Below are 70,361 nucleotides of genomic sequence, written 5' to 3'. Positions count from 1 at the left end.
CAATGGGTGGGGAGGCATCACCATCTCTCATTCCAAGCAGACTTGTCTCAGCTGCATGCCCAGAAATTGAAATTTTGAGATGTTTATAAATAAGTGAAAACCTGCCTGTATTTAATACAATGTGATATTTGCATAATTACATTTCAAGGTAATGAGTAAAACAGAAGCCAAACCACAGAAGGTTGAATATTTTTAGAGCAGCCTGTAGCAGCAAATAAACACAGAACTCATATCAAATTGCAGAGAAGTTTAGAACCAACATAATTTATTTAGGGAACAATAAGTATCTATTTGTGCTGGGCAGGTGGCCCAGGTGAACAAATGAAAGATATATATGCAATTGAATATTAGATGAGCCACTGTTTCATTTCCCACCATTTGTCTCTTGGAATATCTGTAATGAACCCTGCTGAACAAAACATTACAGAATAAAGGTGGCTGTCAGACTACCTCCTCCAAAGCCAAGAAAACAGTTGGGCTGAAGCAAATAATAAAAATTTGAAAGAAAATATTCTGAGATGGTGGTTTCTGTCTTTATTAAGTGATGAAATCAAGACCAACTAGAAGCATTTTATTAAGTCACAGCATTTTAAGAAAATAAAGCAGAGCAATAAATACATAAAACCAGCCTGTTGAAACTGTTCTGTTTTGGAGTGTTCTGGTTTTTAGAATATATTCTAAATATATTTAGAATATATTCTAAAAATTTATTCTAAAAACTAGGAGGTTCTGCAAACATAATTAGAAGAGAGAACAAAAATTAAAAAAGAACTAATAAAGTGTTTTGAAAAATGACAACTTTTAGCCCCCCAATGTGTCTTAAGTCAAAAGCATCTGGATAATGTAGTTTGAAAATACAAGCAGAACTCAAATAAATAGAAAAGGACTAGATATAATCAAATAAACATTTTTTGAAAATACATTAAATGTCCATAAATGTAAGGTTTTGGCTACTTGCTCCTGCCATAGAAAACAGAATCAGAAGGGGAACTGGAACAAAATTCAGAATGGTAAAGTCTAGATAGTAAAAGACAACAAAATTACTGGAGATCAGAGAGCATTAATTTACAAAGAAAAATTAAACATGAACTTCTCTGTTGGGTAATTTAAGACCTCCAGCTCTCACTAACATTTACAGGGAAGTTAATGTATATAAGTGAATGAAGTTCCCAATATCCATCCAAGTGACAGCACAGCAAGGATAAAGTAACAGCCTGCCTGAAAGGTATTAACATCTGAGAGTATGGAGGAAACTTCCCAGGTACCATGACAGAATACTGTTCAGGAATTACTGCTTTCACTTAAGCAGCTGGTGTTATAGACAATTTAAATCAACATTGAATATGTTACATATTGCAAATTCTTTTCATGGGAAAAACTGATTCCAATGTTGTCCAATATTAGCAAGTGCACAGGACAACAATCGCCCATCTCATCCTGTAAAGAACATTTCAGCTTCAGGAAGAGAAGGAGAACTTGATCTTTAAAATAACATTTACTCAGATGTGCATGTCACAGGAAGGTCACCTACCAGCTTGCGAGCTCCAGTGACTCAACAAGAGAAATGACCACAATAGTTTGACCAGCCCAGCTACCACACTGATATAGACCACCTGTAGCTCAAATATTCAGGAAGTCATTTTGCTTCTGTTTCCTGGCACAAGTTCTTGCTTCGTAAAATGGGAATGTTTTGCTTTCTTGGCAGCACAGAATTTGTATTTTAATAATTTCATTATTTTGCTAGATAAAAAGTGCTTCAAAAATTATAGGAAAATTTGGTTCCTTTCCCTGCATTTCTTTTGCCATACATAGGTTAAATAACACTTTAGAGAGAAATCTCAATTGTCAAGAGCTCTTACAGTCATGCATCAATATTTTTAATAGAGTTCATTGCATTTTTTTCCCTCTTCTTCACAATAATAACTAAGACAGACTCTATACATTCTAGAATTTTGTTCTGCAAATAAAAACCTCCTGGACATGCCCTTGCATTTATTAATGTGTTAGTTACTGTGAGATTTTTGCATTACTTCCTTTTAGCAGCTCATGGCAGGAAACAAATCATAGTAAATCTAAGATCAAGCAATTAATTCTACTGTAACTCAATGGCAATACAAACATCTCACAAGACTCATAAGCTGAAGGGGAAAAGGTTGGTTTTTTTTTAATTATTAAAAAAAGACCCTCAAAGCTTGCATTCTCAAAAACATTTAGACACGTCAGTGACTTCCCTAGAATTATCTTACCCCAGCAAATACTCTGAGCAGAAATGGCATTGTATTTTCTGACAATTTCACCTTTTGAAATGCTCAGCTTTTTGTTAGAAAGCATGCACAGAAAGTATTTCTTAATTTTTACATTACTAAATATATACCTGATGTTATAAATAAAAAATGCGAATTAGCCAATTTTAATAAAAATATGAAAAATAAAATTTATTTCGCGACCATAAAAACAGTCTCGACAGCCACCACCGAAACGGCCAGCGTATCACCCCCGGGAAGTGATACGGGTGAACGTGAGGGAAGGACTAACTGGTACCTAGACCTCCCCATCCACACCTACTGCTTGCAAGGTAGCAGTTTTTATACAGTTTATTTGGCCTGCGGCAGAAAGTCTTTGTTTCCTTCTGAGTTCTTCATATTCAAGGTGGTTTCTTTCTCTGGACAAAGCCTCGTCCGGGGGTAGAATGGTCCATTTCCCTGGTTCCCAGAATCTGGCATTCAGATTCCATGTGTTGATGGTTCTGATCCCCACAGATAGGCATCTTGTCTGGGCCATCAGCACCTGGTGTCTTTGGGCGTAGGTGCTGATGAATGCTCATCTCTGGTGCAGCTGGAGTTCCCTTTGGATGCAAATACTGAGATGTCCATCTGCTGCGGTTTCGAGGTCTTGTGATCTCGTCATCCTGTTGGATTTCTCAACCTAAAGGGAACGAAGGGATTTCCCCCCCCGCTTTTTCTCTCCCCAGTTTACTCTGTTCACATATATATTTTTATACACTATTTATCTCCACAAATTACTACTTATATTCCTAACAATTCCCTCCCCTTCTTTATAAACTAATTAATTCGTGGAGCTTTCTAAGAATAAAACTACGTGCTTTATTATTAGTTAGACCCTCTTGACTCCCAGTACACTTTTAATTGATCTTTGTCTTACTTTAGTCATCCAGTGGTATTCTCTGGTATTCCTTGATATCTGACCTATTATTTTCAATCTGCTCTTCAAATTGTGTTAATACCTTTGCTGCCCTTTTACGTGAGGAGTCCTCCTCCAGTTTCATGATTTTTGAAACCGGGTTGCCTTTTACTGCCAAGTCGGGATCCATGGGCATAGCCGCAATCTGCATCCCCTGTACAACTGAGTGTATTAGCCGGATGAAGCAGGGAATTAAACAGGGCAGGAAGATAACTCCAGCTACTGAATACAGAATGAAAAATATTAGTTTCTTCCACCAAGCCCCGTCAAACAGATTGTTCCACCAGGAAGTGTTCAATATTGAATTCCACTTCTGGACGGGAACATGTGCAACCCTCTTTATTTCAGCAGCGAGACCCCGGATTGTTTCCCCATAATCGTCAATTTCAATGCAGCATTCTGACTCATTGAACTTTCCACATACACCCCCTTCTTCGGCTAATAGGTAAGCCAGTGCTATCCTGTTTTGGTAGACAAATGCTCTCATTTGGGAGTACTGCCGAGATAGTAACTCCAGGGCATCCGAGGTGTGGTTAGACACAATCTCCACCACTGCTTGGAGTCTGATCAGTCTGTTTAAAAGGTAAATTGGGGTGCGGTAACCCCAGCTACCATCCTGGGCCCAGGTAGCGGGTCCGTAATACTCAATTATATGTTCGGCAGGCCATTCTTCCTCCCCCCACTTTTGACTACCTTCGAAGATAGGGAATTTCTTTCTTATTTGTCTCTTTTGACGACCCAGGGTTTCATATAGGGGAGCTCCCAGCGAGCTGCTTTCTGATCGTGGCAAGGTAAAGAAAGCAGGTCTGATTATTCCCAGGGTGCAAGATCCTTTCCATTTTTCAGACAACTCGCTATATGCCTTTTTTCTACAAATCCAGTAGATCCCGTTTGGGGCTTTCTAAGTTTTCACCTCACCTGGTTTGTCCCAAAATTCCTTTATAACCCCTAGGGATTGGAAAGGATTGGCCCCAGGCTTCTTGTTCCAACACAACTTCAACCTTTCACTCCACTCGCACTGGCTGTGTTTTTCTAGGCTCCAGTAACCTGAGGGAGGCTCGGGTTGCCACTTGAGACCTTTATTTTCGGTATCTATAGTTAAAGTGGCAAAACACGGTGTGTAGCCGACAGTCTCTGTGTATTTTTTTCCTTCCCTGCTTATGCAAATTGTTCCAATTACTCGTTTTTCCAGTACCCACCCCTCAGGCCGTTGCAATATTTTAGAAATTTTGGTATGATTCCATCTTAGTAACTGCTCTGGGGTCAATCCTTCTCCTTTCCAAGGCCATTTCTTGGCCGATTTTAATCCCCCACATATCCAACAGTTTGATAGACCCAATTCTGTGGCAATCTCTTGCATGAGATCAATGAATAGATTTTTATCTGATGCAGGCAGACCGAACTCACTATATTGTTTTTCCAGTTGGTCGTACTGCTCACTCAAAGTCCTCAGCCTCTCTTGCTCAATCCGATGTTTTCTCATCTCAGATTCCTGCCTCTTTAGTTCTTGGGTGACCTGTTGAATTTTACTTTCTGGGTCCACCCCCTCTTTATTCCGGGAAAAGCAAAAGGTTTTATCATATTGGAGGCAGGTTCGGTCATCATTCATCTCAAGCATGCCAATGACCACTGGATCCCTTCCCAAGGGGATCTTATTTTCATACTTTTGGTTCTTACCGACCCAATATGTTTTTCCCCCCATTTTACACATTCCTAGTTGTTTGTCCTCATAACACAACTGATTCACCTGGTAATATCCCACAAAGATCGATTCCATTTTCCCCCCAGTCCATACAGTACGATTGCATTTGTCACACACCGAGATTTTAACAGGTTCTATACCCCGCTTGTGCCTTAGATGGGCTAACTTACCCACCCTGGACGCTCCTCCTTGCGAGAATACAGATTTCCTCCCCCCTTTTTATACAAGCCCCGTATTGAATGCCTTTGAGCCAGCAGTACCTGCTTACTGTGTCTCCTGCGCAGTTGTCAGAGGTGTGGTTAGGTGAAGCTTCCGCTTCAGCCCGACCGTCCTCAGCGCAAGCCTCACAAGTCCGGTTAGGATTCCATTGAACCAAGTGGTTTTGTATGTCAGCGTAGGTACTAGTCCTGAGGCACATGACTAGACTCAGGCTTATCAGGATTGCTCCGGCTAACATTCCTCTGCCCCCACTCACGCCCACTGGGTTGCCACCAGCGGCGGGGAAGATCATCTTCTTGGCAGTAGGCGTTAGGCTCGCGGAGATCATTCTTAGCTCAAGCTGTGTACCTTCACTTATATGTTTCCCTCCGGCTGCGTCTTACTGGCCGAGCACTGCAGGGTACTTTACACTCTCTCCGGCATTCAACGACTAGAATTTTCCCCCTTAGCTGGTTTTGGGAGATTTCAAATCACAATATGGAATCTGTCTCGATTACTCGTAGTTCTGTGAGGAGCGTCAAGAATAGGTTAGCTGCCCGCATTTCGTTATTATAGCAATCTTCACACAAACCCTTGGGCCTCCCCCCCTCGGTCACAGTGAGTCACCCACAGTATTTTACAATAGGAACACTTAAAAGTTACAAAAGGGCGAGAAGGGCAATTTAAGCTTTTAACACCCTCTCCTGTCGATGTTTGTCATTGGCGGGGTCTTCTTAAGGTCAGTTTCAGGTCTCCGGGAGGAGAGACGACCTCCCACTCCGGTGTGTCCTTTTGAGGTTTTACTCGTTTAACCCTGGATGCGTGGGTCCATCCCGTTTCTGCGGTCCGTACTGCTGTATCTGTGGTCAAAAGAACAAGAAAGGGTCCTTCCCAATGGGGGGATAATGGGGTGTCCTTCCAGGTCCTAATCAAGACCCGATCTCCAGGACGGACAGGATGAATAGAGAAACCTACAGGGGTCCCTTGCATTATGATCCCCTGCTTCCTTAGTTCTTGGAGGTTTTTGTTAATCGCTATCAGATATGGTCTTATTTGTCCATCCTCAATCTTGGGGTGTCCTACTGGCATCCCATGTTCATAGGGCATCCCATAAAGCATTTCAAAGGGTGATATCCCCGTATCTGCATTCGGCCAAGTCCTGATGTTAAGCAGGGCTACGGGAAGACACTTAATCCAGGACATTTTGGTTTCCAATATTAATTTTGTCAACTGTGTTTTAAGGGTCTGATTCATTCGTTCAACCTGTCCTGAACTTTGTGGATGCCAAGGGGTATGATATTCCCAGCGGATCCCCAATGCTTCTGCTATTTGTTTTATCACCCTTGAGGTAAAATGGGTACCTTGATCTGAGTCAATGAATTTCACCAACCCATATCTTGGTATAATCTCTTCCAATAGTATTCTAGATACCACCTGGGCGGTCGCTCGGGAGCTTGGAAATGCCTCCACCCAATGAGTTAATTTGTCTACTATTACTAAGAGACACCGGTATCTTCCGACCTTTGGTAGGTCGGTGAAGTTGACCTGGACCCTTTCAAAGGGTCGGTATGCCACCGGACGGCTTCCCATTGCAATCTGTTTCATTTGTGCTTTATTTATTCGTTGACATATCAAGCACCCTTGTACCTCCTGCTTTGCTAATTCATATATGCCTTTGCACCCAAAGAATTTCAGGAACTGATCGGCTGAAGCCCGAATTCCCCAATGGGTCTGTGCATGTAGTCTCCCTAAAATTTTCCGAGTGTAGTCCTTAGAAACTAATTCCCTGCTGTCTGGCAGTCTCCACTTACCTTCCTTGAACACCCCACCCAACCTCTTAAATTCATCAATTTCTTTTTCTGAAGGGTGGGGAGGGAATTCCTGAGTTTCCCTTTCACAAACTGCGGGAGCACTTACTTGTAACAATGCTGCGTGCTTTGCCTCTTGGTCTGCTAGATTGTTACCCCGAGTTTTAAATTGAGTCCCAGTTTGATGCCCTTTTACATGTACTACCGCAATTGCCTCTGGTTCCCTGATAGCTGCCAGAATTTGTTTTATTAGCTCTTCATGGATGAGCCCCTTTCCCTTGGTGCTAATTAACCCCCTTTCTTCCCAAATTTTTCCAAAAGTGTGCACCACGCCGTAGGCGTATTTAGAATCAGTGTAAATTGTTCCCTTCTTACCTTTTAAGTTCAGGAGTGCCCTTAATACCGCATATAGTTCACAAGCCTGGGCTGACCATCCCGTGTTTAAGGGTCCTGATTCCACAGTCTTTCCAGTTACTCCGTCTATTATAGCATATCCCGTCTTTCGTTTCCCTTCTATGACCCTTGCCGACCCATCTACAAACCATTTTTCCCCTGTATCCAATTCTTCCTCCTCTAAATCGGGTTGGATCTTAGTCTGAAGCGGAACTATCTCGACACAGTCGTGGGCGGGGATGCTCGAGGCTTCTCCATATAGGAACTGGGCAGGGTTTTGGGCTGTTGTGGTCTTAAGTTCTAAATCATGAGAGTTAATTAGAATAGCTTTGTATTTCAGAAGCCATGCATCAGTGAGCCATTTCTCTGCTTTTTGCTGCAAAATGTTTCTCACACTATGTGGAGAATAAACCTCTAGAGGGGCCCCGAATGTTACCTTTTTGGCTTCCTCTACTAGTACGGCCGTGGCCACCACGGCTTGGAGGCAGGTGGGACATCCCCTGCTGACAGGGTCCAATAGTTTTGACACGTAACCCACTGGCTTCTTTGATCCCGCCCAGTTTTGGGTCATTACCCCATATGCAGTGTGGTTGCTTACATTTACGAATAGTTGAAAGGGTTTTCTTACATCTGGTAGGCTTAAAACTGGAGCCATTGTAAGTGCCTCCTTTAATTCCCTTAGGCTCCGTTCATCTTGCTCACCCCACTTGGGTTTTTCAATAGTTAACTTCTCATACAAAAACTTAACCTTCTCGCTGTATCCCTCTATCCATTGTCTGCAAAAGCCCAGAAGCCCCAATATTTGTCTAATTTCCCGCTTAGTTTGGGGTGAAGGCAGGGAGATAATCCCTGCGATTCTCTCTGGGTCGAGCTTTTTCTTCCCCTTTACCAACCAGTGACCCAGATATTTCACTTCGGGCTCCGTGAACTGGAGCTTGGTCCTTGATACCTTTAAACCTCTATCCCCCAAGAAATTCAGCAGGGCAATGGTGGTCGCCCTCACCCCCTCCTCCTCAGGTCCTGTTACCAAAAGATCATCCACATATTGCAACAACTTAGTCCCTTGTTCTGGGGCAAAATCGCTTAAAAGCTGTTCAAGAGCCTGGCCGAACAGGTTTGGCGAGTCTACAAATCCTTGGGGGAGGGAGGTCCATCGGAGTTGCTGTTTACGATTAGTCTCCGGATCCTCCCACTGGAAGGCAAAGTAGTTGCGGCTTTCCTCAGCTAGAGGGCAAGTCCAAAAAGCATCTTTCAAATCAATCACACTATACCAGACGTCCTCTGGTGAAACATTATTCAGCAGGGTGTATGGGTTGGGGACGGTGGGGAATAGGGTTTTAGTCCTTTGGTTTACAGCCCTGAGGTCCTGTACGAGGCGATAACTCCCATCCGGCTTCCGGACTGCCAGGATGGGGGTGTTGTGCCTCGACATACACGGCTCCAAAGTACCCTTTTTAATAAGATCCTCTATTATTGGTTTTAAACCCCACCGACCTTCGAGAGGAATTGGGTACTGCTTTACCCTGATGGGGTCCTCGGGTTTCTCCACCTCTATATGAATAGGTTCTATTTCTAATTTCCCCGCTTCTCCCCCCGTATGCCATACCTGAGGGTTAATTTTTCCCTCATCTTCTGCTGTAAGTTTGTACAAGCTTACCGTAAGCTGTGATTCTTGTGCAATTAAACTTATTCCTAAGAGTACCATCAGATCCCTCCCTAGCAGGTTGTAGTCTGCTTCTTCTACCAGTAACAAGTTCCCCAAGCATATTTTATTTTCTGATTCTATTTCAACATCCTCTATCACAGGCACCTTGAAGGGTTCCCCTTTTGCCCCAATTACCATCATAGAGTCTTTGCTCCTTGAGCATCCCGGTGGAAGGTGCTGTACCGTAGTCCTCTCGGCACCTGAGTCTACTAAAAATGTTACTTCTTGTTTCTGGGGTTCGGTCTTAAGTTTTATCAAGGGCTCTCTTGGTGTTACAGACCACAAATGGAAGAGCCCCTGACACCTCTAATCCTCCTGAAACATTTTTTCGTCTCTCATCCTTTTCTTACAATCCTTCCGAAAGTGTCCCTTCTGTTTGCAGTAAAAACAATCCGGTGCCTCCCTCTGTCTAGGTGCTGGACTCTTTATCAGACGTGCCGAATTCTTTAAGGTTTTTCGAGCCCTTTCCCCCCCCCCCCCGCTTTGGCAGGTTCTTTTTCCTGTCTTTGTGCTTCCCTGACTGCAGCCACCAGGACCTTAGCTTGCACTTTTTGCTTCTTGTCCTCTCTCCGCATGTATACCTTCTGAGCCTCCCATAATAGCTCTCGCAGGGACCTTTCCTGCCAATCCTCCAATTTCTCCAATTTCTTTTGTATATCCTCCCATGATTTTGCCACGAATTGAGTTTTTAATAATAAGCTCCTACCGGGGAGTCAGGGTCAGTACCCGAATATATTTGGAGACTTCTTCTGAGTCTCTCTAGCCACTCGGTAGGAGTCTCATCTTTTCCCTGACATTCCCCCAGTGCTTTTCCCAGGTTCTGCCCCTTCGGTACCGCCCCCCGGATACCTTGGATTGCCATATTTCTTAGATCTATAATTTTCAGCCTGTCCTCCTCTACCTGGGCATTCCAGGGCGGCCTTTGGTTAGGCCATTTGGCTTCCCCGCTCCCCCCTTGTGGGTTTCTATGCTCCCAGTCTTTGATCGCAGCCGCCCGTATCATATCCCGCTCCTCAGCATTAAACAGCGACTTCATAATAGCACACATATCATCATACGAATAAATGCTATTTCCCAGAAATTTGTCTAGTCGCTCCGCCACCCCCAAGGGATCGTCCATCATCTTTCCCATTTCCTTCTTAAAGGCCCGCACATCCCCCGAGTTTATTGGTATGTTTACATAACCAATGACCCCCGGAGCGGTTGGGACTTCTCTGAGTGGGTAAAGCCCCTGCTGCCCCCCCTCATCCCCGCTATCGTCCGTGTGTGTTTTCCGGGTCTTTCATCTCGTGCGGCTTGCGGGCGGGGACTCCTCCCCTGCCGATGGCGGTGCGTGTACCGTGTGTCCCTTGAGTGGCGCGGGAGGGGGGACAGGGGGCGGGGTGGGCTCCAACAGGGAAGGAGCGGTGGGTTCGGACTCCCGTGGATCCTCTGGCGGAGGCGCCGGTGACGCCACCAGGTGGTGTCCGGGGTTTTCGGGTTCGGGGAGGGAACCGGATGCCCGATGATTGGGGTATGGGGGAGGTAAATTTTCCAGGGGCTCCCAAGTCTTGTCCATACCTTTGAGTTGTTTATATGTTCTGACAGGATATAACGAGACGCTCGTGCATCCCCATACCCCAGCATATTCTAATTCTTCCAGCGTTGCCCCTTCCTCAAACACAAACTCCCCCAAAGCCCGACAAAGTTCTTTATTGAAAGACCCGAATATGGGCCAAATCATATGTTTCTTAATTTCTACGTGTGCCCATTTTTCCATACAGAAAAAGATTACTCTTTCTTTGGATTTCTGCCTTCTCATAGGACACTCCTCCCAATGTTCCAACATCCACCCCAAAGGGCTATATCTTGGGATGTCGGGGAGATTAGGTTTTCCATCCCCCCCCAATTTTTCTTTATTCTCTTTTGAATTTTACTCTGTTTCCCTCCCATGGTTTGTTTTTATTCCTTGAGGTAAAATTATAGTTGCAGAACTGCCTCTTTTTTTTTTCCTTCTTCTACTTAACCAGTATAAAAATAAAGCAAAACAAAAAAAAAAAAACTTTTTGCCAACCTATTAATCACGCAGAGAACCGAACCATGGATTTTTCAGTTAGCAACTTTATGAGCTCTCGTACCTTTTCCCTGGATCCAGCGAGGTTCTTCGTTCCTCCTGATCCAGCCAGTGGTCCAAGAGACCCCCAACGTGGGGCTCTTGTATGTGTGTGTTTCCGAAGAAACCCCCCTCACCTCCCTTTTTCTCCCGGGGCTTCAAGTGTGTGTGTTGCTCGGATTTTCACTCGCTTCCCCTTCGACCGACCGTTTCCCTCGCGGGAGGACGGAACTGCGATTTCAGGGTCCACACTCGCCTCGTGAAAATTTCATGTCTCATACACACACACATACACACACACTGGACCACTCTCCCACCCAACCCCGCGATACTTACGGCTCCTTTTCTCGCGTGGAGTCTTCGTGCACGTAGATTTTACAGGTAAAAATAGCCAGCTTCCACGGAGAGCTGTCTCCGCTTTCGAGAGCTCTAGGCCCGTTCCACCGTTTGGTTGTGGCTAACTTTCTGGCTACAAAAAGTTTTTATCTGGTTGGTTCCGATGGGTTTTCCCAATCTTGTCCGGCTGCTGAAAATCAGCGGGGCGCCGCCCGGATTTTGAAAGGGGAACCCTGGAATGCTTACCAGATCACGTTGGGGTCACCAAATTGTTATAAATAAAAAATGCGAATTAGCCAATTTTAATAAAAATATGAAAAATAAAATTTATTTCGCGACCATAAAAACAGTCTCGACAGCCACCACCGAAACGGCCAGCGTATCACCCCCGGGAAGTGATACGGGTGAACGTGAGGAAAGGACCAACTGGTACCTAGACCTCCCCATCCACACCTATTGCTTGCAAGGTAGCAGTTTTTATACAGTTTATTTGGCCTGCGGCAGAAAGTCTTTGTTTCCTTCTGAGTTCTTCATATTCAAGGTGGTTTCTTTCTCTGGACAAAGCCTCGTCCGGGGGTAGAATGGTCCATTTCCCTGGTTCCCGGAATCTGGCATTCAGATTCCATGTGTTGATGGTTCTGATCCCCACAGATAGGCATCTTGTCTGGGCCATCAGCACCTGGTGTCTTTGGGCGTAGGTGCTGATGAATGCTCATCTCTGGTGCAGCTGGAGTTCCCTTTGGATGCAAATACTGAGATGTCCATCTGCTGCGGTTTCGAGGTCTTGTGATCTCGTCATCCTGTTGGATTTCTCAACCTAAAGGGAACGAAGGGATTTCCCCCCCCCTTTTTCTCTCCCCAGTTTACTCTGTTCACATATATATTTTTATACACTATTTATCTCCACGAATTACTACTTATATTCCTAACACCTGATTTGCACAGACATCTCTGAGTGGGTTAACTCTTGTTCTCCCAAAAGTTTATCTGAAGGTGAGAAGACACAGTTAGAAAACCCAACCATACAGAAACCAACTTTTCAAAGCAGGTTTTGAATGTCATGAGACAATACAAACTAACGATGCAGAGCCCAGAGCTCCAAGAACTCCTCTTAGGCTAAAGAAGCAGTGGGATTTTGTCATGGATTCTCAGTATTTTGGATGAAGTGCAAAACAGGTGAGCTGGATAATCACATTTAGGCAGTGTTACAGCTCCCAGTGACCTGAATGACTCGAGAATGTAAAACAGTGAGGTGGGATGAAAGCTTTCCAACAGGGATGAAAAGTTTCCAACAGGGACCAGCAGCAGAGCGTCCAAATGGGGATATTTTCCAAGCTATCAGATGGTGTGGCTTAAGGGTTTTGTCAGCCACAGAGACCCTCTTGGTGTCCAACACATCACAAGTATTTTCTTTGAATTTTTGTGCTGCCCTTTTGAGATCCTAACAACTTTTTCCCTGTATTATAACCCCTGTGACAGGAGTTTCACCCTCAGCAGTAAAATCAAACTTGAGTTTAAAAGTTCATTATACCCATCTCATATTTAAAATTTCTTTCTACCAGACAAAGCCTCTCTTATTGCCTAACTTCTTTATGACTGTCTGCAATCATGGAAAAAAATTCCAATAAGTCACTCAAATGGAACTAAAATAAGACATCTGCAAAGGGACTTTCTATCAAAAGTGCCAAATAAATGTAAGTGAATCTTGTTAAAAATTAATCAGGGTGATATTTGGAAATTTGAAATGCAAAAGGTAATAATCAAAGGTTTTTTATTAATAAGATCTAAGTTTTTCCCTTATTCCCCACTGTTGGTATATATCTACATATGCTTGGGTGATCTTCTTTTAAAATAATAGCTTTTGCATAACTTTCTTTTGGGCAGTTATACCTTCCCAATTTTTCCAAAATTTATTCAGAAGTAGACAACTGGTCGGGAAAATGCTTTATATAATTCCTTTGAAAACTCTGCAGTACAAGTTGTCTCTACCTGCTATGTTTAAAAAAATTCATTTTAGGGAATGATATTTATAATTCTTGTTGTCACTGGTGGAAATCTATCTGGAGAATAAATCATGGAGCAACATTTCTGAGTCAAGCAGAATCAAGCTCTGCATTTCCTGCACATCCATGAACTGACCCTAATGGTGACTACGGTAGGAGTTTAGAAATGGATAAGGTCGTCACAGTGTGCAGAAATTTGGTAAAAATGCTGGTGATTTTATCTTGTGCGGATCTTTTCTCATCAAATAGTTAGCCAGTTAATTACTCACTGAAAAATAAATTTCAAGTCCCAGTCTTGCTACAAAACTAGAAATCAAATCATCACAAGCTTATCCAGCCAAAAATCCATGTGACTCGGTTAAACACATTAAAAGTAGATAAAACAATAAAAAAGCCCTCTCAGCTGAGTTTATTCTTAATTAAACGCAACACACCAACTATGCTATGCATCTCAGGAAACTTCAGGGGCTACAGAAAGCTCTGGATTAGATTACTGTGTATCATCCACAAACTCAACAGGAATTTTTTTCCACTACAAGCATGTTTTATGTTCCCCATGCATTTTCTTTAGAGGGTTAATCAGAAAATTCTGCTCACAGTTTTGTTATTTGTTTGTCCTCTCTAAATCTAAAAGCACTTCTTCTCCCTACAGAAATGTACTTGACAAGCAGAGGCACCTGTGGTATTTAACATGGCACCTGAAAAATCTCTTCAGAGGACAACATTACGGGGCTTTGGTGTACCAAGCACCACAGGATTCAGGGCCTTTGAGACACACAGCCCTTAGAGACACCCCATTAATATAGCACTGGAAGTGGGCTAATAAAACAGCCTAGTCCATCTGATATTCTAAACTCAGTGTGGTTTTAATGCAATAATTAACATTTTGTTAACCTCAGAAGTGACAGTTTGCTTGTGTCTGCTCAGGCCAGTACCCTCTGAAATCTCTTGGAACCTGTTGGAGGATAGAGACAACCAGCACATAAACACTGAAAAACCATGAGCTCATCTACTCAGCCAAGGTAAAGGTTACTCAATTCTTATTTCCCAGACACAGACAGGGAGGAGGGGGCAGAAAAGCAAGGAAAAACAGAATACTGCTACTACAGTTGGATTTCAGGGTGCTTTAACCTCCACAGTGCTGCGGTGTTCTTTTCACAGTGCGGAAGGAGGGCAGGGTCATGGCCTTTCTTTCTTTCACACATCCCAGAAAGTCTCACAATTCATTATCTCAGTGCTGCAGAAGGAAGAAATTTTGCTAAGCTTTACAGTGCAATTACAGACAAATAAGAAGGTTTCTGTGTCCTTCATTGTCTCTATCTGCACATGGACCAGTGCTACCTTGAACCTTTAAAATTTGGAAAAGATACGCTGCCTCTGGCAAGTCCATACAACTTGTAAATTCAACATGAGTGAAACGTTGGATTTACAAGTTGTATGGATGAAGGAGTGTAGGAGGATGCCCCCAATGAGAGAGGGGCAAACTAGCCTTTGTCCCCCCAAAAAAAGGAAGGAAGCCCAGAAGTTTCTCCCAATGATCAGGTGAAAAGACACCTTATAGGACCCCAGAAACATCACTAAAACTTTGGGGTCACCTAACTGGATAGAAGCCAAAAGGTCCCGCCTGGGCCATAAGGTAGAAAAAGGAGAGAACAAAGGCACCACGAGGCTTTTGTGAAGGTGTTTCTACCAGGAACAGACCTCTGTACCTGACTCGGATTTTCTGTTTATTGTTTTTCCTTTTATTAAACCTTTCTGTTTCTAACACTGCAGCAGAAGCCATCCTGCTCATTATTTGCCTCCAAAGGTAATAGCTAAGCTATCCTTGGGTGTATTAGGTTCCCTTTTAAGGGCTCATAAAACCCTGGCCTGACAAAACAGAACCTAATACGTGGCGCCTTGGACAGAATTTCTCATATTGAGGAAGATAGTCTAGGGACTTCTTGATTACCTCAATCAAAATAGGACAATTTTCCTTGGTATTTGCGTTTTTGGGGAAGCAGGCCTGCACCTGAGTTTTTTGTCACGTTAAAAAAGAAAACTCAGAAGAAGAGATTTGAGATTTAGAGAGAATCTCAAATCAAAGCCTCATACCAGTGAAGAAGAGGCTATAATTCAGACGGGACTGGAGCATGCAACACGCAACCTCAGAGAGCTATGCAGACCAGCGAAGCTGAAACTTTGTTGCACCCAGGACCCGGGGGAAAGTCTATACCAAGAAGGACGGCCGGAAGACTCGGTGAGTTTCACCATGGGGAATCGGTTGCCAGTAGCTGAGCAGGAACTTTTTCGTATTTTAATTATAAATTAGAGATCCAAGACATTCAGTTTGACAAAAACCAGCTTAAAAAGCTTGTAAAATGGGTCTTAACGGAGTTCCCAAACTCAGATAAGTCTCAGAAACTCGATCCAGACTTCTGGGATTCAGTTGGACTGAAATTATATAGCATGGAAAAGAATAAGAAGTCCAACTTAAAGCTGCGTCCAATATTCAGGACGGTGTTAAAATTTGTAACAATGGAAAATGAAAAGCAAGCAAAGAATGCACAAAAGCAAGCAAAGATCAGGGAGAGGGCAGAATGCAGGCAGCAGGACAGAGAAGACAGGAGAAAGCGAAGTTCTGAGGGAACCCCAAAACCTTCCTTTATGCCAGCCGAGAAACCCCGGTGGAGGGGCCGGGAGGTAGCCAGGCCAGCTGCCCCCCCGCCTGCCTCACTTCCCCCATCCCGAGACAGGGGGGAGCAGGCGAGCCCTGGCCAGGCTTGCCTGCAAAACCCGTCTTCCAGAAATCCTACCAGAGCAAAGTCCTCTATATCTCCTCTCAAAACCTTGCTTTGGCGTTCGAAATCGGTGAATTTTGACAGTAAAATCGAAAAAAGCCAAGCTGATAGTACCCAGTCTGAGAACAAAAGACCACATGGCAGACTCCATCATGGCCCCAAGCCCAGCACCACCCTTTGTGGGTGTGGCTCGCCATCCGCCTCCAGCTCCCAGGAGTCCCTGGGTGGCTCCTCCCTGAGCTCCTGCCCATCAGAGCAGGGACATGCCCCTTTTGTGGGCCAAGCCCGGTCGGTGTCCCTGCCCCTGCTCCCCGCCCACAGCCCGGGAGGGCACGCCCCCTCCCTGCTGAGCGTGGGAACCAGATGTGATACCCCAGAACTGACCCTGTCAACAATGATGGCGCCCAGCTCCGAGGGCTTGCCGGAACAAAAAACAAATTATTCCTATGCTCCACAATGTAATTTCAAACAATCTAAGGAAGAGTTTAACACACAAGGAGTCACAGAAACCTGGCAGAGGATAAGAAAGGATGCAGTTCAGGAAGGAGAGTGGGAAATTGCATCGAAATTGAAGGTTTTTCCTGTGAGGTACACAGCAGGTCCAGCCCCAAGAGGGACCTGGCAACAAATTAACTTTGCTGAGTTAAAAGAAATTTGCAAAGCCTCTCGTTTGTATGGTAGAGATTCTGCTATTTCAGAAGCCTATTACAGGCCACCTTCACAGCAAATATATTCACCCCACATGATCTAAACCAGCTTTGCACATCCCTGCTGTCCCCAACAGAATTTTCTCTGTGGGAACTAGCATGGAAACATTTGTTAAACGACCTTTTAAGAGGTTATGCAGGAACTCCAGCCACTGCAAATTTGACTATAGATCAGCTCTCAGGTGAAGGAGCTAATACAGATCCTCAAATACAAGCCTGAACTCTTAGTAAACAGGTATTACAGGATATCAAAGAAGCAGCAAAAACAGCTTTGTTACAGGTTTCTGATGGCAACAAACCAGAATTAGATTTCACAGAAATAAAACAGGAAATAGATGAGCCTTATATTAAGTTTTTGGATCGTTTGAAAATGGCATTAGAAAAGCAGATTCCAATAGACCGAGCCAGAAAAGAGTTATTAAAACGGCTTGCAATTTCTAATGCAAACCCAACCTGCAAAAAGGCATTACGTACATTACCACAGGATCCTGAGCCCACCCTGACACAGCTAGTGGATGCTTGCAACCGCCTGGGCACCCCTGAGCATGCAGCAGCCATGCAGGCAGAAGTACTGGCCAGTGCCATCACAACAGCTCAAGAAAACACCCTAAAGCAGCAGGAAAAAGCAGTAGAAATGCAAACACAAACCCTAGCAGAAGCTTTAATAGCATTCAAAGGTGCAATTGAAAACCAACAAATTCCAAGGGACACGTGCTATTCGTGTGGTCAGAGAGGTCATTTTAAAAGGGGATGTCCTAGGACCCGCAGAAGGCCATTGCCAAGAAACAGTGGATACAGAGGTTTCTGTCACAATACTAACAGCTTTTACCCAGCACAGGGTTGTTCGTGCCATCTGCCGGGAAACGTGCAGCCCAGCACGGGGCAGTGGCGTGCCATGACACAAGAACCACTGTACCAGAGGCCAGAGACCACCACAGGCCACCAAGTTCAGAACTGCAGCACATCTTTGCAGGACTTCCGACCACAATGTCCCCAGGTACCAGACTGGAGCTGTCCACAGCCCAGCCAGTGGTGCTAACCAATGCCATTGCTCACACAGTGTCCACAGGACAGATGGGACCTGAACCACAACCACGTCAGTTCTTAATAGTGGGAGTGAACAGATCCCATACAGAAGGTTTTTATGTCATTCCAACTGTGCTATCAGTCACCTGTTCACAGGAAATTACAGTCTTAGCTTTGTGTCCAGACCCTCCATGCTTTTTACCCAAAGGATTAACCATAGCGCAAGCTTTCCTCCTACCAGAGTCACAGAACAACACAGCTGTCATCGTTTGGACCAGGCTCATCAGCCGCGGGCGGCCTCAACTCACCTGTGTCCTGAAGCACCTTGGACAAGCCATCACCCTCACTGGTCTGATAGATACCGGAGCAGTCCTATATTCATTTAACACATATCACACATCTGGGAAAAGAGGTTGCAGATGGTACCCTCTTAAAATGTATTCTTTATCAAGCCTGGCTAGCCAATAAAACTGAGCCAAGCAATGTGCTCTCAGGGAGATTTTCTAGCTGAAGTTATTTACCTTCAAAAGTACAAAGTAATGAGAGAAAGTAGGTTATACCTGCCTCTTGAAAAGAAAGACACATTGTCTTGGTTTGGAAAGACAGGTGTCTGCTAAGGAAGGCAGAAGCCTCCCCTAAAATGAAAAATGTAAACCCCCTCCCTCTGAATTGCTATAAATTTTAATTTAAGGGGCTCTCAGGCCAAAAATATGGGAGCGAGAATAACAGTTCTTTACTAGGGAAGAAAATAAAAATGTAAAATAAACAATGCAGTAAACTAAAACAACACTGACAGAGTCAGAACACAACCTGACACCCTGTTGCTCAGGGCATTGGTAGCAGTCCAATTGGAATGGTGGCTGCAGTCCTCCTGGAGTGTCAGGTGTGATTCTGTTGGAGCAGGGATTCCATAGAAAGGTGTGGTCTTCCTCTGAAGATCCAGTGGAAAAGGCCGCTGTTCCTCTGGGAAAATCCAGTGGACAAAGCTGTGCTGGTGTTCCAGACACTCAAGATTATATCTGTGTAGGAATGCTTGGCTCCTCCCTCGGGGAGGATGGGGTAGTTCTTATCAGAATGGGATGCTGTAGTTCTTATGAGCCATGCAGTGACATTCAATAGCCAACAGCATCAGATGTCTCCTGGGACGGAGGAATGGTTGTGGAAGAGATAAGGAAAACTGCTCACTTAACAGAAGACAACTGCCATACAGATGGCAAATAGAATACAATTTGCTTAACACTCCAGGACACACAGGGTTTGTAAACTCCTATCTGCCCTGGATAACACATACAGACTCTGTGATAAGTGAAATTATAATAAATGGAACAATACATTGCTGGAACATCTGCTTTTTGTGGAAAAAAAAACCCCAGTCCAGAGCAGTAAGTTCATATTGTGCTGTGTAACCTGCAGGAGGAAATGTTTCTGTTAATACTGAGTCTACAGATGAATCAGCTTGTATTGAGGGGGATAATACATGATTTGAAACTGAAGCTACTGTCATTTTGAGTCTTTAGAAAAATATTTTATTCTGAAATACTAATACTTTCAGGATTGTTCTCCTACAGGAGTCTTCAAATAAATTGGCATGTCATATTTTCATTTCACTGCTATCCAAATAGAAATGGTTTTGCATTTTGTAAATATAGTTTTTAACCATTTCTAATTGTTAAAGTCAGCATATAAAATTGATTAAACCTTGACTCCAATTGGGTCCTTTACATAGTATAGAAATAACTCTGATCTTTCTGAAGCATTATGTTGCTGGATAACTAATACAGACACCTGAGAGAATTTGAAATTAATTCTGTTTGTATGTCAAAATAAGCATTTGCAATTTATATATACAGCCCTTTTGGTTTTCTTTGCCCATTTTTCTTTCCAAATTGCCCCAGTCTATAAGATGTTATTAGTATCGTTATCTATTATTATACTTCTTTCTTATTCCTTTTGTTTTGTTTTTCTGTTTGTTTGTGGTTTTTTGTTTTCTCAGATTTTTCAGTGGGAAAAAATGTGTTAGAGCTGCTACAGGCCTAATAATATTTAGATAGAAAAATATTTAGATTATTTTAAAATGGTGCTAAACTTAAGACACACTGGCACACGAGACAATTTGGATTCAAGAGAAACAAGTCAAAATTTACTAGATCTGATTCAAAGAATCAGATGTTAAATGAATATAGGACTAATCTACCATGCAACATTATTTCAGTCTGTCACAAAATGGAATTCAAATTATGCTATTCCCCTTTCAAAAAAAAAAAAAATTACCATGACTTCAAGGAAAAAAGTACTTCTGAGAGTTAGGCTGTATTATGACATATTTGAATGCAAGTTTAAATCCTTACATTAAACCCAAATTAATTTTGTGGCATGGGGAACACCCAGAGGAATGAGGATAAAGGAATAGAAATTTCTATGCACTTGGAACTTCCCTGACAAATCTTTGTCACCATTACAAGTGACTAAGAGGAAAATGTTTTAATTCTCTTTGTTCTCCTACCGCTACTGAGAATGGGGATGTCCATCAATGTGTAGAATCACAGAATGGTTTGGATTGGAAGGACCTTAAAGCCCACCTCATTCTATGCCCCTGCCATGGGACCTTCCACTGTCCCATGCTGCTCAGAGCTCTATCCAGCTTGGCTTTGAGCACTCCCAGCAATGGGGCAGCCTCAGCTTCTCTGGGCATCTTGTGCCAGGCCCTCACCATCCTCACAGGAAACAATTTCTTCCTAAAATCTAATGAGAACCATCTGTCATGTTAAAGCCATTACCCTTTGTCCTGTACATCTAGGCTTCCCGTTAGATAACCCTGTCACAGGCAGTTATCTAGTACTTTCAAACTCCATTTCACAATGTTTCATTCCTTGAAATTACACTTGGGTTTCTGGTAGGCTTTTTCTTTCCAGCTTATAGAATACAGATTCTCCAAGAGATTTAAAAAAGATTTCTCTAATAGCTCTATTTCCTTCCTTCATAGATACTAATTTTGCACTGCCTTGCAAGCATGAAGATTTAATTCAGAAAAATCAACTGGTCAATAATCAAGCACAGAGAATGCTGGGAGTGGGTGCTGTGGATGAGCAAGATGTTAAAAACAGTTTTTCAGAAGGAAAAAAGGAAGAGTAAAGGTCAATACAGCTCTTTGCACTGACATTTAATTTCCTCATTCCATTTAACTATGCAGATCTCTAAGTGCAATAGGGAGATAAAAACGGGATTTATGTTGTGAGACTTGAAGTTAAAGCCAAGGACCATACTAAGCCAAAATTCTGAAGCAAATTTAAAGATCTGGTACTAAAAAACCCCAAAGAGTATATAAAAAAGTAAAAGTGACAGCGGGCCAGAATGGTACTCAAACCAAACAAATAAGCCACCCTGGGAAAACACATTTTTAAACATTATTTGGATGTTTTTATCTACAATGTACTAACACATAGTTGGGCAAGACTTTTTCCCTTAGAAGCTCCTCCCCAATGCATGCAGTAAAGTCCATTTACAGCACCACAGGCATGAGCTGTTTCCCCTGAGAAGACAACAGGTCACTGGCTAGGAAAATGTCTATCTTTATGGATCAATGAGTAATAGCAATTTGATCATCCTCACAAGCTGCAATGGAAATTATACTTAGAAACACGTGTAATTAATTTTCATTACCCTCTCCCATTATCATCATTTCTCAAAAACCATCTTTTATAAGGAACTTCAAAATAAATTTCCACTCAAACCAACATTACCACTCCTAGGGAAAAAAGTAATGGGTACATAGTATTTCATCATGCCCAAATTATCTTTACCCTCTAAATTAGAGCAGTTCCTTGAAAAGTTTTTTAGGCAAAAGCCGCAGTTGTGATTAGTCCAAAGATAGAACTTTCTGATACAATGCAAATATAGACAATGCTGCTCCAAAGATTAGAGCTAAGTGCATAGAAAATAAAAGGGAAACTAAATATATTTAATTATCTTCTATTTTCTTATATTTCATAACTATTTTGGCTTTCTTTCAATAGCTATTAAACTGTTAGTACACATAGGCCCTGATGACTGCAGCTTCAAATCCTGTATCCTGGAACTTGGCCTCTGTGAGCGAAAGATCCTAGTAACCCAAATATTCCTTTTGTTCCTATTTATATTAAAGCCTTTACCTTCCACCTTACAGATTTTCTTAAAACTTTAGTATAGGTTAAATTTTAAGTCTTTAAATAAATCAATTTCCTACCTGGAAAGGTAGTGTTTCAAGACTCATGGAATGAGTCTTTTCCTTTCCAGACAATGAACAAGACCCTGTAATCACTTTATCTGTCCTTAATTTCTGTATGACAAAAGTGATAATCTGATAAAATTTTTATTTTTTTCTGAAAAATAAGTCCAGGTTTCAGGTGAAGGAATTTTTGGATTATGAAAATACATTGTTATATAAAAAAAGATGAGGAGCCATGGCTGCAAAACCATAGAAAGCAGATTTTTTTATTTTGGTGTTAAACATCACTCTGATTAGATATGGTAACAGCAAGATATTTTGTGTGAGTAAGGGAAATCTTACTTTTAGTTCAAGAGTGTCATAATACTGAATTAAAAGTTCCTGTTCAAAATCAGTCAGAATAAGTATTTGAAAATTGATACAACTAATAGAATTGCATTTGTCTTCCTACTGTTTAATTTTAAAAAAAAGAAGTTTTGTCAGAGATGCAAATATGAAAATATTTTTTGTCCAGAAATTCTGAGTTAATGTTCTGTCTTGACATCAGATAAAATTTTAGAAAGAGGAAAAAATTTAGAACCTGTTTTAGCACCAAGAAAGATATTCACAAACTCTAAACCTTGAAAGACTCATAGGAGCCAGTGATTACTATAGCTGTGTTATCTGACCTGCAAAATGTGTTTCCACTTTCTCAGGCATCAGGTTTTCCTTTATAAGATTTCAGTGGGATCCTTTAATTGCCAAACATTGCCATTTATTACATATATTACTGATTTAAAAGGTAATGTTTCAGTGCTCAGCTGCAATATCTAATTTTTAACCTAGGAAGATGAAAGTCATCTTTCTCACAACTGATGTGCTAACACACTTGTCAACAAATAATTGTCACAAAAGGCAGGCATGGCTTTGATGCTTAAATCATGTCATCCTTTACCTATCATGTCCTAGATTAAACTCAAAGCCTGATTACAGTTGTGGTCATTAAGTTCAACCTAGCTAGAAAAGTGGCACTGTCTCCCCAGGCAGCTGCTTTCTTTAGGCAGAATGACTCTGAAAGGATGAGGCAAAGCACCCCAGACATCACAGAGCCATCCAATCAGCTATTACAGACAAGCACATCACATAACTCTGAGCACAATAAAATCCATCCTAACACTGAATGGCCCCTCTGCCCCTGTGAATAGCTGCTCCAGATCCTAATTCCATTCATAGTTCTTCGTAATTTCCCCACAATTTTTTTCAGGGGCATTGTAGACTCATTTTTTGTTATGCCAGCATTGTTCATCATCTGCAGTAGCTCTTCCAACCTCCATGGTGTTTATCCAAGTTTTTATAGAAAACAGGAAAATCTTCTCTCTACACTTGTTTTTTAGCTTGGCAAATATTAATTTTAAACACGAAGATACTGATTCCCTCCCTGCCCCTTTCTGCTGTTCTTGGAGAGGGCAAGAGAAAGCAGGCTTTTCAATGGCTGCCTGTGTTCATAGGAGACTCTCCTGAAATCATTCCCTCTGGGAGCAAATCTGATTCTTCTAAGGACTAAATAAAACATGTATTTCCTTGCCATATGCCATGAGAACATCCATACACACCCAAAACCTCCTCTGCAGCAGTTAAGAACAGGTTCTCTGCTGCCCTAGAATGAAAATGTCAATTATCACGTTTGTATTTCACTATGAGCAAGGCTATGCTTTCATAAGAGATTATGCAAGCACGGGGAAAGTCATTAGGATGGATATTGCCACTAGTTGTTCATATCATTTAATCACACTTCTCTGCTTTAAGCTCGGAATTATTTATCATTATTTCCTTGACAAAATAAATGTAATACATAGTTTTTTTCATTTTAAGAAGCAAGCTTTTCCTGCCAAGTATTTATCTTTGTTTGAAATGTTTCTGTTAATACTGAGTCTACAGATGAATCAGCTTGTATTGAGGGGGATAATACATGATTTGAAACTGAAGCTACTGTCATTTTGAGTCTTTAGAAAAATATTTTATTCTGAAATACTAATACTTTCAGGATTGTTCTCCTACAGGAGTCTTCAAATAAATTGGCATGTCATATTTTCATTTCACTGCTATCCAAATAGAAATGGTTTTGCATTTTGTAAATATAGTTTTTAACCATTTCTAATTGTTAAAGTCAGCATATAAAATTGATTAAACCTTGACTCCAATTGGGTCCTTTACATAGTATAGAAATAACTCTGATCTTTCTGAAGCATTATGTTGCTGGATAACTAATACAGACACCTGAGAGAATTTGAAATTAATTCTGTTTGTATGTCAAAATAAGCATTTGCAATTTATATATACAGCCCTTTTGGTTTTCTTTGCCCATTTTTCTTTCCAAATTGCCCCAGTCTATAAGATGTTATTAGTATCGTTATCTATTATTATACTTCTTTCTTATTCCTTTTGTTTTGTTTTTCTGTTTGTTTGTGGTTTTTTGTTTTCTCAGATTTTTCAGTGGGAAAAAATGTGTTAGAGCTGCTACAGGCCTAATAATATTTAGATAGAAAAATATTTAGATTATTTTAAAATGGTGCTAAACTTAAGACACACTAGCACACGAGACAATTTGGATTCAAGAGAAACAAGTCAAAATTTACTAGATCTGATTCAAAGTCAGCTGGGAATTCCACTGAAAGATTCCCATTGCCTTGTAAATAGGCTTTCAATTAGGTCCATGGAGAGCACGTTATGTACTAAGACTCTTCATGACAACTCCAGTCAGTGCTACTCATCAAGAAAACAGCTTTTCCTGGCTTGGCTCATTTTTTACTTCTGCTTTTACTCTTTTACATGAAAATTGTAAAATTTTCCTTTAGGTTTATATGCGTAACTGTTCAGCTATATATGCTCTGCTTTTAATTTGAAACTTCTTATCATTAAAAAAGTCTTTGCAGCTACTTCAAAGTGAAGAACCATCAGAAATGTTATCAGAAGATTTAAAAAGTAGATTAATTACTACAGTTAAGACATTATATAAAACCACACCATACCATACCAATATTAATTCTAGAAGCCATTCATAGACTTAGACTCATTTGCAGCAATTTCAAAGGCCACAAATCCCTATTAATTTAAAATATCTCCCTTTCCAGAGCGATTTATCTTTCTCCCACTCAGCATTCTGATGTTCTCTTAAAAATTTTCATAATATGTTTTGCAGTTGTAGATATTATCTTTTTATTAATTCACCAACAACTGGGTTTGCTTTTCACAGTAACAGACTGCTCTAGCACTCTTCGATAAACTTCATTTATTCAGATAAAGAGGTGAAGCTCTGGACAGGAAAAGTGAATTTGGGTATCAGGCAACTGCTTAGAAAGTTTTTATTAATTAGGACAAATGTTTGATTCAACCACTGCATAAAAAATGGCACAGTGCACCAACACTTATTTCTTTTATGTTTGGCTTTGTTTGCACAACTCAGTAATAGCCTCATTTCAACCTCAGGACTGCTGCTTTGATAATAAAATACTTTCATGTATAATTTAGGCCTGATGGCGGTTTCAGTTTCAGACATATGAAGCACGTTTTATAAAAGAAAGGAGATCGGTTTTCAAAATAATCTTGCCCTGCAATATTGATGAAGTAATCTAACTTCCTAATTGATCCAGCAGCCCATTACATACTTTCTACTGCTCAAGACTGATTAAGTGATAATTGCAGTTGATGTAGGTCTTACACCATAAAACTAACAGTTCATCACACCAAAAATGATGAGGCTGCAGACTGGACAATCAATTGATCCATGCAGTTTATATCTCACATTATAATATCACTGATACTATATTGCATTCAAAACCACCACTTAGCTGTCATTTTTTTAACCCTTTCCTGCAAATTGTTGCAGGTAAGAGTATCTACAGGGTCAGTCATGCTGCATTACTTTCCTCTTTCCAAATATCATTGAAAACCAGCAGTTCATAAGACCACTGAATGTCCAGGTGGCTTCCTTAGTGTGTCTTTTGAGCACATGCTGAAACATCAGACATCTTTACATGGTTGTTCGTGAACCTTGGATAATGCTGTGGGGTAGTTTTTTTAAATATTGATTCAATATAAGTGGATAAAACAAGAAAACAAATTTCAGTTACTTCCCTTTTGTTTTCACTGGCACAAAGTGCTCCTTCAAAATCAGCATAAGGATGGTGTCAGGAACACCATTGTGCCTTGTCTCCTGACTACTGAAATTCTACCAACAGCCCCACAAAAGTCAGCTATAAAACTGTCTCCTCCTTCTTGCTTTAATATTCCCCTAAGAAATATTTTCTGCACTTGAAAACTCTTTCCCCTCCCTCAGAGATTGTTCTGAGCTGGTGCAGCATGCCAGTGCTGTGTGAACCTTCTGTAAAATGGGAATTACAAAAATTGAACCCTTAAATCACTTGTCAGCACTCTCCTCTCCATATTTTCCTGCGGTTTGACCATAACCACAGATCCAGGTAACTCTTCTGATTCCATGTTTGCAATTGTAAGTGACTACTTTTAGGATGTTAGGCAATTCAAGGAAAGGAGGACTGAATGTTAAATAAGTGATTGTATAAGACAAAATGGATTTTTCAAACAGAATAATTAACCACTGTGGTATTTCATCGACCTGCTTTACACAACTGTCTCATCTGGAATAGTCTGCATGTGTTGATTTGCATTGTCAATGTTTCAAAGCTTCCATTCCCTCTAAAATGTTAAGATCAATGGAATGGAGCTGAACCAGCTAAGAATTGGACCTAAGAGCTTTTCAAGTAGCTATTTTTCTCCAAAAAGCATAGGGTATATAGAAACTCATTGATTCTCAAAATGTTGGTAATACTGCTTGGCTGCAGATGAGGAACCATTTTTATGTAATTTAAAGCATGGACTGCATGTCTGAATCCAGGCTTTTACCCACAGAAACCAGCTTTTGGAAGGTAAACGTACGTGTCTGCTGAATATTGAGAGCAACTAGAGCTCGTACGTATCCTGCTCACAGGATAGTGAAAATCTCAGGAGAGATTGCTATAGAACAGACAAGAAAACCAAAAGCAATAACTGAGCTGGGGAACTGAAATTACTTATTCTGCATCTTGGGCCTATTCAATCAGTAATGAGTCTCATTGCTTTTTTTCTTCTTAAATAGATTTTTTTTTCCCCTTTATTTAATTAGTTTTAACTTATCTCCATAGTTCTGAAGTGGACTGCAAAACACTTCCAGAAATACCCATGGCTTGTGTTAAACCAGTTCAGCTGGGATAATCCTTGCTTTAAAAAAATTCTATCACTATGTAAACAAATGATTCCAAGCATCTTGCACATTTCAAGCAAATAACAAACAGGACATGCTGCTGTGGATGTCTGGCTAGTGCCAGGACAGGGATTGGGAGTGCTGCTTGCCAGGCTTCAGTTTACAGTCTTTTCAAATGATCTCAAGAGTCCCTCACTTTCTTTGAGGTCAACTCACTCACAATTTACCCAGGAGTAAAGTTTGGATAAAGAAACCAAAGAGGCTTGTCCGAAAAACTCCTGGAAATGAGCATTGGCCTGTTTTCTCTTCTAGGAAGAAATTGTTCCTCTACAGCATTCAAGGGATGGACTGCTCTAGTAAAGCGCCACTTTACATAGTCTTGATTATTGGATTATTATTTCTGGGCTCAAGATTTAGGAGAATTTGATATTCTTCTATGTTGAAATAACAAATTTTAATGCATTTACTAGATTTCCCAAACCGTTTGATTAGGCTGGCCCTTGCTGGACACAAGCCTTGCTAAAAAGCAAATGACCCCAGTTTAAACAATTCTGTAGTTTCCTTTATTGCCTATTCTCTCACATCAATAATGGTTTAGATCATGTTATAACCCTCAAGTCTCTACACTAAAACCAATCCATTTTTGGATGCAATTTCACAGTAATGTCACTGCCTCAAAAGCCTGCTGCATCTCTATTGGAAGCCTGCCCTATTTATTTTGTTTTGAATGCAAAGAAGGATGAAAGTAAGATTTTTTCAATTGTAATCTGAATATATTTTTATTTTATATGCATTATATAAACACATCATAATGTGTATATATATTATGTATATGATGATATAGGATTAGATACACAATTCCTGTTAACACAGGACAACCATTAACAAAGAGACATTCATGTCCCCTATGACCTTTATTCCAAATAGAGAGCACATTCATCTCTGCTATGTATTTTTGTCCGTATCACTGACTTTTCCTGTGACCTTTGTCTTACTTAACCTTAGATACTTTTGCTTCTTCCTCATTACTTTCCCCTCTTGGAAGTCTTCCATAAATTTCAGATAGAAAACCACTAAGAGTTAAATATCAAATACTGCTGGAATGCTAAAGCTTCAGCTCTAAATTTGGAATTGAAGAGATGGAAGAACTTGCAGAATAAGGTATTTTTGATTATCACAGTCTTTGCCTGCACATACATAACAAATGTACTTGACAAACCAAGTATGAAATTGCTACAGGCAAGGGGCATTAACAAATTGGCAAATCTGGTGCCTTAGGGAAGTAACCAAGATGAAGTCGCCTATCCGAAACTGCTGTGCTGTCACTGTCTAAATATAAACTTTCTTCAAGTGCTAAACTGAAGAAGGGTGTAAACTGAAAGTGTAAACTGAAAGTGACTTGCTGAGAGGGTGCTGACTGAATACTCTGAAGGAGACTTTATTTGTGATGGCAGAGCAGTATGTTGGCACACGCCAATGATATATTCAGGGGACTCTTCTTGGTGTTTAGGAAGAGTATTTGTCAAGTCTGTCTTGTGGTGATGGGTGGAGTATCTTGTCAAACTCACTGGTATCTAATATAATGAACTATTTATAAGGCCCAGGACACTGAACTATAAATAGTCTGTTTCTGCACAACCCACATGGCCTTCTCCTGCCTCATTCATGGAAGTACAAACTGTTCATGTGCTCATTTTCCTCATAAAGGACATACTGAGACTGATATAAGATTGATATGCAAAGTAACAAGGCAAAAGTACACTTTCAGATCAATATGCAAAACTTGTCTACCTGGTAAGAAATGGCTTACTGTGCAAGACTTTTAAGAAAGAAGATGATGGAGCAAAGTTCTAAGCATTCTAACTAGAATTTTGGTGAGCAGTTAATTGTACTTACAGCTATGTATGATGATCACCTTTAGCACTAACAAAACCTAAAAAATACTTTACCACAGCTCATGGTGGTATTGGCAAGGAACGTGGCTGCCGTCTCTGTGATGCAGCATCAAAACTGGCAGGAGATACACAGCTGCTCATTTATCAGAGATTCCTGGGAGATGAGAGTGACCTGCTTGGTTCTACAGCATTAGTGGAAATTTACAACTTCAGACAGATTGCAGCATTAGTGTTACAGACTTACAATGGCAGAAAATTCACACTGCTAAGGTAAGAGCACAGATACTTTCCAGATTTGGTGTGAATTAACAGTTAAAAAATTAGGAGATGCATTTCCTGAGAAAGGTGAGAATCGCTGCATTAAAAATTTCAGATAAGATTAGGCACAGTCGAGGAAACAGGCAATAGTAAACACTGTTCAAACGTGAAAAGAGAATCATATCAAAGAGGGATATAAAAATGCAATTTTTGTAAGTAATTAACAATTCGGAGGGAAGCAAGGCAGCAGCAATCTTTCAGTACTTATGTTCATTTGTGATTCTAGCTGTATAACCTCATTGTTTGCAGCATTTTGATCCTTTTGGAACTTAGACAAAATGTCCTCAGTAGGCCTTAGCAATGCAGTTTTCCATTTCCTAATTTGATTGCTACTCAGTAAGACAAAATCTCCTCCAAAAGACACTAAACCCAGCATATCTACAAAACAGACATTCAAGATTAAAGTTTCTCAAAGATCATGGCTATCATGTTTTAAAAGTTATATTGCAGATAACGAAATTCATTTTGAAACATAAGTTACCTTGTTAGTAACTAGCAAGGGACCTCAACCATTAATTGGAATTTGAGGCCACTGAACTCTGCTCTCACCCATTCTGCAGAAAACCTGAAAAAATTCCACTGCAGTGGGGTTCTCCGTCAGTGAAATCAGTGCCACCAAGAATACTGGCAGGTGACAGAGTCCCCTGCAAAGACTCTTATTCAGGTACCCTGTGCTCGGGGCCTTTCAGCTGCCATTTTAACCCAGGGACAATAGTCTGAACACTATTAAGTCTTTGAATAAAACCATTACGAACAAAAGTTGCAGTACACATTGCATTACTTCCTTCTTTCACCAGACAGAACTCTTATGGCAGAGAAATCCAAAGAGCCAAAATAACAAAACAGAAGAAAACTTTAACATTACATTATACTTGTTTACAGAAATATAATTTCTGGCACTTCTGGACTACTCCATATTGTAACATGTTGCCAGTGCCAATCCCAAAGCTTTTCTAATTTTAGATGCCTCAAAAAATCAGTTCATAGAATGATATTTCTTCCACATAGTTTTCACTTTGTCAGAAGCCAAGCCAGATTATTTTGCTTAGCCTTAATTCACCTCAGCATGATGCCAAATCTCAGCACCTGATCTCATTGGAGTGGTCAAGAACAGACCTGAGCAGTGCCAGCCCATTTCTAACACAATAGGGACTATTCTAATTCCTACTAGAAAAAGGATTCATCACTGAAGCATCAAATATACAGCACTGACATGTTCTAATGGAACTTGGGAAAAGGAAAATTTGTTACTGAATTTGCTGTGCACCATAAAATAACTGCTGCTGTCAATGATACAAAAGCACAAGCAGAGGTTAAAGTGTGCATATTCTGAGAGCAAGAGACCAAGAGAGTAAACATATGGAACTATGGTAAAAAACAAACATGTGAAAGAGATGTTGCTTTTTTTTTAAATTACTTCAGTACCTGATTAAGCAGTTCTCTATTAAAATCACGGTCACAAGCCAACAGTTTCAGTAATCATCAAATGATCTTGTAGAGCTCTGAATTTTAGAGAGTGCTGACTATTCCACCAACTGAAAAATAATTAGACTTCAAGATGCCTCAGACTGCCCACAAATTAAGGCAATAAAAATCCTCAGTGTGTTTGTGGAAAAAAATATTTTTCAACATGTATCTGTGCAGAGTTTGATGAAAATCAAAAGCAGCAGCTGATAGTCTCTGTGTTTATTATATACAATTAATTAGCAACACCAGTGTCCTTACTGGATACTAACATATCAAAAAATAGCAGCATATTTTGTGAGTGGCAGTTATAGTAGTTGAGTAAATCCCTATAGATCTCTCTCCTCTGTCACAAAAACTTGAATCTTGTTCATAGGAAAGCACTTACTGAAGAATGTATTTATTCTGGCAAAATCAATTTCAAATGTTTAGAGCTCTGCAAACTCATATTTTCTCTTCACTGTGTTGTAATTGCAGAAATGAATCTGAGAATGGTGATTACATGTTTCTCTAACTCTCTGACCATTTTCCTCTGCCCTGATGCACAGCATGTTTAGGAGAAGCATCTATTAGGAATTTTGTTGTCCAGTTTATGTGAAACCTTCTAGGGATGTATATCTAGACAATTTGGGTGTTTGGGGTTTCTGGATGGAAAATCTAAAAACTAAAGAGCCACTTGTAAGATGAGATGCATGGAGGGCAGCAGTATCTTATATATTGTATTTCATAAGGAGATGTAGAGTTTGACCTCATCTAGGCAAAAAATGGAAAGGGTCGATTAGCGAGAATTTGTGGCAGCTGCAGCAACTGATTAATTCCCTCAGCAGATTCTGTTTAAACTCTTTTCTGAGTGTGTAAGAGTTCCACATTTCTTAAGAGAATGGCATCATAAACCTTTTTTCCTCAGAAATACTTACTACCTTTAGTGATATTAAAGCAACAGTTCAGTGCCTTACCCACACAAGCAAGGACATGTGGCTTTCTAAGAAAGCTGTCAGGGGTTTCCTATTTCACTCCCCTTGGAGAATTAACGAAGTCCATGTCACTACCATTGACAGTTTAACTCATGCTTGAAGCACTCCATTTTCTTAGTTCCATTTTCTTTACATAATCTTGCTTGGAGAAGCAAACAAAAATATAAAACAAACAAGCAAGTTTTAGGCTTCTCACAGGAAAAAGATATTCTTTTGATACTAAGCTAAACATAATCAGCTTGTTTACTGAGAGTCTTGCAGTTAATTCCTTTTGACAGCTAACACTGTTTGAGTGGACCAACAACAGCACCTTTCACCAAAGTGGTTAAAAATTAATAATAAGCCAAAATAGTCAATGCTAAATAAGTAACGAGTGTGAAACAAGGTATAAATAATAAACCATTTAAATTGACACAAATGAGATGGTGACAAGATGGACTGTGTTCAGCACTGCAACCCTGACCCATGACCCTATAAACAATGTAGATTATTCCCATTTAGGGAGCACTCAGAAATTAAGCTCTCTGAACACATAACATCAGAGCAGCAGCACCCCATAATTTTACCGTATGGCCAAAGACTGGCAACAGGATTAATATTTTTAACCTTGTATAAACAGAGCATAATGTTTTCTAGCAATCGTCAGTGGGAAGTCTCATAGGAACTGACACATAGCTGAAAAATAAAAGTTCTCCTTGGGCTGGTTAAGCAATCTATTAAGCTATGAGTTCAGTTCAGGTCATACATGCAAATATTGATCAACAGTTGAAATACTGGTTGGCAGATCTAAAAATTACATTAAAAATGCCAGAAGCCAGAACTTCCTTCAGAAAAGGCCCAAATAAGATCTTCATTACTTTAAGTACTTCAACACATGCAGCAGAATGAAGAAGGCAAAGGCCAGTGTGACTTATTTGAAATTACTCCAGGATTCAGTCACAAGAAATTCAAAGCTTTATTGCTGGGGTTGATTCAGCAGAAGAAAGAAACCATGGCTTAAGGCTGTGGGAAAATCCTTTCTAGTTGATATGAGCAAAAAACTCATTCCCAAGATCCCACCCCTTACCTCCCCGCCCGCCTCCTCCGTTCAGATATGCAAATTGTTGCTAGGAAGTTCTGAGTTCTTCCTGTTACTGTTGGTTACTTTTTGCTGCAGCAATTGTAATATTCCTAATTGTTCTCTCCCATTGGATCCTTCCCTCAAACCCTGCCTTATAAATATCTCTGTTTTACCCTGGACTTCTTTTCTGGTTCGTTTCTAGTACAGTGCATGCTGTCCTGTTTCTTGTTTTTGCCTTATTCAAGTTCTGTTTCCAAACAGTCAGATCAGAGTAGTCTCTCTCCATAAAGTCGCCAGAGCTGATTCCCAAGGAAGCCACCAGTCAGACAGTCTGTCCAGGCAAGGGCCGGAAGGTTTCACTTTATGAAGCTGCATAAGACCTGCAGCTAATCCTTTGATTTATTTAAATTAGTGAAGCCCTTGACTGGTAAAGATGGAAATGCAATAGACTAAAATTCAACTCAACCCTCTCCAGCCCTTTAACAATCAGTAAACAGCAGTTAAAAATATGGGAAAATGCAGGCAATGAGCATTAATGTGTCCATTACTGACAAACCTTAGTCTGCTTTCTCTGTTGCATCACTAGATGGCTCATTTGAAAAATTATTTTTTGTCAAACAATTTTTTGTCTTTATTAAAATATACCTTTTTACTGAACTTCAAGTATTTTAAGGAAGCATTACCAGTTTTGAAAGACTTATTTGGAATAGGAAGACATTCAACACTGTCAGAAAATGTAACAATTTAGGCACAATGGTAATCAGAGAACTCTGGCCAAGATTCTGTTCTGTAATTCAGTATTTTGGGAGAGAAGTGCTAATTTTATGTTTTAAAAGTAAAAACCTCTAATTTACCTGTGATTAAACTGGGAACATGTCTTTTACCAAAAGCAATAGTCTTTTTCCACCAAACTCCATTTCTATTGAAATGATCAATGGCATATAGCTGGATCAACATTAATTTGCTGCTAGCCTTCCAAATCAACATTCCCTGGTAAAGGTATCATACAAATATTAGTATTTTATTCTATATGTCTACATCCTTTAATTAAACATCACTGATAATATTTCATAATCTCAGCCTCTTTTTTTTTATAACTAGAAAGTCAATTTTATGTATCTCCCATACTAATAAACTGATATGCTATGTCTTCAATTACCAAAAAAGTTAATATAATCTAATATTTTTCCTGATGATTTGGACCCCAAATTAAAGAAAATAAAAAAGTGGAAACCATAGTATTAAGTAGGTCCCAAAAGCAGATGAAAGACTGAATGATGGAAGAAAATAACACAATTTTGTAAGACAGTCATACAACTTACCAAGAGCTTGGCTTTGGGAGAAAGCAGCAGATGTTTTTATCTAAGAAACAGCCAAACTGATCAAATGAATACAGCTATTCAGAGATATATGTGCTGAAGAATGAAACGAGATCTATGAAGACACAATAATGGGTCAGAGATCAGAGCTCCCATCAGCCACTCTGCAGCAGCACCTTCACTGTACTGCTCTTCAGTGCTGCCCTTCTCAGTTTGGATTTATTTTGACTTACAAGAAACCAGATGATGCCAAAAGAAATTACACTTTTCTCACAATTTCTTTGTGGTTTTTTTTTCTTCCTAAGCAGTGATGCATTTTTAGCTGCGCAACAACCCCATTTTTTCTCTACAAAATACCTGTGGCTTAAAGCACCTTCAGCCACAATAAGAAGATAGAGTAGGGCAAGATGCATAAGACATCATAAAGATTAACCACAGCAGACCAGCAGCTTTTGAGTCAGCTCATGAAAAGCTCTCAGAATAAAGAACATTTTCTCCTTGACCTTTACCTGCTGTTGATTGTGTTTTGCCTTGTGGTGAACATTGGTTAAACCACAGCCTCATTTATCATGAATTCTCACACAGACCATTCACAGAGAAGAACTAAATGCCAAAAATGAATTGGTCTTTTTGACTAGACACCTGGGCACACATTACAACAATGACACCTAAGGTAGATCCCTGCTGTTATTTGGCTTTAGCCATGTTCCTCTTCCATCATTTTGTCATAAACAGAGTACCTGCTTGACAATTTTCTGAAGGTGGCACTTAAAAGAAATATTGGAAAAGTTGCTAAATACTGAAGATTAAAACTTAACATAAATTTCTTGAAGTTTGTTACTGTCACACAACACTGTGATAAGAATAAATCATATAAAAGTGTAGGGAAAAAAGAAGCCATTTATATACTTAATTAGTTCACAGACTGTAGTCTATGATTATCCTTTCCCAGCTGGCTGCCCAAAAGAGCAGACTTTTATCTTTCTTTCTAAGTGCTAAGTCATGGATGTGAGAGGCAAAGTTGCAGTGTTTTCCAAAGATCACCTTTCCAAATAGCATCACAAACAGGGACAGAAAATGAAATGTAGGCAGGGTCTGCTATCCAGGCTTAGAACTGAAGCAGAAATAGGGAATTCTGTTCTGTGAAATATCAAAGAGTGAACCACTCAAAAAGGAGGTTTCAATAACTTCTTCCCTCACCAGCAGGAGCATAGAAGGCCTCCATCATACTAGAGGACAGCGTTTTAAAAGCTCTAGACCTTCTCCAATATTTGTGCTTGATCCTGAGCGTAACCCACCAAAGCACAGCATCACTTCCTCTTGTCAGCCTGGTCTTACACCTGCTCCCACCAGCTGTGCTTGAGGTCACGACAGTGCTGAGGCAGAGCTGCACAAAAGCCCTGTGACAGGGCCACTGGATCCTCAGTGCCACCAGCTTCACTCCACAGATCCTGTTTTACAATCCCACATTCAAGCTGATGTAGCTACAGCCTCTATCATCCTCCTGAGCCCTGCTCAGTGCAGTAAACCCAAGCCTAACAACGTTCTAACCAACGGTTTTCTACCAGTTTCTTAAGACTGGGATAAATTAACTATAAAACAAATTGTCAAACATGCCGTAACCTGGACTAGAACAGGCTTTTGCAGGCTAGAAATGTGAAAGGCACCATAAGCAAGTCAGACTTGGAGCTTCTTTTGAAGTGAACAGAAAGCTGGGCTGAGCCACAGGAAGGGCCTGCCTTGGGCTACTGCAGGAAGGAGGGAGGATTACCCTCAGGAGACAGGTATTTCCTTCAGGGTCTGGAAAAGAATAGACACCTAAAGTTGGTGAAATATGTCCACCATTTGCAGAATCTGAAATCTTTGGAGTTGAACCTTAACATGCCCTGTGCTTAATCTGGTGAGTTCAATTTTTATTTTAGTAATTTTTTAGTTTAAGTGTAGCTACAGAAGCAATGAGTTTAATTAGGAGAATTAAGAGCATATTGTTGGACAGTTTTTAAATGGAAATGAAAAGCAGAATTCATCAGCAGATTAGTAAAGTCAAGCTATCTACTTAGTTTTAAAAATAACATACATAATAAGGCTTCCCTACTTTTTCACACAGCTCCTACACCATGCATCCAGTTCCCTTTGAGTTCCCTTGTTTAGTGATTGCAATTGTGGTCATCATTAAAAATAGCCTTCCTCTTTTGTTTCTGTGGAGCTTTTGGGAGTTTTGTATGAAACAAGCCTTGTTTTAAGTTGAATGCCATTAGATGCAGCTTTCCACACTGTGACTTTAGAGCCTAAGTTTATAATTTATGAAAGTGATCAGCTGCATGATGTTCCATTATATTGCATACCTAAATTGGATCCTTTCCTGTAATAACCCACAATTTCTAGTATCTAAACTGCCTTCATACTGACTTGCACTGATTTACTGGCATGTCATTTATACCACTTATGCCACCACTAAATTTGGCTCAAGCAAAGTTCCTGCAAGTGGCAGCCCCATTCATGAAAAGGCCACTAACAAGAAAATTATTGGTCATTTATTGCAGTCTAACCCTGTGCCTTATCTTGGACTGGAAGTGTACTTTCATTACACTTTCATTAATATAATAATGGCAAAATAAACAACTTGCTTTTCAGGTAATGGTTATGCATGCATGGGCTTGGACAGTAAATCTTTTTCTAGTTTGTGTAAATAAAAATGATGTGAAAGCACTGGTAGCTGTCAGGACTGTTGAGAAAGAGGTGCATTATCTGCATTTCTGTATGTACAAAGGAATGTACAAAGCATATAACAATCAAAGAGTTAAAGCAAAAAGGTGTGAAGCAAAAAGTGTTTTCAGTAGGAATCTGAAGTGCCATGAAAATGTGTCTTAGCAATATTCCTGTTTTTGATGGTGTGCAGTCTCATTTTATTTATGAGATGGAGTGTGAAGAAAGATTGCCAGCAACCTGATTTGCATACCAGCATTGTTGGATGTGAAATTTTATTTTAAGGATGTGATGTGTCTGTGCACAAGCTGTGGAGTCAGAGCCTGAAGAGAAGTGGACAGTTACAGGAGAGGATGTGGCTGAGAAGAGTTAGAGGGAGAAGGATCAGAATTGCAAAAGAGATGTCAAAGCAAAGTGGCCAAAGGACAGAGTAGCTGAGTCAAAATCATCATGCCAGCAAATCGGGGGAGGATGAGGAGGAAGGAGACAGGAGAAGACAGGAGTCAGCTGCAAAAATTCCCTGTGTGAAGGGGAGGTGGAGTAATCAGTGCTGGACAAGCTGTTCTGGGGCTGTGTGATTACAGTGCTTTAGCAAAAGTTTAGGGTGGGAGAAGCTGCACCTTCTTTTTGAGCTCTTCCCCTTCTCTGAGGGAGTCTGGTGACAGGACAGGTGTCACCACTGCAGCTACACATGCTGCTGGTGGGTGAAACTGTATTCCTGCTTGTCTTCTTCCTCTGTGCTGGTGGCTGGTGCTGGAGGCCTGGCTGAAAGGTCAGGAGAACCCACTGCAGCTGCTGCCCTGGGCTGGTCACGGAAATGGGCCCTGCTGGGAGGTGACTGTGACACCTTGATAAGGCCAAAAAGTGCAGGAGGAGCTTGGTGACTCCTATAGGTTTGTTTTTTGTTTGGTTTGGGGTTTTTTTAAGGCAGCATTTTGACTGTCAGGGTGGGTTAGTTCTGTGTTAATACAACTTGGCACTTCCATAACTTGGCTCTTTCCTTAGCACTGCTTGGCATAACACTTCCAAAATCGCCCTGGAATTTAAATTTCTCTCTCTCTTCTCTCCCTCTCCCTCTCTCTCTCTCTTTCTCTAACTTAGTGTCAATGATAAGGTAATATCTGTCTCCTGCCTTAACTGTGTTCTTATTGATGCTTTACATGCCTGGGAAGTGGGAGTGCTGCAGCTGGATAAAGTAACATGATGGGACATGCATTGCTGCTGCACCTGAAGGCTATAGGAATAGGTGACTTTTCTCCTTTTCTTGAGTGTGGTTGTTCTCTTTGGTAGTTACCTTGTGGAGAGGTTTGTTTGTCCAGGTTCCTGCTGCTGAGTGGGGTAGCACTGCACTTCCCTGGAGCCTTGTTTCCGTGTCTGTCGGCTGTAGTACCTGTATAGATGGCCAAAGTGCTGTGAAATGTTGACCTCAGTAGCTGCACAAGTACAATCTGTTTAGCAGGGCAGAAGCCATGGATTGTGGATGGATTTCTTCCAATTCAGGCTGTATAACACACCAGATGCAGAACACTCTGCCTGCGTTCTGCCTGATTGCTTATTTTGGTTGTTAGCATCCTAGAACTCTCAATGGAAGGACTGGGCAAAACACCATTCTTCTGCAGGGTAATTATTGTTTCCAGAGGACAAAAGCCTTGTCTTCACTCCATGGACTTCTGCCCTGCTTAAGCACCTTCAGGTTTTGTATTTTTCATTGCACGTTGGCTTTTTTAATACGGAGAATGTAGTGGGGGAGGAAAGAAGAAACTGCCCCAAACCCCTCTCAATGAAATGTATGTGTAGCAATAAAAGTCTTCTAGGAAAACCACTTCTTGGGGTGCAGCAGTTTAACCTCTTAACCTTCTGTTGTCCTGCAGCTGACTTTGGGTTCTGTGCCCAGATCACCCCTGAGCAGAGCAAGCGCAGCACCATGGTGGGGACTCCGTACTGGATGGCTCCCGAGGTGGTGACACGGAAAGCCTACGGCCCCAAAGTGGACATCTGGTCCCTGGGCATCATGGCTATTGAGATGGTGGAAGGAGAGCCCCCGTACCTCAACGAGAACCCCCTGAGGGTAAGAAGCCCTGGTGCTGCTGGAGCTGGGTGTTCACCACTGTCAGTACTTGTTGGTTAATTGCATCTGCATTAAAAAGAAAATGAAATGAAAAAGCCAACAAGTTTCAGCAGTACAAGAAAATTCCTCCAGAGGAAGACAGCTGTGTTGAATTTGCAGTCAGCCTTACCCTGACTCCCCATCCCTGGAAGTGTCCAAGGCCAGGTTGAACGGGGCTTGGAATAACCTGGGCTAGTGGAAGGTGTCCCTGCCCAAGGCAGGGGGTGGAACAAGCTGGACTTTAAGGTCCATTTCAACCTAAACCCATCTGGGATTCTGTGATAATACTTAGAAGATTTGCCTGCCTGTAAATAAAACACAGGACTTTGACCTCAGGCCTCTGTGGTAATCTGGGGAAAGTAAACCCAAGACATTATGGAAAGTTCTGCTGTGTCACAAACTGATGTTTTCTTTGCTAAGGTCAGTATCTGTTGCCAAAAAGATCTTGAACATTATTTTGCTACTAGCAAGAATAGGTCATGAGTGCCCACACATGTGGCATTTTTACAGTTCTAATCTGAAGTTGAGGAGAAGTAGCTGCAGAGCCCTCTCATCTGAGGGCTTGCCACAAGGCAGGTCAGTTTGACATCTTTTAAAGCTTGGTTTTGGCTATACCTTATTCTTCATTTTACAGGCTTTATATTTGATAGCAACTAATGGCACACCAGAACTCCAGAACCCTGAGAAACTGTCCCCAATATTCCGGGATTTCTTGAACCGATGTTTGGAGATGGATGTGGAGAAAAGAGGATCAGCCAAAGAATTGCTACAGGTGAGACTCCACTTCTTCTCACAGTGAGGTGCAGAAGGCAGAGTCAGGTCAGCCTGTAATGAACCACTCCATAGACTGGCACCCTTTCTTCTTTTTTTGTGTGTTTTCTCCTGGGAACTGTAGTGAGAGCAGTTGGTAGGAAAGATTTATAATATACTCCAAAGTTGTTCCATCATAATCTGTGAGTTCACTCTGCCACTGCCAAAGTGTCCAGTAGTTTAGAAGCTCCTTTCAGAGGATGGCCATTGATAGCATTTGCATTGCTTTTCATATTTCTGCTGGTCTGCATCAGTGTTCAAGCCTTGAAAAGAAAAGTTTCCTTTCTCCCCGATGGGTTTTGCCCTACGAGCTGAGCAGCTGGAGCAGTGACACCATTTCTCCTTTTAGTTTTGATTTTAAATACTTTCTGTGCACTGGAGAAAGGCTGGTTTGTTAAAGGAGATCTGCTTGTAGGCAGCATTGTGTGAAGGTGTGGGAGAATCACTGATGCCATTCCTGGAGAGGGCAAGGAGTAGCTCTGAGGCAGGTAGTGTAGAGGCTTTCCCAGTAAAGCCAGCTGCTGCTTCTTGCCTCTCTCTGATTATGTCTTATTTAGATCTTTGTTTTGCTCATTGCAAGTGCAGCTTCAATACTCACCTTTTCCAAAACCAGTGAGATATTCCAGGAGAAACTCCATTGGGCAAGGCAGTGTGATTCCAGCCAGCTTGGGATTGTTTTGTCCTTGTAACCATCAGGAGAAACACATGACACAAATCAGCAGTTAAAATGCAGATTCATTGCTGCCTAGCTCTGTGGAAACATGAATCCTGCTGCAAATCAAACCTTTAAAAGTGTGTCTTTCACGAATTCCTCGTGTTTCTGTCTTCCTGGCAGCATCCCTTCTTGAAACTGGCCAAACCTCTGTCCAGCTTGACGCCACTGATCCTGGCAGCCAAAGAAGCAATGAAGAGTAACCGCTAACATCCTGCCACAGCCTTCTTCCTTTTTTGTTTGTTTGTATTTTACAAATCTTTATAATATATGAAATTGTTACACTTCGGGGGGGGGGAGGGAAGGGGTTTTGTGGGGGTGGGAAATGTCTGCAAAAGGGAAGAAACTCATCCAGAAGACACCCAAATACATTGTGGCGACTCTAGAGATCCCTGTCTGGGGTCCAGAAGGAATTGAGGGCTGAATTACTGGCCTTTGTGGGGTTTTTTAATTCTGATTTTTGTTTCCCAGACAGCCCAGAAATACCACTTGCTGTGCCCGGGGCTTTAAGGGGTTTTACTTCGCTGTAACAGCTCCCATTGTACCCTCTGGGTACTTTCAATACTTGAATGACAGATTCAAGCTTTCAGAGAGCAGTACTAATTTTACCTGCTGATCTCTTTGACTCTCCTCTTCCTCCCCTCTGCCTGCAATCCCTGTGGGAAGCTCCCAGTGACTAGATTCACGGCAGGTGTGGCGAATGTGAAGGTACATTTTGCCCCTCATTTCTGTTTTGGATTAGCTGTCGCTGTACTGTAGAATCAACAACTCGGTTACTTAAGGAATCGTAATGTATGGAGATTCTTTTCACTTCTTGAGATGAAAAAGGAGAGAGAGAGGGGGAAGAGAAGTATTCAGCTGTTTCTCATACCTGTGCTCTGTGGACATTTTTTTAAATCAAAAATGTGGCCTCTTTGTAGAACCGTAATGATCGGTCAAGTCTTTGGATGTGGGTTATGGATGTGTAGGTTGGGGTCAGATACTTTATTTATGATCAAATGATCAGTTCTAGTCAGGGCAAGAAAAAATTCCAGCTGTCTTCCTGTCTGCTCTTTTTTTCCCCTGTTAGACTTGCTGGCCAGAAGCTTGAGGGATAATGTGCTTGGTGCAGTGGGTGGTTCACAAACTTGTATCTGTGCTCTGACTTGGGCTTTGGAAGTTATGCTGGTGCCTTTGACTTTTTTTATTTTACATTTCCCTTCTTTGTATCAAATACATTTTTGTATATGTTGTAATTTCCCCCCTCCTCCCCCCGCCAAGCAAATAATGCATCAACCTATGGAGTTGTCAGAGTTTAAAGTATTAGAGCTATTTTTTCCAGTTTTGTATGTGCTCCATTTGTACTAATGAAACCAGAAGAACAAATAAGCAGATCTGAGGACACTGACGATACAGGATTTTGGAAACATGATCTGAACAGATGATGATGAACACCTGGAGGTGCCAAAGTTGTGAGATGAAGCAGAGGGGAAGCAGTGCTGTCAGACCATCATGGGGCCTGTTGGACTGGCTGGTGTCACTCTGATCCTTGTCACTGAGGATTCTGTGCTGGCCAGGATGGCTGCAGCCAACCCTTGCACACAACAAAAAGTGCCTCTTTCTGAAGGACAGCGACAGCCTGAGCGCTTGAGTTCCTGGGGTGTTGCCAGGGTTGAGTTTAGCAGAGCCTCTGCTCCTTCTAATGCTACAGTCTATGCATTTCAACCTCCCCAAGTGTTTAAGGAAGAGCCAAGTAGTGCCAATGTGCCAAATGAGTCTGTGAAAGAATAACCATGACTTTAGTGGGATTGTATTGCATTCCCAGTGGGGCAGGGCCTGGGACAGACAGAGCTGTGGTTGGGTGTGGACAGAGGACCCTGAATAAAAATTTTTGCACACTTTTCCAAACATTGCTGGCAGGAGATAGAAGTGATTTTCAGAGAGTTTCAGTATCTCTGTAGAGAGAATGACATTTTGGGGACTGGTAGCCAAGGTATGACAAAACAAACTTCCAGGTGAGAGTGGCCGGGCAGGATGGCAGAGGCAGTTTGGGGGGGATGGTGGAGGGAGCAGGGCTGGGGTCTCACAGCTCCTGGGGGTCCTGTGGGGCCAGCAGGGTGCCTTGTTGGGCAGGCTCAGCTTGTGTTCTGCTCCTGTGTGGTAGTTAAAATCCGTGTTGGGTTAATTATCTTAACTGTTCCTCACAGGGATCAATCTCTCTTGCTGTAAGTGTGACAACAGTTATGGCTTTAAATTTTAAATTCAAGGAAGTGTCTCATGCCAAGTAAGGTAGTCCAAGTGCATTTGCCTGGAAAAAAAAGCTATTATGAGCCATGGGCACTGTAATCACCCTGTTTTGAGTGTGTCCTGGCTCCCTGGTCAAACGGAGCAGTGAGGAGGCTTGGCTGAGGAAAAAACCTGTTGTACCAGTGGTTCCCTCTTTGTCCATTGCTGGCAATGGACTTGGTGAAACTCCTTGTGCCAGAGTTAAAATGGGAGCTTTTCTTTCTTTCATCTTTTTTTTTTCCTTTAATGGCACAATCTAGATAAATTTAGCTTTTTTAAATAGAAAACAAGAAATCATAAGTAATTTTAACTTATTAGTTCACTTTTACTGGTGAATGAGAACGGTTTAAAACATATGTTGCAAAATTTGTCCAGTTTACCCTGCTTAGGAGACAATTTCTGAAGATTCAGGCATCCTAATGCACAAAACTTGGCCCAATCCCAAGTTCCCAAATTGTGTGTGTGACCTGGGACGGTGTTCAGCTCCCAGCATCTCCCTGGCCCCATGCAGCAACTGTTCTGTGCTGAGCTTTCCATGGGGATCAGAGGTGGGGCTGGCAGGAGAGGAGAGCCAGGAGAAGGTTTTTGTGCTGTGCTGTTGTGTCTGGAGGGCCAGGCATCACTTTTCTGAGGGTGTCTGCGAGGTGAGGAGCTCCAAGGCGTGGGTTTTCCCCAGTGGGAGCAGAGCAGAGCCCTTGGGTGGGTGCAGGGCTGGAGGAAATGATGGGAAGGGATGAGTTGCATCCAGATGTGGGGATTCCTGCGCATCCCTCTCGGGTGCCCACCTGATCCTGAGTGGGGATCAGACATGCACACAATCCCTGTGAAGTGTCAGCAGGGCAGCTTGTGGCTGAGGTGCGAGTGTGCAGGGAGTGTGAGATTCCTGGGATGTTGTTATCATACAACAAACCAGAGTTCTTATTGAAAATAACCATGGGAATGAGCACTTTGCCCTGCCTTAGGTGTTAATGAGACTAATTGGAGCCTTCCCCCCTGGCTCTGTGCAGGGAGGTGAAAAGGTTTGTCTACAGCAGATGGGTCCCGTTGTCAGAGGGGCTGGGGAGGGAGCAAAGATAATGTGATTAGGGGTCTCTCCAGCTGGAATTGAGTCAATAAATCTCTCTGGTCTGTTTTTCCCTCTGTTCCTTATGCTGTTGATGGGAATGGAAGTAGGTGCAAGCTTTCTTTTTATTTTTTTAACTGTCTTCAGATGTTAATGTTGCCTTTTGTGTAATTTAATCCCAATATGTTATTTAATTGTTACTGCAATATTAACTACTGTATTTGTTGACTTTGTTTAATAACTGTCTTTCAGGGCTAGAAATAAACTTTTAAAAAACCTTTGGGGCTTTTTCCCCCCTTTTCCCTGTCATGAGTTTATACCTTTGATAACAAGAGTATCTGAAAGGGTTCATGTGTCAGTGTTTTACTGAGATTAACAGAATGTATTTGTAATTAAGCTTCTTATGAATGCTTTAATGATGGTGGATATAATTTTATGCTAAACCAGCCTTATTCTTTAAAGTTTTATTACTCATCAGTGTCAGTACCAGCCTTGTGTTCCCCACAAGCTTTGCTGCGTGTGCCTCCCAGAAAAACTCTGGATCGCTGATGGGAGGAGAGCAGCTCCAAAACACCCTTGTCACCCACTGTGGAAGAGATCCCTCGCCCTCCATGTGGAGGGAGCAGAGCAAACACCAGCCTGGTCCATCCCAGCTGCACCTTCCCCCTCTGGTGGCCAGTGCTGGGGTGGGACCGATGGGCCCGTGACCTCTGGAGATGTGGTGATGATTCAGGAGCTGCTCCAAAGAGCTCTGCTTTGTTGCACCTTGGGCACCATCCACTGTCCTGCTCATAAACATTATGGCACAGGATCCATGGGAATGGAGCTGTCCTGCTGCCTGCTGGAAGATTTGGCTCCTGGATTTGCTCCATCACCAGTGTTGGACCATGGGAGTGAGGGCACCGGGTGCCGACAGCTCTTCGAGGACTTGGGATGAGATCCATGGTTCCTCTTGGCCTCCAAGGCTGCAGAGAGGCACTTCTGTTTTCCACTGGACCTACAAAAAGGCTGTGGGATGTTGCCTGCCAGTCCAGCCAAGGACAAGGAGGGATTTGCTTTGGGGTTGAGGCCGGGTCAGTTGGCTCTGGATGAAGTTCCTGCCTCAGCTGTGGATGGTGAGGACTTGGCATGGCCTGTGTTCTCCTGTGCTGCTGGGAAATGGGCTCTTCCCCTTTCTTGCATGTTGTACAAGCTTTGCTGGTACACTGACAAAAGGAAATGAAGAAACCACTCATCTCCAGCAGCTGCTTCACCCAGACATGAGAACGTTGGTTGGCTCAGAGCCTGTCTCTTCAGGGTTACCAATTTGTTGTAGTATCTTTGTCTTCCTATATGATCCACTCTTTGTGCATTTAAACTGGTCTTCTTTAACACTGCATTTAAGTGATTTGGCATTTAATTTCTGGGGGAAAAGTGGACAGGAGGAGAAGGTGCTTAGTGGGACTCAGGACTGTTGGGATTTTGGTCCTTGAAGGAGAGCAGGGCTTTGGCTGATTTTGGCTTGCATGGCTGAAAGTTTCAAGTCCTTGGTAAATCCTCCTAAGTCTTGTGTGAACTTGCTCATCCCTTGCACTGACCCTGAGACTTGGACCTGCCTGAGGCTATACCCAAGAGTAGCCCCCATTTTTTGAGATCAGCCTTTTCAAGATTGTGTATTTAAAACATTGTTCTTGCAGGCAGTAAATTTGGGGGCAGCAGTTCCTCCCTTTCAGGGCTGCTGTTCACCTGCAGTGAGTCACTGCAGAGCTGAGCACAACTGTTTGGACTGCACCAGGAGCACGCTGGTTAAAAGCAGGGTGGGTGAAAAGTGAGGATCCTCATTAGCAGCATTCTCATGGTGGTGCCTGAAGAGCATTGTTGGGTTTCAGTGCAGTTCCAGAGGTTCCTGTGCTGGAGCACTGTGCTATCCATAGATCTCTGCTCCCAGGGATTTGTACAGCTGCATTTTTTCCCCTTTTTAAATATAACTTGCATTTTACTCCCAAGATTATTTTTAATACAAACAGCTGTCCTCAGTCATGTGAGAAAGCAACATGAAAGTTTGCTGAGCTCAGCCAAGCTCTGGCTGTTGCTCTCCAGATGTGTGGAGGAAGCAGGTTCTCTAAGAGCTGCTTGCCCTGCTTTGAATCCAACCTAAGGACAGATTTATTTTCCTTGAGGGAGGGAATACCACCAAGTGAGAGCAATGACTTTGTGACTTTTCTACTTGCAGCCTGTTAGGAGGGAGCAGGGCAGCACCAACACAGGTTGTCTTGCTTTTCCCAGCTGGTGTGTGCAGTGGGAATGTCCTCCAGCACATCATCACTTCAAATCACAGAATTAGAGAGTTTGGAAAAGACCTTTAGGATCATCAAGTCAAATCCATCAAGATTTCAAATCCCTGTCGACCTGAGTGTTAAAACAGCCCATAGGGACCAGTGGTTTGGGTTTTCTAATGGGATTTTCCCAGTGGGAAGTCAGGAGTTGCTCATTCTCTTTCAGGGCTCCCAGACTTCTGCTTTGGAGCTTTGTTGAGTCAGTGCAGAGGAGGGAAGAGCAGACAGGCTGTGTCAAGGCATGGATGAGTCTCAATGCATGGGGTCCAGGTCCTGGTGTTCCCTGGAGGGCTCGTGGGCGGTGAATCCAGCTGGGTACAGCTGTGGATCAACACTGAGGACACTGGCAGGACTCAGGGCAGCTCCTCAGAATGGTCTGGAGGGGAGATGTGTCCTCACCATGTGCAGGGCTGGCCTTCCTCAGGACAGGTTCTTCTGGGGTTCCTTGAGGTTTCTAGAGCCAAGGATGACCCATCTTTGTTATTTTTTCCTCTCAGTGAATGCTTATTCTAAGGATTTGGGTTCTTTCACAATGCACAATTAATTCTTGGATCCCCTGGAGCATTTTTCCTGCCTGACCATGAAGGGAAACCTGCCCCAGGTTCCTGCTGCCTTGTCACAGCAGCTGGGGACATGTGGCTGCTCCTGGAAAGCTCTAATCCACCCTCTGCCCAGTGAAACTTCCCTTAAATAACCTAATAACCTTATAACTCTTTTTTTTTCTCTCTCTTTTTTTTTTTTTCCTCTGTAGCTGTTGCCTCTTTGAGGGCAAAAACAAGGGAGCCAGGGTGGGTCTGCTCAGCTCTTGTGACCCTTCAGTGTTTTTGGGGAATGTTTATTTTGCTGAAATCTGGAAGTGCCAACTTGTTCCTGTCCAGTGGCTAAACTTAAATATCTGCTTTTTAAGCCCTGAAAGCATGTTTGGTTTAGAAGGACACTGATGTTCCAGCTACAGAAAAGGGGTTTTTGGAGGGAATATTGGAATTTTTATTTAGTTTTGTTCCTAGAAGAGCAGCCCTGCAAAGCTGCATGGAGTCTGCTGTCAGCACTAACACAAATGAGGGAATGAGCCCCTGCCCTTGTTTAATCCCATAGTTATCCTTGGAATCAGCAGCTCCCAGCTCCTCTCTCCACCCTGGGTTAAACATCCCACAACTGTGCCATGGGCAGAATTTTAAGCAATGGGTGGGAAATAGTTTTTAAGCCTTGGAATGTTTATTTCCTAAGGCCTAGCTCTTACAATGGTTGAGAAGAAGGGCAAAATCCATTTCTGGGGGAAGGAAAAGATGTTGGCATTTCTTTTCCAGTTTTACCAGTCTGTGTCCTGTGATCTGGTGGTTCTCTTCCAGGGACTGGATTCAGGCTGGGTCCTTGTGAGGTTTTGTTTCTAAAGAGGAAACTCTACTGGTTTCTCTTCTCATGGGAAACACAGGAGGAGGGAGGGGAGGTGGAAAGAATTGAGTTGGATTGTGATGTGAGGTATTTTATGGTTGGTTCTGCAGTGTATGGTGGCACTTCTGCTGCAGATCAGGGAAATGACCCAGAAGACACATCATGTGTTGTTTACCATGGAATCCCAGAACGGTTTGGGTTGGAAGGGGCCTTAAACCTATTTCTTTCCATCCCTTCCATGGGCAGGGACACCTTCCACTAGCCCAGGTTGCTCCAAGCCCTGTCCAACCTGGCCTTGGACACTTCCAGGGTTGGGGCAGCCACAGGCGTTGGAGCCAAGCAGAAAGAAAATAAAGATTTTGTTCCTTCTGGAAGAGCTGTCTGCTCTGGGGAGCTGCTGTGGGCTCTCAGGTGTGAATGCCAGGGCTGGGGGCTTAGTGCCTGGTGGAGATAACACCAGGATTTGCTGGGACAAACAACTTGGTGGCAGCTCCAGCTGCTGTGAGTCCAGCAGCTCCCTGTGGCACTGGCATTGCCCTGCAGGGGCCACACATGTGGCCTTTCCCAGGCCTGTCGGGCTGTGCCACGTTTGCTTTTGCTTGGCTTTATAAAGAGGAGGTGCAGGAGCTTCCTCTGCTCCTTCCCGGACTCTGGCCCCAGCACAGCCTTCGCTATGGATGGCTTGAATGTCTCCATTGCTTTTTTCTTCCTGGTTTTTGGGCTGTGCCAGGTGCTCAGGTGGCTTTCCAAGAGGCTTCTGTCCCCTGGGACGCATGGCTGCCTTGCCAGGGAATTTGCTGGCTCCTTCCAGCTGTGCACGAGCTGCCTGGAGCTGAGGATGCTGATGGACATCGGCCCCTGGGGTGGTGGCTTTGGCCTGGACGTGCTCCTGACCCTCCTCTTCCTCCTCTCCGCTGTCCATGGTGCCTCTTTGGACGGAGCATCCGCCAGCCCGACCGTGTCCCTGCAGGAGTTCCTGCTCCTGGAGTCCAGCCTGGCAGCCATGGCGGCCAAGCTGCTGGCCCAGGGTGGGGGTGCAGGGACGGGCTGGGCTCTCACCCGGCTCTACTGGTCCTGGGAGCTGAGCCAGCTGCACTTCATCCAGAGCCTGATCGCGCCTGAGTGCAGCTCCTCCATCCGCGCCTCCCTGCCCCACGCTGCCTTCGTGGAGGGCCCCTGCTCCTTCCTGTTCCACCTTGTCCTCCTCAAGGTGCGACAGAGTCACCCCCTGTACCGGGTCCCTGCGCTGGCAGCCACTGTCACCTTTCTGACCTATGCAGGTGAGCAGTGCTGGTGTTTCTTCTCCCCAGTTATTTGGAAAAATACCTCGTTTGTGGGGGTGGAACAGCCCCCTGTTTTTCATCTTCCAGGACTGGAGAGGTAGGGGTTAACAAGGTAATGACTACTAAGGTGTTTGTTTTCTATTCCTTGGGGAGTGTTCATTTTGGGATGAAGATGGCTATAGCTATGATATTTTATGAAAAATCCTTTGCTAGGATTTTTCCTTCCTGAGGAGCTGGGAGCCCCAGGACAGAAATGTAAACAATAACTATCTGCTGCTAAGGAATGCAACAGGTGCCTCTGTGACTGGTGCTGTTAGTTGTTTCTAATTAAGAGCCAATCACAGATGCAGCTGCATCAGACTCTGAGAGTCACAAGATTTTGTTATGCATTCTATTATTCTTGTTCTTTCAAGCCTTCCGATCTTTTTCTCTCTGTTCTTTTAGTATAGTTTTAATGTATTTTAATATAATATATATCATAAGATAATAAATCAGCCTTCTGAAATGGAGTCAAGCCTTGTGTCTCCACACATGGGGAGTCCTCAAGAGATGGCAGTTTGGGCTCCAGGTGAATTTTGTCTCACAGTCATAGCTCAAGACTGGGATCACCTCCCTGGAACCTCCCCTGCTGCAATCCCTCGGTCCTGCACTGAGCTTTCCTGCTTCCCACAAAGCTCGGGGTGACCAGGGTGGGATTTCCCCTGTCTGAGAAGGCAGGCAGGAGGGCTCTCAGCCCTCTGTCAGAGTTCCAGAGGATGCAGTGGGACTGTTGGCCACGTTTCTCTTCCCACACAGCCGGACCGTACACGGGGGCCTTCTTCAACCCTTCCCTGGCCACAGCCACCACCTTCCACTGCTCGGGGAGCAGCTTCTGGGACTACATCCAGGTGTACTGGCTGGGGCCCCTCGCAGGTGAGATCTTCCCAGGGGGCAGGAGCTGGCACAGGGCAAGGCAGAAGTGCTGAGTGTAACGTGGACTGTTCTGGCAAGGGCTGAACTTGGGGGTGCCAGTGGCAAGTGTCACTTTTCATCCTGCCTCCTTGACTCTGGGGTCATCTCTTTGCTATCCAATTTTTAAAAATCCAACTTCTGCGTGGTACAAGGGCAGACACCTCCCTGAAGCCAGAGTCTGGGGGAGGTTTAGCAAAGGTGTTTCAGGGCAATGGCAGGCTGAGCTACGCTTTGAGGCTGTCCCCAGCTCCGGCGTGGTCATGGGGAGTTGGATGTGAGCTGAGAGTGGAGCCAGGTGGGGGTCAGGCTCTGCCACCAGGTAACTCTGATGGGACAAGAGGAAACGGCCTCGAGTTGCCCCAGGGGAAGTTTAGGTTGGGTATTGAGAAAATTTCTTCCCTGAAGGGTGGTCAGGCACTGGCACCCTGCTGAAGGCAGTGGTGCAGACACCATCCCTGCAGGGATTTAAAAACCTGAATGTGGCCCTTGGGTCATGACCAAGGGTGACCTTGGCAACACTGAGGGAATGGCTGAGCTCGATGGGCTCAGAGGACTTTTCCAACATTAATTATTCTCTGCCAGAGAACTGGGGTGGTTTATGGGTCAAAACAAGCATTTCTTAATTTAAGGACAGAGTGGTAAATTCTCCTTAAAGCAGTACAGTGAGGATCCCTCAGCTCTCGGGGGGATTTCAGCGGTGGTGAGCTGCCTTTTGGTCACAGTGAGGGTTGTGACAAGGAGCCAAACCAGCTGCTGAGCTGTGGGGAGGGTGGAGATGCTCCACACAGCACTCGGAAGGGGTCTGTGCTCTCATTCCAGGGATGCTCGCTGCCCTCCTGCTGTTCCAGGGCAACATCCCACACCTCTTCCAGAAAAACCTCCTCTACAGCCAGAAGAGCAAGTACAAGGTGCCCAAGGGAAAGGTGACAGCGCAGGTGGAGGGTGACAAACCACAGAAGAAGAAGAAAGGAGGGAAGAGCAAGTCGGAGCCCCGTGCCTGAGCCCAGGGGTCCTGGCAGCCCTTTTCCCGGGAAAGGGTTTCCCGGTGTGCAGGATTTTGCAGCTCGTTCAGTCCTTAAAGCATCACAAAGGAATCCTCGCGGGATGCCCGAGCCCCCGAGCTCCTTTGGGAATTGCTTCAAAAGCCTCCCTGGAGAGTTCGAACTGTTTCAAGCCCACACTGCTGCCTCAGAGAGAAAACACGGAACACTTTTGCATAAATTGCCGGTTGTCTTGTACTGCCAGGAATTACAGAGAGCTGGGACTGTTCCACGGGCAGGCTTGAGCAACCCGGGGTTATTGCATCGTGCAATGCCTGCAATAACCTCACTGGGTCTCTTGCAGCCCTAAAAACCAAGGATAAGCCAGTAACTGCCTTGGGCACGGCATGGGGAGGAAGCAGGCTTTGATCTTTTCAGTTACTAATGGAAACTTGTTAAAAATTGGTGGGGTTTGAGTTAAACTTGGCCTGAAGTCCTTGAAATGCACAGGCTGAACCTGGCAAGTCTTGGAGAGGAATTAAAAGTGCTCCAAGGCAAGAGAATTCACTGGCCACGGGAGAAGCTGCTTCTCTGGGGATGTGCTTAGCCTGGGTTTGGGTGCTGTAAAGCATCAAGAGATGGTGTACAAGGGGTCTGTGGTTGGAAAAAAAGGAAAAAAGAAAAAGAGAGCCAGGCAGCTGCTGGGCATCCCTGGGCTCTGCTCCATGACTACGTGAAATACTATAAAATTACAGTTTGTGGGGAAAATTAAAAAAAAAAAAAAAAAAAAAAAAAAAAAAAAAAAAAAAGCCGTGGTTGGCATTTGGGTGAGTGATGTCATTCCTGCTGGGAGACATCCCTGAAAATGGGAGCCACTGTGATGCCCAAACCACCTCTGCCCTGCTCTGGAAAGGGGGGAAACAGCTCCTGGAAATGGGGATCCTGCCCCCCAGGCTGTGCTGGGGCCAGGGCACCCCATGGGAGCTGCACCCTGCGGGACAGCACAGGGAGATTGTGATGCTCTGGCTGTTCCAGCAGCGCTGCCCTGGATCAGATTCCTGACAGGAGTGACCTGCTCCTATTTCCTGAGGTGCAAACAGGGAATAAGCAAGTGGCACTCAATGGAAACCTGGAGTGGAGGTGTCAGGTGCAGATTTGGTACCCAGTGTCCCGCCCTGCTCCTCCCTCCACTCTGCTGTGTCCATGGGGAGACAACCCCAGGGTGCTGCATGGCCTCTGGGCTGCCCATCCCATTGATTTCCTCTGGGATTGCCCTCTGGAGGCACCTGCAGGACCCCCAGACCTCTGACGCCATGAGCCCACCCCACATCCCAGCAGGAGAAATGAGGGAAGGGATGGACACAGCCATACATGGGTGTGCCCCAGAGATGAAACTGCATGGAACCCCAAAGCCATGGAGCAAAATTCCCAAGCGATGCCCTCTCCTTGTACCTGGCTGGATGCTTGGCACTGCCCCAGGAAGGGGACTGGGAGCAGTCTGGCTTTTTCCTGGTTAAACTGAGCAGGAGGCATTTGGGTGGGAGCTGAAACCTTTGAGACTCTTTGTACCTGCCCCAGATCCCCCTGGACAATTTTTTCAGAACCTTTTTTTGTTTGGAAATCGTGCTGAAAAGCCAGCGATGGGGCCTCTGTTTATCCCAGACGATTTTCTGGCTCTGCTTTTAATTCAAGGAGAAATGCAGGGTGAGAAAAGTCAGGCTGAGCTGCCCTCCAAAAACCATTCCTGTGGGATCTTTCCCAGGGCACAGGATATTCCTGTGGCAGCTCAGAGTGGTGGGCTGGGGTGCCTGGCTGCAGAGAGGCTCCTGAGATGTCTCCCTGTCACACAGGGGTGGAACTTGAGTCTGACACTGCAGAATAGGATGCTGATCCTATAAATTCAGCATCCAAAGGCAACCTGTAACCACAGAGTCAGCACAAAATAATGCTGGGGGCTCCCATTTTTCTGGTTTGTTTTTTGTTTTGTTTTTGTTTGTTTGGGGGTTTTTTTTGTTTGTTTGTTTGGGTTGTTTTTTGGGGGTTTTTGGGGGGTTTGGGGGTTTTTTTTGGTTGTTTCTTGTGGGGTTTTTTTGTTTTGTTTTTTGGGGTTGTTTTGTTTTGGGGGCTTCTTTTTTTTTGTTTGTTTGTTTGTTTTTTGTTTTGTTTTGGTGCTTTCTTGGGTTTTTTCCCCCCACTTTTCAGGATGTATTAGGACATCTTCAAACATTTGGGGTGTGCTTCTGGGGCTTTTGGGGAGGTCGCCTACTGGGGCAGACTGATGTAATTAGGAGGAATTTAAGGAGTGACAGTGACCGTTGTTATTTTTAATTAAGAGGCTGCTTTTCCAGCATGGCAACATCAACTGAGCAGGGGTGAGATGCAGCAGCACAGACAGACAGACAGACAGACTCGTTCCCACGCTGTAACTCAAACCCACAGCTCTTACAGCTTGGCCCTGTTCTCTCACAGGGTGCGGGGCTGATATTTGTGCTGCCCTCCTGGACCTGCTCCTCGCTGCTGGAGCCGGCGCTGCCCTGAGGCTCCAGCTGCTCTCTGGGGGGAATTCCTCCTGGAATTCCAAAGTCCTGTCCAGCCCCTGGGACCCGCTGTGCTGCCCGGAGCTTGTGCAGGGACAGGAGCGGAGGTTCCTGAGGGGCAGGGGCTCCTGAGGGGCAGAGGAGCAGAGCGGGGCAGGGACAGAGATGCTACTAGCACCTAGTAGGGCCGGGCCTCGCTGCCCTCAGCAGATGGAGGAGGATTCCGAGGCAGGAGGGCTCAGTTTCGGGCGGCCCGCAGCCGGCGCAGCGGGACCCGGGAGGCAGCAGGCCGGGGGCTCTCGGGGGGCGGCGGCGGGAACTGCTTCTTGTACAGGAGGCTGCTGTACTGCAGCTCCGGCGTCACCAGCCGCCGGCAGGTCCGCTCCAGCTCCTGAGGCAAGCCCTGCTTGAGGTTGTAGCCCAGGATCCTGGCCCCGCCGTGCTGCAGCGGCCGCAGGGAAGAGTCCTTGATGTCCTTGGGGGCCACGCTGCCCGTGCCCTGCAGGCAGGCCCGGGCCAGCTCCGCCTGCCGCCGCCGCAGCGCCCGCACCTCCCGCCCCAGGCGCTCCCGGCCGATGTGGCGGTCGATCCTTTCCCAAAAAGTCCTGTTAAAGTGCGTGTAGATTTCCCAGTCCAGCCTGTTCCAGGCCTTCAGCTTCTCCACCACGGAGTCCGCGAGTGGGGACTTGGTGCTGCTGTCCCTGATGTTGAGCGGGAAGGAGACGACGCTGTCCAGGTCCCAGCACAGCATCTCCTTCAGCAGCACCATGGACTCGTCGAAGTATTCGGAGATGAGCAGGAAGTCGAAGGACGCCTCGATGGCCCTCAGCATGAGCTGCACCCGCTCGGGGGACACGTCTCCGTCGGGGTTGAAGCCGAAGTCGAAGGTCATGAGGTTCCTGGCGTAGTGGCGGTCGCCGCTGGCAGGGTCGTAGTAGCGCCAGGGCTGGCTGAGGAACTCCTGCAGGCTGCGGACGCGCGAGAAGGCCGACGCGCCCTTGTAGTACACGAAGGAGGACTCCATCAGCTGCACGGGGTTCCTCAGGATGGAGAAGTACACGGCAGAGCTGGGCACCACTTTCTGCACCTGCGGGGGAGAAAAAGGAGGGTTTGAAGGTGGGGCAGGGAGAAGGGGTCTGCTCGCCCGCAGTGCTGGTGAGCAGAGGCAGCTGCTGGGGCTGGAGGTGGGGTGCTGGGGAGGATTTCAGGGTGCAGCCCATCAAAGGAGCTGTGGGGAGCTCCAGGAGAGTCACACGGGGAGAGCAGTGAGACCAGCTCCCCACAGTGTCACAGCTGTGTGGCCAGGCTGGGATGGAGATACTGCCCATCTCTTTCCCTCTCCCCATGTTCATCTGCCCTCAGGTGGCACCCTGAGGGTGGATGCTGGGCACGGCTGACCTGAGCTGACACACTTTGGTTGTTCTCCTCTTGCAGCTGGTCCCCTCTGGGCCTGTCCAGGGAGCAGGACATGTCCCAGCGCCCACCAGACAAGAAAGAGATGAGAGTTGCTGGCTGCAACAAATGCTGTCTCCCACTTTGCCACGGCTCACAGCACATCAAACCTGCTCACGGAATCTCTCAGGAGGTGCCAGCAACATGCCAGATACCCGTGGGCAATCCCGACTCTCTTTAGTTCCTTTCTGCAGTTTATTTGCTCGACAGCTTCCCCTCCCTGTGCCCCATGAGCCCCTCTCCCCATTCCCTGCCTGTGCCCCCGAAGGGTGGCAGCTTTGCCCGTACCTCCGGCTGCAGGAACCGCATGTGGTGGCAGAGGATGTTGAAGCGCCGGGGGCTCAGAGGGGAGAAGCCCTGCACGAACCTGGCCAGGAAGTGGTGGGGGTAGTAGAGCTGGAAGCCCCCGCCCTGGGGGAAGGCGAAGGTGAGGTTGTGTGTCTCCCCGAAGCGGAACAGGATGTTCATGACGGTGCTGCTGGCGCTCTTGTGGACTTTCAGGAAAACAATGTCAGTCTTGGGCTTGCATGTCTTCCCTTGAGAGGTGACTCCTCTGGCCTGCTGGCCTTCTCCAGCTATTACCTCCTTGACCTCAAAGGCTTCTGTCCAGCTTGGGAGAAATCCTATCTTCAGGTCTGTTTTGTAAGAATCCTCTGCCTGCAGAGGTTGAGCTGAGTTTGGGATGGGCTGTGTGAATGAGATGCCCCACTCAGGCTGGGGAGAACCCACAGGTCGAGGCTGAGTCTGGCTCTGTACCTCCACCTGCACCATTCCAGGGGGGGACATTCCCTTCTGCTCCCCTGTGCTCAGCCTGTTTGCAAAGATGATGAACTTGCTGGTGACAGCTTCTGCCAAATCTGCGGCGACCCTCCCGGGAAGGCTTGGAGGAGGACTTTCTCTGGCTGCTTTTTCCAGGCCAGGAAGCTGGGGTTTCAGCTCCGTGGGTGACAGAGGGGCTCTCACCTTCTCGCTGCTCTCCCCAGGCTGCTGCATCCAGCGCTCCTCTTGGCTGCTTCCCGGGGGGGTCTCCTGCCTGAGGTACAGATGCATCCCAAAAACATCCTCAGTCGAAGCAGGGGCTGGCTCAGCTTCCCTGTGCCCCTGAGGGGAGTCATCCTCCCACAGCAGGTCGGGGCTGTGGAGGGCAGAGCTGAGCTCATGGCCTGTGGTCTGCTGCAGGCCACGCTCCAGCTCACACTGACAGCTCCTGTGATGGGGAGAACACAATGCTCAGCTGCAGGAGGAAAATGCAGAGGCAGCTCCTCTGCAGCCCAATGAACCCCCTGACCCACAAAGTCACCCCAAAACACATTCCCTCCTTTTCCTGGGGTGGGTGGCAGTGCTGATGGGCTTCACTGCTGCCCTGAGGGGTGGGGGTGGGTGTAAGAACTTGGGCTTGATCATCTTGGAGGTGCTTTACAACCTTAGTGATTCTACGAAGAGGAGAAGGACAGGTCAGCAGCGATGTGGCAGTGTCTCTGTCTTGCTGGAGCATGACAGGACAGTGGAAGGGGCAGAGAAAGAGGAGGCAAGGAGAAAGAAGAGCTGGTGGTCTGGAGAAGCTGGAGGAATGATTGCAAATAACCCCAGACTGGGAGGACTGGGCTCAAGGGCTGTAGGGTTTGATGTGAGCCAGGACAAAGCCCCAAGCAGCCTTGTCTGACCCCAGGGTGGGCTCAGCTCTGGCCAGGGCACAGGGGTGAGATGTGGGACCCCCAGAGGGCCCTCTCTCCCCTGGATTTTCCTCCCTGCCTAAGGAAGACCCTGCTGGGTGGTTTTCAGGAGGGCAGTTCTGAGCCCACCTCAGTGGCCAGCAGAAGGCTGGAGAATGAGGTGCAGGTGTATAATTCTGCTCAGGACCTACCCAGGAGGCTGCAGCTTCTCCACAACCTGAAGTGTGACCAGAAGGAGGACGAGGAGGCTGAAGGAGATCCAGAGCCGACCTGGCTGGCACCTGTAGATTGCACTCAGCTTCCTACAAGGAAACAGATATTTGAGCCCATTTGTGGGGAGGAAAAACCAAGACCAGTGCTGTGTGTGTGTGAGGCAGGCGGGAAAGGCGCCTCGAGGCTTTTTTATTTTTATCTTTCTTTAAGGTAAGGTCACGTTTTCAGGGGCGGAAATGATGCAGAGGCAGCGATAACTGGGGAACCTCAGAGGCTGTGCCCCAGCACTGCAGCCTCATGGAAATTTCCAGATGGGCCACAGGCATTGTGCTGAAAAGCAAACAGTGATAACCACGGAGTCCCTTGTCTGCTCAGGGACGCCTTCCTGTAGCAGCCTGAGCTCCCCCCAGGCAGCAGGAACAGGGCACTACCTGTGTGTTCCCTGCCCTGCCATGCCAAGAAGGATCAGGATCTTGTCTTTATCAACATGGACAATAAAACTCTTTTTTCCCCTGCTCTCCCCACTCTCTGCTGTTGGACTGCCATCTGCACAGGCTCCAGCTGTGGCTGCAGATGTGATGCCACCATGAGGGTCCCAGCAGTGCCTGGATTTTAGTCTGATTTTAGCCGTGTCTACAACAGCAGTGTGATTTCTTCAGGCCATCAGAATTCTGCTGTCAGGCTTTGGGTTGTGTATGGTGACGTTAAGGCCATGGAAATGCTGCCACAGGGCTCCTTCTGTTTGTAGGGCTTGCTGCAAACCCTGATGGAGCTTGATTGTAGCTTTAATCTTCAGTGGAATGGTCGAGGGGCTGAATTTCCTGGAAAAAAGGATTTGTTTGTATTTTTCTTTTCACAGAAAGATTGTCCAGTCCCAGCAGATGTGACACTTGGAATGATGGGTTAGTGGTGGCCTTGGCAGTGTTGGGGGAAAGATTGGACTTGACGATCTTAGAGAGCTTTTGCAACCTGAATGGTTCCATTATTCTGCTGGGTTTTCCCCAGGGAGCTCACTGTTGCAAAACAGGAGATGATTTGTCCTGAGGATCTGGTTAAACCCTTTGGGATTGGGCTCTGCTGTGGGGGAAGTCCAGCCAGTCAGCCCCAAGTGGCTGCTCTCCCCTCTCAGGGAGAGTCACAGGCAGCAAGGATCTTAATGGGAGGAATTAATGACAGCAGAAATTTGGGCAGAGCCTGCTTGGAAGCTGCATTCCACCAGGCAACCTGGGTTCATTGGCATTTCTGCCTTCCTGCAGTGGTCAGCTTTGGACCAAGACAGTGGGACTGGGACTGCACAGACCTGCTGTCCCAGAGCTTCTTCACCTCCATGGTGCTTTGCCTGCTGCTCTGGGCAGTGCTGTGACACATGGGAGCAGAGCTCTCTTGGTGAGACAGCAGTGACACAAACGTGGGCTGTCTGAAAGGGTCACGTGCATCCCACGGGTACAGGTAAGGAATTTAGGTTTGCTACTGAGAAACTGGCTTTGTTCCAGGAAAATCATCAGCTGTCATGATTAAGTACTGTTTGATAACGACAGCACTGCTTGCAGTGGTTGGATACTCAGGGACACAGTTCTGCCCTGCTGCCAAAAATGTCCCTTCACTGAGCTGAAACTCCCAGCTCCTCCCAGGAGGATTTTAGTGTCTGCAGTACTCAAGACTGGAAAGGCTGGGAGGTCTTAGGCCATGGCAGTGCTACTGAGGGTTCAGAAGGTGTCATTACTGCACGTGATTACTGCCCATCACAGCATCCCCAGTCCCCATGGCAACCTGCAGGTATCCACCTGGAGGCTCTTTGCCACTTGAGGAGCAGGCTGCCAAGCTCAGATGAGACTGAAGGTGGCAAATGCACGTGTGGGTCACTGCCTGGCCATGCCAGTAGCACAAGGAGACCCTCGTGAGGTCAGAGATAAGCAGATGTGACAAATGACAGAGCAGAAAAATGCCAGATGCTTAAACAGAGCTTAAAATGCCATGAGGTGTTAAAGAGGGAGGGTTGAAGCAGAGAGCTGAGGCTGCCCCAGAGCTGGTGTGAATAGCTGGTGTTGAAATAATTTGTGGAAGATCAGAGAGACCACAGAGGGAGAAGGCAGTGAGGAAGGAGATGCTTCAGAATGAAGTGATTCCTCTGGATCTGGTTGGAGATTCAATTCAGCTCTCCCACCACTCCAGGCAAGGCTGGTCATCATTTTGTCTGGCTGACCATGGTGAGACAAGCAGCAATGAGGGAATGAAGAGCTGCACCACTGTGACATTTAGTGATACACACAAACTCTTGCAGGAGCACCCAGTAATGAAGGCAGAACAATGGAACACTTCCCCCCAGGCAGGGCTGGGGGCAGCACCCTCTGCCACTCCCTTATCTGTATCTGGCCTTGCTTCCACAGAGGTCCTAAACTTTCAACCTGTGAGAATCTGTGAAAGATCCAGGTCCTGTGGCTCTTTTGAGGTGGTTGGTGTGTTGGTGCAACACTCAGCTGAGAACACACAACACGTATTGGCCTGACATGTGTTGGGGCTGGCCAGGCTGGCACAAAGCCACAGCCTTTCCTTCCTCCTCTGGGCTGGCTCTGTGGGATACATGGACATCAAGGAGGGTGTGCTGAGAAAGTGGCAGTGCTCAAATTGCCAAGAAGTTGCACTGAAGGCAGCAAAATATTCATTAAATGGCACATGGTGCCTGAGCAGCCCTTGTCTTGGAGGCTGGAGCAGGTTGGCAAGAGGTGCCTGAACAACAAACCTTCAAAAGGCTCAGCTGCCCTCCGTGGGTAGCCCCTGCACAGCCTGCTCTCCATGTGCACACTGGGATGGGATCAGGGATGTGCATCTTGGGGCAGAGTTAAACACCTGAGACCAGAGCACCAGGAAGGTGTCCAGGCTGCACTTGGAGCCCTGCAGGGCGGATTGGGCTGAGAGAACCCAGCTCCTGCAGAGTCTTTGGAGATGCCTCCATCTGCAGGTAGGCTACAGCTAAAGAGCCCCCTCAGACCAGAGCCTGGGTGCTGTCACCTCCAGAAGTGACAAGAAGGGTGCAGAGCTGGATGCAGCACCCCAGAGATGCCTTTGGCTGCAAGGGCTCAGTGGAAGAGTCAGAGCAGCTGGATCCCCCTATGCTGGCTCCAGCAATTGAATCCAAACCTGATTATGGTCAAATCTTTGCAAGGGATGGTGCTTCAGCTGTCTCAGTGCCAGCCCCAGAAGGGGAGAGGGTGTTCTTAACAGGGCTGCAGACTTCCCCTCTGTTATTCCCCCCTTCTCCAAGCAGATCTTCCCTCCAACCCATGCTCCTTCCCTGTCCAACCCAGAGACAAAAGCCCCAGCCAGGCTGGGTCTGTGGCTGGAAGTTTGGCCCTCAGGGTCCCAGCCAGCTGCAGGAGCTGCAGGAGGTGCTGAGGCTGAGCTCACCAGGCAGGTGAGTGGCAGAAAAAGATTTTACAGTTTTGCTGTGCCCAGGTGTTCTCCAGGCAGTGAGTGAAGTTGCACAAGGAATTAATCTACACAGTATGTACACCAGCCACAGCCTGCTCCCTCTGACCAGTCACTGGAGCCAGTTTTTTTGGTAGTAAATGAGAAATTGGGCAGGATGCTCAGGTAGCACAGCAAGGGCACAATGGCACTGCCTGCCTGTGTCAGTGCCCTACACTTGACAGCTGGGTTGGGAATAACCCTGAGCCCTCTCACCCTGCAGCTCTCCCCCAGCCAAAGGGCTCTGCTGCAGAGTCAAGCCTTGCCCTTCCCTCATCCCTCCTGTCCAAACCAGAGCCTGTGGAAGAGGGCACCTCACCCTAGGGGCTGCCATGTGAAAAACTTGCACAGAGACACATATCTGCTCCACATCTACTCCTCTGGTGAGCCCTCACTTGGGATGCTGCAGGAGGGATCAGCATCCCAGTGCCCTGCCAAGGTCTGTGCCATTCTCCTTCCTTTGTGGCAACAGCCTCACAAAAGATGCTGTTTTCCAGCTGCCCTTGGAGCATCACCAGAAGGGAAAATCCCCATCACCCCAGACTGCCCTGCAGTGATGAGGAGCAGAAACATCTGCCTGCCCATTCCCATCACCACTTCAACTGTTTCCCAGCGTGGAGGGATCTGCAAGGACATCAGCACATCACCTCCAGGGAGGACAGAAAGACAGTTTTACTTAGGGAAATAGTATTTTACTTAAATAAGTAGGTAAAAATATTCCACTTACGTGATCAAATACCTCTTGAATTTCAGCATGGTGAGCTGGAGCCTTGGCTGGGAGCGGGTGGTTATCACCCGCCTGGGAGACTGGAAAGCAAACACCCAGAGCCTGGCTTGTGTGCTGTGGCCAGAGGCCCCTCCCCGGGGGGGGCACTGGGACACAGATCCTGTCAGACCTTCCCACCAGTGCCCTGTGCCTGCCCCAGGGAGTGCCCAGCCTCTGGGAGGGTGAGTGGCACCTTCACCCCTGCCACGTCACACAGAGCATTGGGCACACTGTCAACCCATGGCAGTGTCCCTGCCTCACTCCTTGGTTTCACCCATGGCTGTTTGTGTTCCACTCTGACCCTCTCTTTTTCTTTCTCATGTCCTGATTTTGCCTCTTGACAAAGCTGAGGGCAGAGCTGGTTGTGCCTGCTGAGCTCTTGGCAATCCTGATGTCTCCAGGTCGGTGCTGCCGAGGCTCTGGGGTGGCTGAGTCACCCCTGCATGGCAGGGACCTTGTCCTCTCCAGTGCACCATGGCTCCATCTGGCTGGGCTGAGGGTGTGGCTGCCCCCAGCTCCCTCCTTTGATGGCTTGGGGAGCACGGGGGGCCAGTGTGAGGATGGCACATAAAGACATTGATGTGTGAAGTGGTGTCTGGAGAGGTGAATGGGATGAGGGGAAGCAAAGCTGTCATCCCCTCATGCTGGGCCTGTGCTGTGCCAGGATGACCAGCCCTGCCAGGAAGTCAGCTGGCTTCCAGGACCAGTGGGAAAGTGGTCACTGGGTCTGCTTCTGGGCAATGTAGGACAGCTCAGAGGAGGACAGGGAGGCTGCCCTCCACGATGGAGGTCCTTTGGCCATATCCTTCCCCTTCAAGGCTCATCCCAGGATCCTGCACAGCATCAGCCATGCCTTTGTGTGATGGGGCAGTTTGGCAGGGACTGTGTGCTTCTTCTGTTTGGGCACAGACTCCTGGAGTGGTGGGGATGTGGAGAGGGTGGCTGGGACATGGGACACGAGGGCCAGTGGCTCCAGCTGTGTCACACACAGTCTGCAGGAGCAGGTGCCCCATGTGCCAGCTGGCCCTGGAGGAGAGCACCTGGCCATGTGTGCTTTCCTTTGACCCGTGCCCACAGGGCTCAGGAAGTGCATAAAGGGTGGATAAGTCACTTCCAGCCTGGACCTTGGCTCTCTGGAGGGACAGGAGGGCCCAGCTCCCTCCTTCCTTTGCCAGCAGGGAGGCAGCGTTCCCCTCACTCACCCTGGCACAGGCAGGCGCTGCCTCTCCCCGTCCACCTCATCAAAACCACAAGTTTGCTGTGGGGCTCTCGTGTTCTCCACCCATCCTGGGCTCCAGCTCTGTGCCCAGGCTGCCAGCTTCCCTGGGAGTCTGGGCTGCCTGAGAGCCAAGCAAGAGCTTGCAGGGATCAAATCCTCTCTGGTGCAGGGGCTGAGGGTCAGGGCTTCTCTCCTCTGCTTCCCTCTGCACAGCCAGGCTCTGTGCATTCCAAGGCTGCTTGGGGTGGATGGTTGAGGGCTCTGTGAGCATCCCCCATGCAGGATCTCCAGGGAAAATCCTATTGCTGCAGGGCAGGGGACACCTTTGCTTGGGAGCATCCAGAGGCTCATCAACATGAGGGTGTCCAGACAGGCTTGGTCTTGCTCCTCTTTGGTTGTTTCCTCTTGCTTGATGGTCACTGGTGGGATTTGCCACTGCTCAGCTCACTTGTTTCCTTAAGGACAAACCCATTAGTCCATGGTGACCTCATGGAGGTCTGGTTTCCAAGATATCCTCTATTCCTGTCTCCAGCCTCTTCGAGGGCACAACTGGAGGCACCTGTGCAGAAAAAATTCAAGAGGCAAAGCTGTTTGTTCCTGCAGGAATGTGGTGATGGGAATCACGGCGTGTGCTCTCCACTGCCTGTGTGCTTCCTGTGCCAGAGGCTGCATCCGAGGCACCTCTGCAGCTCTCTTGGGATCCTTCTGCTACCCCAGACCTGCATCCTACAGAGGCTGTGCTGGACTGACCTGGGCAGGAGCAGTGTCCCAGGGCCTTTCCTCTGAGACTGCACCTGGTGGTCTTCTCCCTCGCACAGGTGCTGGAGTGGGGTCAGGACACAGCCAGGTAAATGCACCTTCTGCAGCTGTGTCTCAAGAAGCAAAGGTGCCCTTGTAGGAGGGACTGGGCACCTCCTCAGGTGGAGGTGAGCTCGTTCACTGCTGACCTCAGCAAAAGGCAGTTTTGGGGTCCCAAAGGCTCCAGTCCCTTCCTGTCCCCTGAGCAAGATGATGAGCAAGGACATGGCCTCAAGACCCTCAGGACCTTGCCACTCTCAGGCAATGGCTTTCCTGCTTGGCCTGCTCATGGCCCAGAGTAGCTGCTGGTGGGTTTTCCCCAGGATTGCTGAACAAGCTGCATCTGGAGAGCAGCCATCCCTGGTGCATTTGTACGTGGGGTGGAGGTGAAGAGGAGCATGTGGGAAGGTGCCTCTCTGGTGAAGAGGAAAGGAGACCTGGGAATGTGATTGCCCCTCCAGTGAGGAGAAGAGCAGACCTGTGACCTGGATTTCCAGCCCTGGGCTGGACCAATTGCCAGAGCAGTGGATGGTGCAAGGGAGAGCCCTGGGGTTTACAAGGGCTGTAACCTCTGCCAGCCATCTGCCTCCCTTCATCCTCCTCGCCTTATTCCTTTGTCTGCTGGATGTGGAGCAGTCCCACATGAGAACAACCCAGCAGAGAGCTGTGTGTGGGTTTTTGTTTGGGTTTGCAGAAGGCAGATTCTGTTTGCCATCAACCACACTCCCTGCTGAGCCCCGAGGGGTGAACAGCCGCCTGCAGGTGGGCGGCACAACAGGGCTCCTGGCAAAGGTGGCAGCCAGCAAGGACCTTCCAGGCAGGAGGAGGGGAGCTCTGTTCTCCTCAGAGAGCTTCCTTGTTCTCCTGAGAGGGCTTGGATGGCAGGAAAGTGCTGCAGAAGTGAGGAGCAGGAGAAAAGCCACTGTTGGTCCCTGGGACAATTCCTTGGCTAAGGAGGAGTCCCACATCCTCGTGTGTGGTGGTGAAGGGAGGCAGCTGAGCCTGGAGGGTGCAGGCAGCCAGGGAGGAGTCTTTGTTGGGAGCAGAGTCTGGGATCCTGGGGAAGATGAAACTGGTGTAGGGATTTGCCAGCTGGAGCAAAATCTGGGAGTTTCCTGGGTCTGGAATGGCCTGCAGAGGTTTCCTTAGCAGGGGGTGGAGAGTGATGGAGCTCCTGCTGGAAATGGCTCCTTGCTTTGAACATCTGCAAAATAAACAAAAACCTCAGGAAGAAGGAGTCCATGCTGCTTAAGTGAACCCATTAGCTGGAGCAGGTAAACTGGAGAGGTACAAAAAGTCATATCCAGGGTTAAGATTATCCTGGGAAGGTCCAGGATTTAGAGTGCTACTCATGAACTCATATCAGAGGGACTTGAAGGATCCCTTGGCAGTGCTGTGATGGTGGGGCAGACCTCAAAGAAGCCTGGCTGGTACAAGGGGGCGAGGAGCCATCCCACAGGGCAGTACCAGGGAGGCACTGGCTGCATCCACAGTGGCAGCCCAGGTGCCTGAGCCCAGAGTCTCCTGACTCCACACTTGTCCCTTTGCCTCCTGCAGGTAGCCAGAGTCTGAGGACCTGCAAGGAGGTTGTTGCCCCTGGGATAAGACAGGGAATTAATGCCTGATGTGGGACTGGGTTCCATTCCTCCCTGCAGATGACCACAAGGACCCTGCTCACATTGCTTGTGTTTTTCCCCTGTATTTAATTATTTAATTTTTCTCTTTATATTTATGTTGTGTTTGTACATGCACTTTGCTTAAACAAGGATTTATCTCCATTGTTTTCTGCCAACCTGTGGTCACTTTGTCACTTGTACCCTGGCAGCCTGGAGCTTGCTGGATCTTAAAGGGGGATGAAAAGACATGAGGACTGTGTGTGCCATCCCAGCAGGAGTCAGCTGGCAGTCCCAGATGCAGGCACAGACTGGGGAAGCTGAGTTCTGAGACACTCCAGTTTCCTGGGTCTACAGTTATTCCCACAAAACTCACATGGAGAGAAACTTGAGAAAGGTCCCCTCACTTGCAGTAAACCATTTTTCTGTTTGCTTTTCAGACCAGTTTCCAGACAGACCTGTTCCTGGACTGCCCCATGATAATTTCTGGATGACTCTCTCTGGGGTATGCAGCACTCTGCTTTATCAGCAAGGTGCAGTTTGCTCTCCCAGTCGTTCTCCAATCTATCAGCCCTGGGCCTCCCCTTCCGCCGCCGGGCAGCGCGCTCCAGCAGCACCCACCTAAATTGATCTTTAGTTAATTTTACACTCAGCACAGACAGCGAGGCATGCCCATTTCCCATTAACTCCAACAGCTCTCCTGGACACTGAAGGGAGCCTGGCCTGCAGTGGCCATGCCCATGGCTACCAGCTCTCTGACAGGATGCTCCGGGAGAAAATGCATCCAGCTGGGAATTTGGGTGGTGGGAGCTGAGTGCAGGAGCAGTGCTGTGGCTGCTGGGCTGTGTGGGACCTCACTGTCCTGGGGACCTTGTGCCAGAGACAAGGCAGAGCCTGTGCCAGCACTCGGCAGAGCTCCTCTTGGCTGGGAAGGCTGAGGAGCAGCTGGATAAATGTGGCTTTAGGCAAGGACTGCGTTGTTGCTCTGGCTGTATGGTTTTGGCTGGAGTTGGGACTTTGGCCGTAATCATACTTTTATTTGTTCTTTAATCTCAGTCACCTTATCAGAGCCTTTGAACAACCAAACACATCTCTGTTCAGCTGGAGAACAGGCTTTGCTGTGTCTTTTCAGTTGGTTTTGATTGCTTGCCAGAGACCTCCAGGAGATTAAGTGATCCCTCACAAACCTGGGCTTTGCCTTGAAGCCTCTGGAGGCTGCAGCACTTGGGTGCTGAAAGACATCTGTATTTTAGGGGGACTGACATTGGACCAGATCCCTCAGGGCCTTGTAGGATCCAGGATCTGAACCATTCCTGAGACTGTCCATGTTGTCTTCATCAAAGACATCAGGTTACATGCCACTGGCAGGACTTGCTGGTCTGTCTGCAGAAAAAGGAATGGAAGTGGGCATCCCAACCATGGGGTGCCACGGGTTCTCCTCAGCAGAGGTGGGATGAGCCTCCCCTTGTCATTATTTTTTATGCAGTTTTGGGCTGTTCAGAACAAGAGAGACCTAGAGCACCCAAAATGGGTCCAATGGAGGATGACAAAAATGCTGAAGAGCCTGGAGCCTCTGGGTGCCTAGGAAAGGCTGAGGGAGCTGGGGCTGCTCAGGCTGGAGAGGAGCCCCAGCTGAGAGGGACCCTCAGCCCTGGCTGGCCCTGGCTGCAGAAGGGGCAGAGCTGGGCCCAGGCTCTGCTCCAGGCTCAGCAATGGCTCCAGAGCCACAGGCAGGGCCTGAGCCCAGCAGTTCCACCAGGACACAAGGAAGAATTTTCCTGGGCAGTGACGGAGCCCTGCACAGATCCCAGAGAGGGTGTGGATCTCCTCACTGGGGATATCCCAGAGCTGGCTGCACACAGCCTGTGCCCTGGGCTCTGGGATGGCCCTGCTGGAGCAGGGAGGTGGCACCAGGTGACCACTGTGGTCCCTCCCAGCCTGGCCCATCCCGGGATTCTGTGGGGCAGCTCCCATGGGTGAATTTCATGCAGTTTAGTTTGCTCCCATTGCCTCCTGTCCTGTCACGGGGCACTGCTGAGAGCAGCCTGGTTTCCTGCTTTCATTCCCTCCCATCAAATGTTTATACACATATTCAAAGTCCCTCCAAGACTGCTCTGCTCTGGCATGAGCAGCTCCAGCTCTCTCAGCTGCTCCTCACATGAATGATGCTTCAGACCTTCATGGCCTTGCACTGGACTGGCTCGAGTCACTGCATCTCTCCTGCACTGGGGAGCCCGGGGCTGGCCCCAGCAGTGCAGGTGTGGCCTCACAAGCCTGAGCAGAGTGGGAAAGGAGGCTGCTGGGGCCAGGAAATCTGTGTTCGACCTAGGGATGGCCAAGGATGTCTTAAGGACTCTCCATGGCCAGCGGGAGCCGTGTGCTGTGTCTGACCCCGAGGAGTGGGACGTGGTAAGGGCTGGGTCCAGCCCCAGCTTTGCCTCAGCCAGAGCTTGCTGCCCACAGGAAAATAGTGGAAATGGTTTTCAGAGGAAAGCCTGGAGAGAAAAGCTGCATTGATCAAGGGAAACTGGGTGGAGCAGGTGTTTACAGAGCAAATGCCTTTTGAAACGTATCAGCAGGCAAACAGGGTGGGGACCTCACGAGCTGATGCCCCCTCCTATTTATGGAAAGTGTGACAGGATGTCCAGATAAATATGATGCCTCACCTGGCGGAAAAAACAACAAAACAGTGAAATCTAGGAGAGATTTTATGGTTTCTAGGAAAGTTCAGCATCTCCATGTGTGTGCAGAACAGATGCTCCCATCACAGGACAGACAGTGAGGGGCGGGAGTGTGACCAGGGGAGGGAACGGAGCTGCAGAAGTGTCTGGAGCCCAGGGCACAACCAGGACCCCTCTCAGCACTTTCCCTTCTCTTCACTGGGCTCCACAGTTCATCCTCCATGCACAAGGGATTCCAGCCACGCCGGGATCTGTGAATCATCACCTCCCTGCCGTGCACACCCGGACACGGCGCTCTCGGCACCGCCCTGGCTCCTGCCCGGCAGCCCCGGGGCACAGCCCCTGCCCGGACAGAAGGTGGGAGAGCAGCCACCACCAGAGCTCGGCAGAGTCAGGCCCTGTGTTCCTCCCACCCGAGCCTCTCCTGGCAGTAGCCGGCGACAATCTGGATTAAAAGTCACCCGCAAGCCCTGCCCCTGGGGCAGCAGCCAGGGCTCCCGGCGCCTCAGCTCCCCGAGCCCAGCTGGGGCCGCTGTGCTGAGCTCCACAAGCCCGGCCGTGCAGAGGGAGAGCTTCACCCCGGCCCACGGGAGCCTCCCCGGCAGGAGGCCACGGGCAGCTCTCCTCAGCCCAGACTCTCCCAGCCCTGCCCGGCCTGCACACGGGGCTGCGGCTGCTGCAGGGCCGGGCCTGGGCAGGCTCCAGAGCAGGCAGCTCCATCCCCTTCCCACCCAGGTCCTTACACTGCTCGGGCTGCAGCCTGAGCCCCCAGGCCACCCACGCAAACAGGGGCTCTCTCCTGGAGATGCCAGGGGACAAAAGGCCCAACTCTTGCCAGAACAGCCAGCTCCTTCCTTAGAGAGCAGCCTTGCTTCCATCCCAAGCTCTTCCTAACACCTGAACATCTCTGGGAACAGACTGTTCCTTTCAAGCCCAGCAAGAGCCCAAGGCAGCCTTGCTTCTGCCTCCCCCAGCTACCCCCAGTGAGTCAGAGCCACACAACAGTGACAACTCCATCAGCCACTCCCCCTGATCTGTGCCTGCTGTGGAAGGAGAATTAAACTCTTTCAGACCAGAACAGTAATTGAATCAGTTTAATATACAGTCAGCATATTGTAAATGCACTTGAAACTTACAGTATTGCTAACAGACGTGGCCATTGAGCCCAAGACCACCTTTCTAGAAAGGCACAGAGAGGCAGGAGAGTTGGGGCATTTCCCCAGATTAGTTGCAAGTGAGAAGGTGCACATAAGACCTTCCTCCTGGAAGCACCAGATCACCAGAAACTTGTGCTCTTTGAGAGGACTGCTAATGTGCTGGGATAAGTGCATGCACCTGGAGTGACAGCCAAAGCCTCCTGCTAGCCCTTACGTCAGGAAACTCTTGCTGGCTTTTGCATATACTAAAAGAAAAACAAAAAGAGGGGGAGGAAGAGCAGAAGAGGCTAGCTCTGTGTGCATGAAGTGTTCTTGGTGAGGCAGGAGTGAGGGAGATGTGTGACATTGCTTTTGCGCTTGGCAGGGACAAGGGCTGTTATGTGCATTGCTTTGGACACCACAACCACCCTGGGGTGAGTGAGGAAAAAATGCCCCATCTTCCAGTATTGTCACCATGGTTTCTTGCACCAGCAGGGCAAGAGCAAAGTCTGGCCAGACCAAGCACCTGGAGTGGGGACAATGGTGTCACCAAGGATTTGGGTCATCTTCTGTGGCAGTTGAAGTGGCACCATGGTGGTGGGGGGAAGCCTGGAGACTTTTGGCTCTGCAGAAGGCACTGTTCACCAGGGTGGGTGGGTGTGTCTGGAGATGCTAATTCTCAAATTTTGTGTAAGGGTTCTCTTCCTTGAACAGGCCTAGAAGAGAAAAGAGATTTGTTCAGACAGCAGCTCCCACAGTGGTCACAGCCAGCAAGAAAACCAGTCCTGGGAAATAACTCTTTGTCATTTAAGCATCCTCAAGCCTCCCAGCTGCAGTTCTCCCAAAACACCTGCTCTTACTTGCGCAGGGCCCACAGTCAGCAGTGTTTCACTCTCCCCTTCTGCACAAGAGGAGACATCCATTGAGAAGCTTGACCTGATGGCAAACTCCTCTCCCAGGCAGGCCATGCACAGTCCAGGTCAAGCAGCCTGCCTAATCTTCCAGAGCTCTCCCCTCTACACAGCCCTTCTGTCAGACTGGATTACAAGCAAAGAGCCCAGACCCAAATTAAATTAAAACTGTTCTTAGACTTGCTTCCCTGCTCCTGCATCGAGACTGGGAAATGGCAAGGCAGGGTATGGGGCTGACTTTTGGGCTAGCAACAAGCCATGTGCCATGCTGTTTGATCCTTTCCCAGCTCAACACTTCTGAAGAAGAGCCACAAAGGACAAGATTGCAAACTCTGGGGTCAGGCTGCAGCAAGACAACCCTGACATGGCAAGACAGACCCAGAGCACAGCCCTTCCACAGGCAGATGCTTCCCATACCAAGAGCTCCTTCAGGCACAGCTTTGCCTGCTCTTTCTTTCCTAAAGGATCCAGCCCATCCAGAGGCCCTGGAATCTCCTGCCTAACCTGGACCTGCAGTGGGCAGCAGCTGCAGGCAGAGGAAAGGTCTCTAGTTTTCCCTACAGCCCCTCCAAAGCCAGAGACCACCAAGTGCAGCATGCATGAGCCCAAGTGCTCCACAGCCAGACACTGGCAGAGCCCCCGGCAGCCCCAGTGGGCAGGCTGGAGGGACAGCGCAACTTCCAAGTTGATGTTCTCCTCAGGCAGGTCCAGACCTGGCCCAGGTCTGTGGGACTCACCTGAGGGGAAGTTCAGCCCCAGGAGGGAGGCTGTGCACTCCCATCCCCAGGGGACTGAGACACCACTGCTGGCACAGAGGAGCAGAGGGATTGGGGTGGGATTGGTGCCTGCTCTGTGCTCCTGCAGCTGTGGGCATTCTGATTCCTACCTGGCC

At 46.2% G+C, this 70,361-nt stretch overlaps 3 protein-coding genes across 3 annotated transcripts; 2 read left to right on the top strand and 1 right to left on the bottom strand.

Annotated features, from left to right (window-relative positions):
* Positions 1-38,084: 38,084 nt before the first annotated feature.
* LOC135298461 (serine/threonine-protein kinase PAK 2-like) lies at positions 38,085-44,362 on the top strand. Its single transcript, XM_064416010.1, has 4 exons — positions 38,085-38,373; positions 38,999-39,195; positions 39,869-40,006; positions 40,880-44,362. The coding sequence occupies exons 1-4, from the start codon at positions 38,328-38,330 to the stop codon at positions 40,964-40,966; spliced, it is 468 nt and encodes a 155-aa protein (XP_064272080.1). The 5' UTR covers positions 38,085-38,327; the 3' UTR covers positions 40,967-44,362.
* Positions 44,363-48,464: 4,102 nt separating this feature from the next.
* On the top strand, positions 48,465-51,945 carry LOC135298460 (aquaporin-12-like). Its single transcript, XM_064416008.1, has 3 exons — positions 48,465-49,071; positions 49,870-49,986; positions 50,845-51,945. The coding sequence occupies exons 1-3, from the start codon at positions 48,465-48,467 to the stop codon at positions 51,024-51,026; spliced, it is 906 nt and encodes a 301-aa protein (XP_064272078.1). The 3' UTR covers positions 51,027-51,945.
* Positions 51,946-53,780: 1,835 nt separating this feature from the next.
* On the bottom strand, positions 53,781-56,128 carry LOC135299827 (galactose-3-O-sulfotransferase 2-like). The gene is made up of 2 exons (XM_064419252.1): positions 55,283-56,128; positions 53,781-54,629 (listed from the first exon to the last, which is right to left on the bottom strand). The coding sequence occupies exons 1-2, from the start codon at positions 56,042-56,044 to the stop codon at positions 53,781-53,783; spliced, it is 1,611 nt and encodes a 536-aa protein (XP_064275322.1). The 5' UTR covers positions 56,045-56,128.
* Between the last annotated feature and the right edge of the window lie 14,233 nt (positions 56,129-70,361).

The sequence above is a fragment of the Passer domesticus genome, chromosome 4 (genome assembly GCF_036417665.1).
Source record: "Passer domesticus isolate bPasDom1 chromosome 4, bPasDom1.hap1, whole genome shotgun sequence".
Classification (NCBI taxonomy): Eukaryota; Metazoa; Chordata; class Aves; order Passeriformes; family Passeridae; genus Passer; species Passer domesticus.
The sequence above is the reverse complement of the archived record's forward strand: the minus strand, read 5'-3'. Positions and strand labels throughout refer to the sequence as shown.

Bases quoted from the DNA above. Each gene is read 5' to 3' on its own strand.
- LOC135298461 (XM_064416010.1), top strand. From the start codon at position 38,328: ATGATGGGACATGCATTGCTGCTGCACCTGAAGGCTATAGGAATAG. The intron at 38,374-38,998 runs GTGACTTTTCTC...GTTGTCCTGCAG, and splicing joins CCTGAAGGCTATAGGAATAG to CTGACTTTGGGTTCTGTGCC. The intron at 40,007-40,879 runs GTGAGACTCCAC...TCTTCCTGGCAG, and splicing joins CAGCCAAAGAATTGCTACAG to CATCCCTTCTTGAAACTGGC.
- LOC135298460 (XM_064416008.1), top strand. From the start codon at position 48,465: ATGGATGGCTTGAATGTCTCCATTGCTTTTTTCTTCCTGGTTTTTGGG. The intron at 49,072-49,869 runs GTGAGCAGTGCT...CTTCCCACACAG, and splicing joins CACCTTTCTGACCTATGCAG to CCGGACCGTACACGGGGGCC. The intron at 49,987-50,844 runs GTGAGATCTTCC...CTCTCATTCCAG, and splicing joins CTGGCTGGGGCCCCTCGCAG to GGATGCTCGCTGCCCTCCTG.
- LOC135299827 (XM_064419252.1), bottom strand. From the start codon at position 56,044: ATGCATCTGTACCTCAGGCAGGAGACCCCCCCGGGAAGCAGCCAAGAG. The intron at 54,630-55,282 runs GTACGGGCAAAG...TCTCCCCCGCAG, and splicing joins TGCGGTTCCTGCAGCCGGAG to GTGCAGAAAGTGGTGCCCAG.